A 59,160-nucleotide genomic window follows, 5' to 3' on the forward strand; every position below is an offset into this window, starting at 1 on the left:
CAGGGTCTCTGAGGCATTGACTTCGGTGTAGAGGTGGGGTAACACCCGCACGTTGGAGGTAGAGTACTTCCCAAACACCAACCGGTCTGGACACACACCAGAATGAGACAAGAAAACTAACCCCACAGTCAAACTGTGTAGCAGGTGATGGGTCATCTCACTGAAGCCTATAGGCTACCATCTCAATCACTCAATGTAAGCTATAACGGAGTTTATACATGGTTTTCAATAAGTACATGATTAAGCTTTTTAAATGTTTTATTAGCAGAAATAAACAGCTGTTTGTCTTGTTTTATTATAGAAACAAACACTAAAGTAGCCTACAACTTAGTTCCAGTGTCTAAATTGTATCATATGGAGGCTCACCTTTTGTGATGTACAGGATAAAGTATCTGTGGCTGAGGATGCAGCTCTCCAGTGTTGGACAGTGCAGATGAAATGCAAAACTGAACAAATACAGTAAACTTACAATGTCTCGTAAGGCAACAGTTTCGGCTGCATTTCAGAGCTGCCTCTTCTTGGTAATACTTCAGAAGCTGTGTGCCTCTTCTGAGATTCTTCACTATCGATGAAAATACCAGGGTATCGACGAATTCAACAGTATAGTAAGAAGTCGGTGAACACCTCGATTCCGTGTGGTACACCAAACTCATAATTGTTATCAAACTGCATGGAACAGTCATTGTGTGTGTAATATGTAATCAAATCATTTTAAAATTCAAGTTGAAGAGAGGACCGTGAACATTTTCGGATCTGCGAGGTTTCTTGAACTTGGTCGATTGACAGAAATGAAGTCTGACTGCTTGCACCAGCTATGAGTGTCCCTTCTCATGTGTGTCACGACTGCATAGGCTACCTCGAGATGAGGACGACCGGAATCTCTCCATGCGCCAAAACCTAAATGTTTTCTTCACTTCTAATTGCAAGGGCATTGTCTGATCTCTGCAACCGGTTTTAATTTATGTACCCTACTACTACTAGCAGTACACATAGTGTAAACGTACATTTGTTAGCAGTTGCTATTCACCTTATAGCCTAATGCCGAAAAAGCATTTGAATACTTCCTTTGGCGTATATTATTGACTTTAAAACAACTCAATTCAGTCAACTTGATTTATTTGACCGTAATAGATGATCAGTGCACTAAGGCAACCTGACCCTCCCTCAATGCAAGTACGCAGTAAGTCCAGACAGAGAGGGAATGCCACAAGCCATTGTTCCCCCTCCCCACAATACCTGCTGTTTTTAGAGGCAGACATTAGAGAGGATTACCATAATTGTAGCTAGCAGCCTATTCTTAACTAGATTAGGAGATTTAAGATTTCTCCCTTGTTCTCTTTTGTTCCACTCGCTTACAAACTGCCATGCTTATGCAGGGTTTGGAGTCCAGCTCTCAGGGTGAGGGAGGGAAAGGATTTTACTAGTAACATGGACCCTTTGAGCCGGGAAGGCTGCCCATACTGTAGGGACTTGCCAGCACAGCCTGAAGCTGGTCTCCCCCCCACACAGACAGGCTACACTATATATATATTGAGACAAGGGCAGTGAATAGTGAGTTGAATCCATCACAACCACTGGTTGGGTTATTATTCATTCTCAGAGGGAAAAGAATCACAGTAATGTAGTCATGACATCAAATGTTGAACCCACCGATCAGTTCAATGGTCCAACATTTTAAATGTTTAATAGTGCACTTTTATCTACCTCAGAGGATCGTTTTGCATAGAAGCTTTCTAATGTCACAAACTAGAAAACTGTCAAGAAAGAGAGAACACTTCAATGAACAAGGTTATCAACATTTATTATGTTGTGAATAAAACACACCATCCCTGGATGAAGAAAAAATACATGTTTCACAAGGTTCATTTTTATGAATGGGCCCACTTAAGCATATCAATCATTGCATCTTAATTGTCTCTCCCATGTGAGTACTTTTTGGATTTATGTAATTCCTGAAACATCAGTCATCAACACGGCAATGATATCATTTCTCCCGTGTGAGTCCTCGTGTAACTTTTGATGGTCAATCGGATTGAAGCCTGTGCCACAATTAGGGCAGTAACAATCTTATCTCTCCTCTGTGTGAATTAATTTGTTGATCGAGCTGTAGCATTAGTGTTTTGCCACAATCAGGGCAGTGAAATGGCTTCTCTCCCCCCATACAGGGTTGGGGTTAATTCCACAAATTCAGTTCTAATTCAATTCCCTCTCCCTGTAAATTTCATTTAATTAAATTCAAATTCCAGGTCAGTAATTACCGTCCTCCCAATTCTAATGTTAGGTAAATTCCAAGAACTCAATTCCCAATTCAATATTATCCCCTATTCGACAAATTTGAATTAAATTCATTTAGGCTTCTTTCTGGCTGATCATGTCACTGTTCAGACAGCTATAGTGTAAATATATAAAGACAAGTTGAAATGATTTAAAACAAATCCTGCAATAAAAAAATTCTAAGTGCATAAATTCCATACATTTTCATTAAATTCCAAAGATGAAATGTTTTTACAATTCCAACTCAACAGTCTAATTCCAATTCCATAACTTAAAGATTGTTGAAATTTGAATTGAATCCAATGTAAATTCTCCACTGCTTGAGTGAATTCAAGAATTGAATTGGAATTTCGAACTAAATTGGAATTGACCCAAACCCTGCACCTGTGTGAATCCGTATGTGTTTTTTCAGATTACTGCTGTTGCAGAATCCTTTGCCACAAAAATGACAGTGATAAGGTTTCTCTCCTGTGTGAATCCTCATGTGTCTTTTTAGATTTCCATTCTGGTTGAATCCTTGGCCACAATGACGACAATTAAAAGGCTTCTCCCCTGTGTGAATCCGCATATGTATTTTTAGATGTCCACTCCGAATGAATGTTTTGCCACAATCATGGCAATAATATGGATTCTCTCCTGTGTGGCTCCTCATGTGTCTTTTCAGATCTTCATTCTGGTTGAAGCATGTACCACAAACAGGGCAGGAACAACAATAGGAAGTAGCATGACTTTGACTGGGTGATTTCAGGAGGGAGAATTGTGTCGATGTCTGACCCTTAGTATTGATACGGGACTTTTGTCCTTTTGCCATCTCTGATCTCTTTGATATGACTGGCTTAAAACCTGACAGAGGTCCTCCAGTATCCATACCACCTACACTTTCAATGTTTTCAGTCTGAGCTGCAAAACAGTCTGGATTTACTGCAGAGAGGGGCTGGGAGACACTGGTTGGTTCTGATTCTATGTAGTCCTCTCCATCAGGTTGTGTTGTGATCTGTTCAGTTGTAGGGTCTCTCTTGCCATTTCCTTCCTCTTGGGCTTGTGAGGGATGAGTTGGGTCCTCATCACAGTCACTTTTCACACAGCCAGCAGTGAATATGGAGTCTTTAGTATCAGTCTCAAACCCATGAATCTGCTCTTCCTCCTGAGTGGTCCTGAGTTCCTCCTCTTCCTCTTTAATCTGTATGGGCTCTGTGTCCTCCGTTCCCAGACTGGGGCTCCACTCCTGCTCACAGTGCTGCTGCTCAGAGGGAACCTCCTCTTCAGATACAGAGAGAGTACGCTGCTGGAGGTCTGGAGGAAAGGAGAAAGGATGAAACGGAGAACTTAATGCTGACATTATTACATTTAGGCCTACCCGCTAACTTTAATATTACACTTACCAAAGTGTTTGGTCCTTTAAAAACCTGCTGTATGTAAAATAGTGTGCTTTGAATTGGGAAATAAATCAATGTGACTCTGGATGACAACATAAAGATGTTTGTTTACAACATCAGGGCTGTTTTCTTAAAGAAGTTACATCCACTTCGTGTTTTGTTTACTTGCCACGGTACTAACGAGTATCACTGAAAGCGAAGATTCTCAGGAACATATGAGTCTTCGGTTTCCCTCTACAATGCTCATAAGTTGCACAGGACTCCGCACAGAATGACTGGGGGAAATTAATTGATGCAATTGTGATTTTCTTTCTATGAAATGTTTGAACGGTTTGGGCTATTGGCAATTATGACCCCATCCCTGAAAGCTAAGACTCAGGAACATACAGGTAACTGCCAACATAAAGGAAACACCAACATAAAGAGTCTTAATAGAACAGCTTCAAAGCACCTTGGCATAGATTCTACTAGTGTCTAGAACTCTATTGGAGGGATGCGACATCATTCTTCCATGAGAAATTCCATCATTTGATGTTTTGTTGGTGGTGGTGGAAAACGCAGTCTCAGGGACAACTCCAGAATCTCCCATAAGTGTTCAATTGGGTTGAGATCTGGTGACTGAGATGGACAAGGCATATGGTTTAGATGTTCATCAAACCATTCAGTGACCATTCATGCCCTGTGGATGGGGGCATTGTCATCCTATGCAGGCATAGCCATAGTAGTCAAAATAATGGGACAAAATAATGGCATGCCCAGCATTTTTATTAATGCATGATGGGATGTTAATTGCTTAATTAACTCAGGAACCACACCTGTGTGGAAGCAACTTTGTATCCCTCATTTACTCATGTGTTTCCATTATTTTGTCAGTTACCTGTATATGTGTCTTCTGTTTCCCTCTACAACACTCACAAGTCACACAGGACTTAGAAGGGACTGTGACAAGACTGCACAGAACGACTGGGGGAAATAAATTGATCTTCCGCACATGCGCCATCGCGAGCAAGTTGATTTTGTCCACCCACACCAGACGTGATCAGGAAAAGAAGATTGAAATATCAAAGCAAACTCTGAACCAATTATATTAATTTGGGTACAAGCATTAAACATTTATGGCAATTTAGCTAGCTAGCTCATTTGTCCTGGGATATAAACATTGGGTTATTATTTTACCTGAAATGCACAAGGTCCTCTACTCCGACAATTTATCCACAGATAAAACGGTAAACCGAATTTGTTTCTAGTCATCTCTCCTCCTTCAGGCTTCTTCTTATTTGGACTTAATATGGCAGTTGGCAACCAAGTTTAAAGTGCATTACCACAACTGACTGGAGTGTGGACCTCAGTTCATCTTTCAATCACCCACGTGGGTATATGCTCCTAAAAAACAATGAGGAGATGGGAGAGGCAGGACTTGCAGTGCGTTGAGCGTCACAAATAGAACCAAGTAGAACCAAGAACCAAGTTCGCGCATGTCAGCGAGCAGTGTGGGTGCAATGATTGAATAACATGTATGTGTACATTTATTTTTCAACACTCGCGCACACGATGCGTCCGGTCTGGTCAGCATGTAAGAAAGATGAAATACACAATGATTGCCTGATGATCCTTTGTCTGCTTTCCTAAACTTTAAAATATTTGTCTGATGTATTTCAAATCACTTTAAAGCATATTTCATTAAATTGCTGTTTTGAAGCTAATTTTCTGCAATTCTACACATTTTGCAATGGGGCTAAGAGAACATTTGCACTTTTAAAAGCATATTTCCTGCAATTTGACACATTTTGCCATGGGGCTGAGAGAAAATGTGTAGTTTTAAAGCATATTTCCTGTAATTGTACACATTTTGCCATGGCTTATGCTATCTGAGTTACTCAAACATTATAACAAAATCAATGGAGGCCCCATGCCATGCGGGTAATTTTAGATTCTAACTCACTGGTTTTTATTTTGGTGATTTTATTTAAGAATATACATACTTTATATCTAGTTTTAGTCGTTTACGTTTACATGGTAATTTTTTCCCAACACTGTTTGACATACATTATATAAACTCAGCAAAAAAAGAAACGTCCTCTCACTGTCAACTGCATTTATTTTCAGCAAACTTAACATGTGTAAATATTTGTATGAACATAAGCTTCAACTGAGACATAAACTGAACAAGTTCCACAGACATGTGACTAACAGAAATTGAATAATGTGTCCCTGAACAAAGGGGGGTCAAAATCAAAAGTAACAGTAAGTATCTGGTGTGGCCACCAGCTGCATTAAGTACTGCAGTGCATCTCCTCATGGACTGCACCAGATTTGCCAGTTCTTGCTGTGAGATGTTACCCCACTCTTCCACCAAGGGACCTGCAAGTTCCCGGACATTTCTGGTAAGAATGGCCCTGGCCTTCACCCTCCGATCCAACAGGTCCCAGACGTGCTCAATGGGATTGAGATCCGGGCTCTTCGCTGGCCATGGCAGAACACTAAAATTCCTGTCTTGCAGGAAATCACACACAGAACGAGCAGTATGGCTGGTGGCATTGTCATGCTGGAGGGTCATGTCAGGATGAGCCTGCAGGAAGGGCACCACATGAGGGAGGAGGATGTCTTCCCTGTAACGCACAGCGTTGAGATTGCCTGCAATGACAACAAGCTCAGTCCGATGATGGCCCAGACCATGAAGAACCCTCCACCTCCAAATCGATCCCGCTCCGGAGTGCAGGCCTCGGTGTAACACTCATTCCTTCGACGATAAACGTGAATCCGACCATCACCCCTGGTGAGACAAAACCGCAACTCGTCAGTGAAGAGCACTTTTTGCCAGTCCTGTCTGGTCCAGCGACGGTGGGTTGGTGCCCATAGGCGACGTTGTTGCCGGTGATGTCTGGTGAGGACCTGCCTTACAACAGGCCTACAAGCCCTCAGTCTAGCCTCTCTCAGCCTATTGCGGACAGTCTGAGCACTGATGGAGGGATTGTGCGTTCCTGGTGTAACTCGGGCAGTTGTTGTTTCCATCCTGTACCTGTCCTGCAGGTCTGATGTTCGGATGTACCGATCCTGTGCAGGTGTTGTTACACATGGTCTGCCACCGCGAGGACGATCAGCTGTCCGTCCTGTCTCCCTGTAGCGCTGTCTTAGGCGTTTCACAGTACGGACATTGCAATTTATTGCCCTGGCCCCATCTGCAGTCCTTATGCCTCCTTGCAGCATGCCTAAGGCACGTTCACGCAGATGAGCAGGGACCCTGGGCATCTTTCTTTTGGTGTTTTTCAGTAGAAAGGCCTGTTTAGTGTCCTAAGTTTTCATAAACTGTGACCTTAATTGCCTACCGTCTGTAAGCTGTGAGTGTCTTAACGACCGTTACACAGATGCATGTTCATTAATTGTTTATGGTTCATTGAACAAGCATGGGAAACAGTGTTTAAACCCTTTACAATGAAGATCTGTGATGTTATTTGGATTTTTATGATTTATCTTTGAAAGACAGGGTCCTGAAAAAGGGACGTTATTTTTTTTGCTGAGTTTATACAAATGTATGTGGACACCCTCTAAATTAGTGGATTCGGCTATTTCAGCCTCAACCATTGCTGACATGTGTATAAAATCGAGCACACACCAAAGCAATCTCCATAGACAAACATTGGCAGTAGAATGGCCTTACTGAAGACCTCAGTGACTTTCAATGTGGCACCGTCTTAGGATGCCACCATAGGATGCCAAGTCAGTTCGTCAAATGTCTGCCCTGCTAGAGCTGCCCCGGTCAACTGTAGGTGCTGTTATTGTGAAGTGGAAATGTCTAGAGCAACAATGGCTCAGCCACGAAATGGTAGGCCACACAAGGTCACGGAATGGGACCACCAAGTGCTGAAGTGGGTAAAAATCATCTGTCCTCGGTTGTAACACTCACTACAGTTGGGAGCCTCATGAAATGGGTTTCCATGGCAGAGCAGCGGCACACAAGCCTAAGATGCGCAATGCCAAGCGTCAGCCGGAGTGGTGTAAAGCTCGCCACCATTGGACTCTGGAGCAGTGGAAACGCGTTCTCTGGAGTGATGAATCACGCTTCACCATCTGGCAGTCCGACGGACTAATCTGGGTTTGGCAGATGCCAGGAGAACGCTACCTGCCCCAATGCATAGTGCCAACTGTAAAGTTTGGTGGAGGACTAACGGTCTGGGGCTGTTTTTCATGGTTTGGGCTAGGAGTCCTTAGTTCCAGTGAAAGGAAATCTTAACAGTACAGCATACAATGACATTCTAGATGATTCTGTGCTTCCAACTTTGTGGCAACAGTTCGGGGAAGGCCCTTTCCTGTTTCAACATGACAATGCCCTGTGCACAAAGCAGGGTCAATTCAGAAATGGTTTGCTGAGATTGGTGTGGAAGAACTTGACTGGCCTGCACAGAGCTCTTACCTCAACCCCATCGAACACCTTTGGGATTAATTGGAATGCAGACTGCGAGCCAAGCCTAACCACCCGACCTCACTAATGCTCATGGCTGAATGGAAGCAAGTCCCCGCAGCAATTTTCCAACATATAGTGGAAAGCCTTCCCAGAAGAGCGGAGGCTGTTATAGCAGCAAAGGGGTTTTGGATTTGAGATGTTCGACGGGCAGGTGTAGTGTATATTTGTGTTATTTATAAGGCGCATTGAGCTACTGTTGCTTCAGATGTCACGTATCTTTGACAGTACATTGTTTACAGTTGCGCACTGTAAATGTAGCCTACAGTTCTAAGGACGCACAAAGTTACTTATTTTCAAGCTCATTTTCTGTCTCATGGGATATGGGTTGCGTTTTACATAAATACATTTTACTATCATACCGCATTTAGCCCTCCATTCAGCCATGACAATTGTATGCTATTTTCCCAACTTCAAATAGCGATTAGCCTACAGCTGTGCACCAACGGAGGCTCCAAGACTTAACACTGATCAATTAAAAACACTCACCAGAAAGTTTTTTTTAAACAGAATCAGTTCTGATGGCGAACATCATCTCAACAGAGAAAAAAAAAAACATGATATTATTAAAATAGTGAAATGATTTCAAATTCCCATCCCTAGTTAATAGGGAATTAATGTTACACAGAAAATGCTTAGTATTCAGAGGATTGCACTGTACTTCAGCACTGTAAAGGTCTGCCACATCTGCCTCTGACTTTCACCATCCCTAAAAAGTTGTTATCAATCAGAGCCCTAATAAAGGTGCTTGTCAAACCTGATAGATCAATGTCATCACAAAATGCAGCCTAAAATTCACATGAATTAGCCAATAACTCCTCCTTCAGATAAAGGCCTACGCAACTCCTGTTTTGAGCACATCATTTGATCATATGCTGAGGGTATAAAACTATGGTGTTCAACTTGAGCCAACAGTGATTTAGCCACAACTTTTGAACATGGTGCCATTCTTTAAAAAAAATGAATGGTTAGAAGGGCAATGGGTCATGTCAATTTTTTTTGAAATGCAAGAAATTAGTTTTAAGTGGCAGAAATCTGAGTTGCGATGAGTGTCCACCAACGACATTGAGTCGCTTAGGGTCTATACTTGAAAATGTCCATTCTTTAATTATTTATTTGTACCTATGTTTGTGCCGTATAGCTGCAAGCTTTTCTTTGGGTCCTGAAATCGGTATGTTTATTTTTAGTAGCGTTTTACCCAACCTGCCGAGGGAGGCTTTGTTTGTTAACGGAGAAAGAGCTGCACGATGCGTTCTTTTTTGCAAGGGACTCAAATTTTAAAAAATCTAAAAAACTATTGATTCCAAATCCAACTCTATAACAATCAGGACAAGCACAAGTAGGTAGTAAAAGCGTTAAATAACATTGGATTACGGTGCACAGTTTAAAAGTCAGGGTCTAAATTTACTGTTGAAAATTAGAAAAGTAGAATAAGGTGTAATTAAAAAATAAAATAAATCTTGTTATGTCAGTCACTGACAGTCACTCAATTAGCCCATGTTTTAGCTGGCTTGACTAATTTACCAATCTAAACTTGTAGTACTCATTATTGAATTACCGACTGGGGAGCCCCCATTGATTTTGTTATTCACTGTCACTCAATATCATAACCAAAAACATTGCACACATTTCTCACCACCCTATGGCAAAATGTGTAGAATTTAAGGAATTTAGCTGTAAAACTGCGAATTGTTCTCTACGCCCTATGGCAAGATGAGTAGAATTGCAGGAAATTAACAAAAAAAAAAGAACATTCTCTCTGTTGCCTGTATACTTTTCTCAAAAGTCACTAGAAATTAGCATTTAAAATCTGTTTTTCAACAAACCAAAAAAGTCTGGGGGCTTGCCCCCAGAACCCCGTAGCAAGGTGTGTCTCACCCCTAGGATTTCACATTTTGGGGAATATTAACAGGAATATATGGGAAATAACGGAAATATATGCAAATTAATATTAACACCATTTAAATGCTTTTTACATTGGATATATTTACCATCTCATATGGAGACAGAAACATAAACATTTTACCTTATCATAAGTAGACAAATTTGCAAATGATTAAATCCTTCCAATAGAAAAAAAAATATATATATTTGTTACGAAATTGAACTTTAATAAAATTATATGACTCTTCACATGGGATGATTTCACTGAACAACAAAAGGGAATATTGAATGATCCCCAATGATCCATCGCATCTCCCAAAACGTTTTTAACATACATCTGTAAAATGATAGTCCAGAAACTAAAGCTTTGGTTGTCTTCCTCTCAGGCTTCACATGTCTTCTCCCTGGACCTCAATGTCCACCTCTTGACCATCAGACTGAGGCCTCATCTTCACTGTCACTTTCCAACCTTGTTGAGGATGGCTCGTTGTCAGGCTCAAAAAGCCTCAAATTTGCCCAGATGGCCACCAATTTTTCAACCCTTGTATTGGTCAGTCTGTTGCGTGCTTTGGTGTGTGTGTTCTCAAACAAGGACCAGTTGCGCTCTGAGGTGGCTGATGTTGTTGGGATTTGGAGGATGATGGAGGCAACAGGGGAAACAGCCTCAGATCCACAAAGTCCCTTCCACCAGGTGGCTGATGAGATATGTTGGCACGACTGCCATATTGCATCTCCACCCCAAAGCCCTTGCTTGGAAGTGTACTTTGCCAGACTGCCAAGAACCTTGCCCTCATCCAGGCGGCAAGACACGGTAGTGATGACACCATAGGCCTTGTTGATCTCTGCACCAGACAGGATGCTCTTGCCAGCATACTTGGGTCCAACATGTATACTGCAGCCTGTATGGGCTTCAGGCAGAAGTCTTCACGCTTTTTGATGTATTTCAGAACTGCAGTTTCCTCTGCTTGGAGGTAGATTGCTGCTATAACTTGATGACCCTTCACATTCCTAACCATTTCCTTGGCTCTCTTGTAGAGTGTATTCATTGTTTTCAGTGCCATGATGTCCTTGAGGAGCAGATTCAATGCATGAGCAGCACAGCCAATGGGTGTGATGTAAGGGTAGGACTCCTCCACTTTAGACCAAGCAGCCTTCATGTTCACAGCATTGTCTGTCACCAGTGCAAATACCTTCTGTGGTCCAAGGTCATTGATGACTGCCTTCAGCTCATCTGCAATGTAGAGACTGGTATGTTGTCCCTTGTGTCTGTGCTCTTGTAGAATACTGGTTGAGGGGTGGAGATGATGTAGTTAATTATTCCTTGCCAACGACCATTCGACCACCCATCAGAGATGATTGCAATACAGTCTGCTCTCTCTATGATTTGCTTGACCTTCACTTGAACTCTGTATCCAGCAAATAAGTAGATAAAGCATGTCTGGTTGGAGGGGTGTATGCTGGGTGAAGAACATTCAGAAATCTCTTCCAATACACATTGCCTGTGAGCATCAGAGGTGAACCAGTTGCATACTCAGCTCGAGCAAGACATTCATCAGCATTTCTCTGACTACGTTCATCCACTGAGTCAAAAACACTTCTGATTCCAGGAGGACCGTGAGCTGTTGCTATCAATAAGGTGTCTGATTCATCATTTTCACCTCGAATAGAAGTAGAGGGACTTTTGTCAGAGGTTGCTTGTTGTGAACGCTGAGGGAACTTTATGCACTTGGCCAGATGATTCTGCATCTTTGTTGCATTCTTCACACATGATTTGGCACAATATTTGCAAATGTACACAGCTTTTCGTTCTACATTAGCTGCAGTGAAATGTCTCCACACATCAGATAGCGCCCGCGGCATTTTCCTGTAAAGATTAGGGAGGAAATTATATATTTAAAAAATATATACAATTCCATGTACAGATAAATAGTTAAGCAGGTAAGATAAATGTTTTAAAATGAAACATGTATGGAATAGAGGTCGACCGATTAATCTCCATGGCCAATAAATTAGGGCCGATTTCAAGTTTTCATAACAAATCGGTAAATCTGCCTTTTAGGACCCGACTATGGCCGATTACATTGCAATCCACGAGGAGACGGCGTGGCGGCTGACCACCTGTTACTCAAGTGCAGCATCAAAAGGACCTTGTGGCTGCAAGGAGCCAAGGTAAGTTGCTAGCTAGCATTAAACTTATATTATAAAAAACAATCAATCAATCTTCACATAACATGTCACACGTGCTCCCTCTCCGGCCTCTAGGTCCCCAGGCTGCTCGTTATGGTGCACACCTGTCACTATCGTTACGAGCACCTGCGCGTCATCGGACTCCATCACCTCCCTGATGACCTTCCCTATATATGTCACTTCCTTTGGTTCCTTCCCCAGGCGTTATTGTTTCTGTTCCTGTGTCAGTTCTGTGTGATGTTCGTGTTTCTTATTTTTGTATTATGTTGTTTTTAGTTATTAAAAACACTCACTCCCTGAACTTGCTTCCCGACTCTCAGCGCACGTCGTTACAAATCACTAGTTAACTACATATGGTTGATGATATTACTAGGTTAACTAGCTTGTCCTGAGTTGCATATAATCAATGTGGTGCCTGTTAATTTATCATTGAATCAAAGCCTACTTCAACTTCGCCAAACGGGTGATGATTTAACAAAAGCGCATTCGCGAAAAAAGCACAATCGTTGCACAAATGTACCTAACCATAAACATCAATGCCTTTCTTAAAATCAGTACACAGAGGTATATTTTTTTTAAACCTGCATATTTAGTTCAAGTTAGCAGGCAATATTACCTAACACAGCGCTGTTTATGACTTCAAGCCTATCAACTCCCGATATTAGGCTGGCAATACTAAAGTGCCTATAAGAACATCCAATAGTCAAAGGTATATGAAATACAAATGGTATAGAGAAATAGTCGACGCGTCATATTTCCTATAATAACTACAACCTAAAACGTCTTAACTGGGAATATTGAAGACTCATGTTAAAAGGAACCACCAGCTTTCATATGTTCTCATGTTCTGAGCAAGGAATTTAAATGTTAACTTTTTTTACATGGCACATATTGCACTTTTACGTTCTTCTCCAACTCTGTGTTTTTGCATTGTTTAAACCAAATTGAACATGTTTCATAATAAAAAATAAAAAAAATATTATATTACCGTAATTTCCGGACTATAAGCCGCTACTTTTTTCCCACGCTATGAACCTCGCGGTTTATACAATGACGCGGCTAATTTATGTTTTTTTCTTCTTTTTTTCACAAGATTCATGCCGCCAAAAAACTGAGCACCGTCACATAATGTGACGTAAATCGAGCGCGCTCAAACTTGCCATCATTCTGATTACGGTAGTCATTTTGTCACCCTCATCATGGCAAAGACACGGAGAAATGCATATGATGCAGCTTTCAAGTTGAAGGCGATCGATCTGGCTGTTGGAAAAGGAAATAGAGCTGCTGCACGGGAGCTTGGCCTTAATGAGTCGATGATAAGACGTTGGAACTGTGCAGATCCGACTGAAAGCCAAAACAATCGCCACCGCAATGAAGTTTGACTTTCTTGGTAGGCTACTGTTTACTGCTATTTCTTTTTTATTTTTGTTACAAGCCGTGTTTCGTTAAAGCCTATTTATTTTTGTTACAAGCCGTGTTATCGTTTAAAAGCCTATTTATTTTTGTTACAAGCCGTGTTTCGTTTAAAGGCTGTGTAAAGTTCATTTGTTTCAATGTACCGGTAGGCACTTGCGGCTTATAGACATGTGCGGTTTATTTATGTACAAAATACATATTTGTAAAAAATTCAGTGGGTACGGCTTATATTCAGGTGCGCTTAATAGTCCAGCAATTACGGTAAGTTAAAATAAAAGTGTTCATTGTTCATTCACTATTGTTGTAATTGTCATTATTACAAATATATATATAAAAATCGTCCGATTAATCGGTATCGGCCTTTTATGGTCCTACAATAAATCGGTATCGGCGTTGAAAAATCATAATCAGTCGACCTCTAGTATGGAAACAGGTGAATTAACACTCCTCAGTTAGCAGGCTCAAGCAAGCTAAAACCCACATGGTAGCAAAAATTATCTAGCTGAAATTGTTAACAAGTTAGAAATGATTTAAACACTTTGCTGTAGGCTACTATTTACTAGTTAACAAAAAATCATGTATGTCATAAAATATATTCACTCCACCCAGTATTGTAATCAAAACTTACCAGAAAGCATGTAGTCCTTGGCTTAGACAGTGTAGTAGTGTGGGCTCAATAGCATCTCATTAGTGTGCAAGATCTTGAGAATCAGCTGTGATGGAAGAGTGCACTGCACATGTGATGGAAGAATGCACTGTGCATGCAGAGGGTTGCAATTCCATTGAATTGATGATAGTTTAACCAAAATATGCCACAAGACCTAGAATTGCCTTATGTGTATCCCACAAAAAATGTTCACTGTTATAAGCTAACCTTTTTTATGAATTTAAGCAACATTTCCAGGCTTAATTTCCCATGGAAAATTTCCGGAAAAAATGTACCGTAAATTTAATGGAACGTTTCCGACCCTTTGCAACCCTACTTACCCCTAATGTCAGAGTCACTCGTACTCCCCTGGCCACTCCTATAGGGGAAATTCATGGGTGAATGGGTTTTTAGGATAAATGCCAAAAATAAGGTCTGAGGTTAAAGATCTCCTAAACCTGTGTTTACCACAGAACTTATTTTCTGTTTATCCAAAACCCAGCGGATCCGACACCTTACACTTGATGACAGCTGCACTACAGGGTTTGACAGGCCATTAGCTTAAATTAACACAGCGGAGCTGGCGAGAGATATGGCTCAGACAACATTCCTCAATCCAGGGATGAGAAATTGCGTTGTACTCGGAATTGTTCCATTATCCCAAATGTTACAGCGAGATGATTGAACATAGCTGCCGGAAATAGCAGTAATTAAATCTTCTCGTTGTAACAGTTGGGATAACGGGACATTTTTAAAAATGTAACACTCACAGCCGACGAAGATATTAACATTTTATATTCATCCAATGTCTGGCATGTTTTTGGATGACGTGATATCATCACTGCTCATGCTTCTCCCTGTACACACTGAGTGCTAGCGAGCATGTGTAAACCGGATGCAATTCAGATCTGTCCAAAATAATCCCAATGCGTTTCTATGGGCTTACTATGGACCTAAACTTGTCGCCTGCCTTCCTACCTTTGTTAGGTCGAAGACATGAGCATCTCCTCATTATATAAAGATCTCTGTATGGAGGTAAATCATTGACATAATGATTTGAGTGTGTAGAATAGATTTGTAGTTGTAAACAAAATTTGTGTAACTGATCAATTGTGAACATGAAATAATAATCAGTAGTTGTGATCGCATTCACAAATGTATTATTTATTCTGTACACCTGCGCATGTCAATTTTGTGTGCTCAGACTTTTGGCAGTGCTTTAGCGCCCTACCGTGACAAAAATATTTGTAGATGTGCAAACAGCAATTACTAAGGATAGAGAGAGCAGGAGTTCTTGGAGGGACCTGTTTCTTCTAACCAATCAGATGAGGTTTTTATAGACCAGCATACTCTACACTGGTTGGTTGGTGACAGCTCACATGGGCTGTGATCGTCTGACGCAACCACCTGTTAATTACAATGTGCATTACAAGGTTACCACTGAGACTGATTGCACAAAGTCCACCAAAGAAACCCAACTGTTAGCTGTCATGGCAGGTAAGTTTAAATGTATTTCTTTTATGGCTAGGTAGCAAGCTTTTTTTCTTCTTTGTAATATGTTTTTGGAAGCTATAAGCCATTGTTATTAAGCGTTTGTAACTAGCGTTGTAGTCTACCTAGTCAATTTCGATAGCTAGTGTCAAAGTTATTTTGCAAACATTTTTAAGCTAGCTAGCTTGATTCTGTATGGAGCCATAGCTAGCTGGCTAGCATCATTATATTAAAAACATATTATTCACCTGCTAAGACCTAGCAACTGACATAAATCCCATGATTTATTGATCACCCAGTTAGATCTGGTGTTTTAGTAGAAGCATAACTGAAGGTAGAAAATAATTTATTTAGGGTTTGACATTGTCAGCCAATGTCAAAGCTATCTAAACCGTTTACAAATTGTCTGTCTCCAGGCTGAAATCCACTCCCGAAAGGACCCCGTCAGCTCCACAATGCCCCGGGGGATGCGAAGGACATCCAGAACACTGGCAAAAGCATCAACACCATTGAAAACCCAGTCAGCTAGCCTCAGCTGTGGAGAACCTGAAGAATATCTTCTCACGTATGTTCAGCTGCACCGTTGCATGCCACTTGATTGGGAATTATTGTTGGCTTGCATTGCATTTGATGTGGCACAATGTATTTGTGTGTGTATATATATTTCTCCTCCCTTCTAGAGCAGTGCCTGAGATGGTGGCAAACACTCCGTTAATGACAAAGTATGATGAACTGCTGGAGGTTCAGCACAAGCTGGTGAACCTGGAGTGCTCATGGAATGACCTCATGTACGATCACTACCGCATGGGCAGCAAGAACCCGCACAACATTAACCTAGTTTGAAACTACTTTGGCAAGGTGTAGGGCCTGTCGGACAACCAGGCCAAGCAACTCTGGATAGCGCTGCAGCGCGCCATGTGCAAGGCTGGAAGCCAAAGTGAGCAATGACTCTGCTGCAGTGCTTCCTAAAACATTACAACACCTTGACAGGTTCTTCAAGCTCTACCATAAAACTGTGTCCATGAGGGTGCAGAGGATCTGACAGCCAACAAGATTGTGTCCCTCACCTGGGTTCTCAATTAATACCTACAAAACTAAGTCTGTACTGCCCTCTGTGTGGCTAATGTAGCATCAGTGATCTGGGCACCAGTCCAATCATACAGTGCATTCGGAAAGTATGCAGACCCCTTGACTTTTTCCACATCTTGTTACGTTATAGCTTTATTCTAAAATATATATTTTTTTAAATGTCCCCCCTCAATCTACACACAATAGCCCATAATGGCAAACCAAAAACAGGTTTTTCTAATTTTTTGCAAATTTATTCAAAATTAAAAACAAAAATATTACATTTACATAATTATTCAGACCCTTGACTCAGTACTTTGTTGAAGCACCTTTGACAGCAATTACAGCCTTGAGTCTTCTTGAGTATGACACCTGTATTTGGGGAGTTTCTCCCATTCTTCTCTGCAGATCCTCTCAAGCTCTGTCAGGTTGGATGGGGAGCGTTGCTGCACAGCTATTTTCAGGTCTCTCCAGAGATGTTCGATCAGGTTCAAGTCCGGGCTCTGGCTGGGCCACTCAAGGACATTCAGAGACTTGTCCCGAAGCCACTCCTGCGTTGTCTTGGCTGTGTGCTTAGGGTCGTTTTCCTGTTGGAAGGTGAAGCTTCGCCCCAGTCTGAAGTCCTGAGCGCTCTGGAGCAGGTTTCATCAAGGATCTCTGTACTTTGCTCCTGCTCCATTCATCTTTCCCTCAATCCTGACTAGTCTCCCAGTCCCTGCCGCAGAAAAACATCCCCACAGCATGATGCTGCCACCACCATGCTTCACCGTAGGGATGGTTCCAGGTTTAATCCATTTTAGAATAAGGTTGTAAGGTAATAATGTGGAAAGTCAAGGGGTCTGAATACTTTCCGAATGCAAAAGTATGTTTGTTTAGCCAGCCTGCATTACATGGGAACCACCAATACATTATATATTCTCTCTGATTATCTGTGAATGGGTGTTTGTTTCTGTATGTACTGTAACAGTGTTGCTTCCGTCCCTCTCCTTGCCCCAACCTGAGCACGAACCAGGGACCCTCTGAACACATTGACAACTGTCACCCACAAAGCATTGTTACCTATCGCTCAACAAAGCTGAGGCCCTTTTAAAGCTAGGGAAACTACTACTTCTAGGTTTCAGAGCGAGTAAAGTCACTGATTGAATGCATGTGCACCCTGTATATTCAGGCATTGCTGTTTGTCTAAATGTCCACAGTACATTACAGCACATACATGGTTCTCTCATTTATATATCTGATTGTGTTCGTGTGGAGATGGTTCACCCAGAGCAGAGCAATTATTATAATAATAGTTATTAAAAGGTTTAGTTGTGCAGAAAGACAAGCTTACACTCTCCCACTCTTCCACAGTCCAACATCAGAGAATTGCTGCACAAGGCTCTGCAGATGGACAGGGCGGGCGGGCAAGAAGATACAAACCCCGGAGGCTTCTGTGAAAGTCGATCAAATAAAGCAATTTGGAGAGCCTGACACAGAATTGAACACTCACTTGTAACTCATCTTCATTGATGCCATCTGTATACCATTTGTACCCATTGGCCTAAGATGATAGGTGTGCTGTCATAATATATATGTATAAACTTAAGTGGTTCATTTACAATCTTTGGGGAATATTGATATTGGCGAGTCCAACATCACAAGACCAACCCGAGTTCTGTGTAATTGCTCTGTTTCAAGCCATTTGTCTTAAGGGTTTTAGTACCGTTATGTTTGACTAGTACACCTTCCTACCATTAGGGTGCAGGACAGTCTTATTAGCCAGTGAGAACCATGAGGGGCCTAGCTTTGTGCCTGCCTCCAGTTGGCTACCGAGTGAGAAAGGCTGCATTCTGTTCTACTAGCCCCTCTGCACCCCCAACTCCCCTGAAGTACTAGCACCATATCCTACCACTATATAGTAGTGGTCTTCAGTGATATGAACGGCTGCAAGTTTGTTCCTCCATGCTTGGAAAAGGTCCAGAAGATCCAACATGCACCTGGTTTGCATCCCAGTATTGTGTTAATTGTTTTCACAGCCCTGTAAGTAATGAGACTTCAAGACTGTGACCATACAATTATAATTAACATTACTATTCATGTGTGGGCTACTATGCCATCTATCTGGAGTTAGGGTGACCACAAGTCCCTGATTGTGCGGACAGTCCCACATTTTGGTCCTTTGTCCTGCAACTAAACAATCATGTCCCGCATTTTATCAACAAATTCAAACCCCACCAATTTCACTTTTTGTTGTTGGTGATTAGTCCTGTATTTCAGTCAGACATTCCAACCGGTCTCTTGCATGCACGTTGCACTGATGAAAACATATACAGTACCAGTCAAAAGTTTGGACGCACCTACTCATTCAAGGGTTTCTCTTTATTTTTACTATTTTCTAAATTGTACAAAAATAGTGAAGACATCAAAATGATGAAATAACACATATGGAATCATGTAGTAACCAAAAAAGGGTTAAACAAATCAAAATATATTTTATATTTGAGATTACTCTAAGTAGTCACCCTTTGCCTTGATGACAGCTTTACACACTTGGCATTCTCTCAACCAGCTTCATGAGGTAGTCACCTGGAACGCATTTCAATTAACAGGCGTGCCTTGGTAAAAGTTAATTTGTGGAATTTCTTTCCTTCTTAATGCGTTTGAGCCAATCAGTTGTGTTGTGACAAGTTAGGGGTGGTATAGAGAAAATAGCCCTATTTGGTAAAAGAGCATGTCCATATTATGGCAAGGACAATTCAAATAAGCAAAGAGAAACGACAGTCCATCATTACATGAAGGTTATTGAATCCGGAAGATGTCAAGAATTTTTAAAGTTTCTTCAAGTGCAGTCGCAAAAACCATCAAGCGCTATGACGAAACTGGCTCTCATGAGGACCGCCACAGGAAAGGAAGACCCAGAGTTAACTCTGCTGCAGAGGATAAGTTCATTAGAGTTACCAGCCTCAGAAATTGCAGCCCAAATAAGTGCTGCGTGAATCAGGCCTTCATGGTCGAATTGCTGCAAAGAAACCACTACTAAATGACACCAATAACAAGAGACTTGCTTGGGCCAAGAAACACGAGCAATGGACATTAGACCCCTGGAAATCTGTCCTTTGGTCTGATGAGTCCAAATTTTAGATTTTTGGTTCCAACCGCAGTGTATTTGTGAGATGTAGAGTAGGTGAACGGATGATCTCTGCATGTCTGGTTCCCACCATGAAACATGGAGGTGTGATGGTGCTTTTCTGGTGACAGTTTCTGTGATTTATTTAGAATTCAAGGCACACTTAACCAGCATGGCTACCACAGCGATACGCCATCCCATCTGGTTTGCGCTTAGTGAGACTATGATTTGTTTTTCAACAGGACAATGACCCAACACACATCCAGGCTGTGTAAAGGCTATTTGACCAACGAGAGTGATGGAGTGCTGCATCAGATGACCTGGCCTCCACCATCACCTGACCTAAACCCAATTGAGATGGTTTGGGATGAGTTGGACCGCAGAGTGAAGGAAAAGCAGACAAGTGCTCAGCATATGTGGGAACTTCTTCAAGACTGTTGGAAAAGCATTCCAGGTGAAGCTGGTTGAGAGAATGCCAAGTGGGTGCAAAGCTGTCATCAAGGCAAATGGTGGCTACTTTGAAGAATATAAAATATATTTTGATTTGTTTAACACTTTTTTGGTTACTACATGATTCCATATGTGTTATTTCTTTGTTTTGATGTCTTCACTATTATTCTATAATGTTGAAAATAGTAAAAATAAAGAAAAACCCTTTGTAGTGTATATCTTAAGGATGAGGTAGCGTAAGCTTAATGGTGATGTTAAACACTTCTCCAATCGTTGAGATCTGATATTCTGCGCAGTGCAAGATGATACATAGGCCAATGTCATAAGCCTATCATCAACTAATATTTCTCAATTCCCTCCGGGCTAAATTTCTGCTAACTTAAGAGGACAGTTAGGCCTCCTAACTACTTACAAAAAGCATGCTTCTGATGAAGAGCTACAAAAGTAAGTAAATAGCCATATTAGACTGAAAGATAAAGTTTATTACACCCGGGCGGCAGGTAGCCTATTGGTTAGAGCGTTGGACTAGTAACCGAACGGTTGCAAGATCGAAATCCCCGAGCTGACAAGGTAAAAATCTGTCGTTCTGCCTCTGAACAAGGCAGTTAACCTACTGTTCCTAGGCCGTCATTGTAAATAAGAATTTGTTCTTAACTGACTTGCCTAGTTAAATAAAGTTGAAATAAAAACCTGTGATGCTCATTCAACATATTTGCTGCTACTTCACTCAATCCCATTTTTAAAGTCTGCCATCCTGTTTTACATTCCCTGAGACCAATCAGAAATGTTTCCCTGGCCAAAATATTCCCAGATTTTCATAAAACAGCTACACATGGTCTCTCGTTTCTGCATCACCAAATTTTGCACAAGGCAAGAGTTGGCTACGCTTCAATTGCTCGTTGGGTGCAGGGGACGCCAGGGGTGTAGTGAGGCCAGAGGACACCTGAGTGGCGCTCCGCCACTTCTCACAATGGTGCCCGTTTAGTAAATGTCGATAAAAGCTGAATCAATGTCTAGGACGATCACATAATGATTAATTAGTATTCTACACAACAGAATCAAATACACTATACAAAACATTAAGAACACCTGCTCTTTCCATGACAGACTGACCAGGTGAAAGCTCTGATCCCTTATTGATGTCACTTGTTAAATCAGGGGTTCCCAAAACAATTTGGCCCACAACTCCATTTTGATATCTGAAAATTCCCACGAACCCAACCATTTGAAAAAATTATATATATATATATATATAATTAACAGCTAATGATAACTTTTTTTATTGGAGCTATGGCAGTCAATTGAAAAACAGTCAAACAGTATTTCTGATTGTATTCTCAACTCACCATCATATACTTTTAATGTGAGGCTTTGACAGCCAATGGCAAATTAGTCTGACATCTCACCACCACCAATGAGATGGGTGTGCTTGAAGCATGTCGCATCGGAGCTTCTCAAAGTCAGGGGGCGTGGTTGACAGTCTGCACCTTATCTCTCCTGTCACATCCAACCTGGATTGATATTTGTTTTTAATGCAGACAAGAGTACTAAATCAGCGTACCATGAGTTTTAATGCTCGGAGGGAGAGGGCACAGTATTTTGAGCCAGGAACCAAAACTCCTCCATGGTGACACGTGAATGAGTTGTCTGCAGCAGTCGGTCACATACCAGCTCGATCAGCTGTTCAATTTCACTAACCGGCATGTCAACCGAGCCAGGATCACAGTTAAACGAATTTCGATGATTCGGTTACTCATCTGTAGAATTGTTTTGCATATCCTCTGAGTGCAGAGGCCTGCTTACCGTCCCGTGATAGAGGGAGCACCATCTCTGCAAAAGCCCACCATTCAATCGATTTTTCATCAATATAGCCACGCAGCACACTGAACATCCCCTGTGCTATTTCATGCTTGGGAATAGCATCACCCGACATGTAGCGAACAAAAGTCAATGCATGGGCATCTAGGCCCTCACAGCTAACGTCCATTTGGAGAGCACAAGGTGGGGAGTTGAGTCGTTCAGTCAGTGTCCTCTTGATTGCTAGCTATAGCATCAATTCTTAGTTTCACAGTGTTATCTGACAATGGTATTGATGTGAGTTTCTGTGCCTCTGCCTCTCCCCACATTGTTTTCACCATATCAATTGCGGCCAGTAATATCAAAGTCTCTGCAATTGTGAGTGGTTTCATAGCATAGCGGGCTTAGCTATTCACCGTGGGAATGATTCAAGAGCAACGGTCAAGAGCGGCCTTTCACCACGATCGAAGGGCGCTCTCTGGTTGAAATGTAAGTTTTAGATTTGAATCATTTTCATTTAGAATAAGGTTAACCACATGACAATGGTTTTGAGGGACAAAGCCAATATTATTATGTTGTTGTTGTTTTTTTACCAGGATTTTGGAAATTCTCCCACGATACCATTTTCATATCATGCCCTTAGTTTGAGAACCGCTGTGTTAAATTTTGGTCCCATGTTTCATGAGCTGAAATAAAAGACCCCAGAAATGTTCCATACGCACAGAAAGCTTATTTCTCTCAAATTTCTCTCAAATTTTGAGCACAAATTTGTTTACATCCCTGTTAGTGAGCATTTCTCCTTTGCCAAGATAATCCATCCACCTGACAGGTGTGGCATATCAATAAACTGATTAACCAGCATAATCATTACACAGGTGCACCTTGTGCTGGGGACAATATAAGGCCACAAAAATGTACAGTTATGTCACACAAAACAATACCACAGATGTCTCAAGTTGAGGGAGCATGCAATTGGCATGCTGACTGCAGGAATGTCCACTAGAGCTGTTGCCAGAGAATTTAATGTTAATTTCTTTACCCTAAGCCTCCTCCAACATTGTTTTGTCAGTACGTTCAACCGGCCTCACAACCGCGGACCACGGTTATGGCGTTTTGTGGGTGAGCGGTTTGCTGATGGCAACGTTGTGAACAGAGTGCCCCATGGTGGCAATGGGGTTATGATATGGGCAGGCATAAGCTACAGACAACGAATTCAATTATATTTTATTGATGGCAATTTGAATGCACAGAGATACCGTGATGAGATCCTGAGACCCATTGTTGTGCCATTATCACCTCACGTTTCAGCATGATAATGCACGGCCCCATGTCGCAAGGACTATACATCATTCCTGTAAGCTGAAAATGTCCCATTTCTTCCATGGCCTGCATACTCACCAGACATGTCACACATGGAGCATGTTTAGGATGCTCTGGATCTACGTGTACAACAGCGCGTTCCAGTTCCTGCCAATATCCATCAACTTCGCACAGCCATTGAAGAGGAGTGGGACAACATTCCACAGGCCACAATCAGCCTGATCAACTATATGCAAAGGAGATGTGCTGCGCTGCATGAGGCAATTTGTGGTCACACCAGATACTGACTGGTTTTCTGATCCATGCCCCTACCTTTTTTTAAAGGTATCTGTGACCAAAAGATGCATAGCTGTATTCCCAGTCATGTGAAATCCCATAGGTTAGGGACTAATGAATATCTTTCAATGGACTGATTTCCTCATATGACTCAGTAAACTCAGTCAAATCTTTAAAATTGTTGCATGTTGCGTTTCTATTTTTCTTCAGTATATTTTCGAATGAGGTTCATGTGCGTGTTCTTGCTGCCCATGCCGTACATGAGATCATTCCATGAGCACTCCAGGTTCATCAGACTGTAGTGGTTCTCCAGCAGTTCAGCTTGCTTTATCATTAACCGAGTGTCTGCCACCATCTCAGGCACCACACAGGAAGGGATGAGAAATATGAATATATACAAATACATTGTAACTGTACAGTGTAACATCAAATGCAATGCGAGCCAACAACAATAATTCCCATTCAAGTGGCATGTAATTGTGAAGCTTAACATACCTGAGAAGATATTCTTCAGGTTCTCCACAGCTGAGCCAACGGACTGTGTTGCATCCCAGCATATTTCACGTCGTCAATGGTGTTGATGCTTTTTCCAAGGAGTTCTGGGTGTCCTTCACGTCCCCCAGGGCCTGAACAGACCTAGTCTAACTGGGAGTGGATTGCAGCCTGGAGAGTGGGGACAGACCTTTGTAAATTATTTAGAAACAGTTTTACATTAATCAAAGGGCAGTAGCTAAAGATTTACAGAGTGCAGCCATTGTCAAAGCAACATCTTAAGGATCAGACCCTTTTTTCAAATTTTTCACCAAAAATGTCATAACCAAATCTAACTGCCTGTAGCTCAGACATTGAAGCAAGGATATGCATATTCTTGATACCATCTGAAAGGTAACACTTTGAAGTTGTGTAAATGTTAAATGAATGTAGGAGAATATAACACATTAGATCTGGTAAAAGAAAATACCAAGATTCTTTTTTTTTTGTACCATCATCTTTGAAATGCAAGGGAAAGGTCACACATTCAGCTAGGAAGCTGGGTGTAATTCAGATGGTGCCCCCGAGAGGGCAACAGTGTATGTGCAAAGTTTCAGACTGATAACTTCAAGAATGAAGTCTAGGCAAGTCAGTTAAGAACAAATTCTTATTTTCAATGACGGCCTAGGAACAGTGGGTTAACTGCCTTGTTCAGGGGCAGAACGACAGATTTTTACCTTGTCAGCTCGGGGATTCGTCTAACGCTCTAACCACTAGGCTACCTGCCGCCCCATGACATTTAGTATGAAGTCACCCAGGTGTCCTTCACGATTTGCCCAAATGTACCCAAGTGGCCAAATTGGTAAAGCGAGAATATAACTATTTCAAGAATATAACTATAGAAAACATACAAAACGCTATGCTAATAAAAAATACAAGTTTACACACTCCCAGGAATGTCATACATTATGGATCATTAGCTTCCCTACATAAAATGTACTAACAGGAGACGCAACAAGAATGCTGATCCAATGTCTCCAAACACAGAAGTGAAATATTTAAGATAAGGGCCAAGTTAGCAGCCAACACTGATCTAAAGTCATAAGTGAACACAACACAAAAGACACAATATGAAGAAAAAAAAATACAAATGTTGAAATAGTACACACTATTTACAGTTACAGAATTTAGAACACCCTCTACACAAGATTGTGCTGCTGGTCCCAAGTCCCAAGTCTTTTCTGCTGTAAAGCACTTACCATCCTCCACTTGTAGGCTGGCTGGGTATTCACACCTCTAGATGGCCGGGCGGGGGTTTGTTGTGGAGCCAGAGAGAGCAGCAATCAGACTAAGTGGGGGATGGAGGACTTGACTGTGGTCTCTTTGAAGTCGGTCTTTACCACACACACAAAAAAAAAATCTGTTAGAACTTATTACTTATTTTATTTAACCTTTATTTCAGCAATACATCAAATAAACAACAACACATCTATAAACATATATTATATAGAGTGGGGAACACTGTTGTGAAGTGTGTGAACCAATTATTTTTATATTTTTTAAATTAACCTTTATTTAACTAGGCAAGTCAGGACAAATTCTTATTTACAATGACGCCTACCCCGGGCGACGCTGGGCCAATTGTGCGCCGCCCTATGGGACTCCCAATCACTGCCGGATATGATGCAGCCTGGATTCGAACCAGGTACTGCAGTGTGTTAGACCACTGTGCCAGTCGGGAGCCCAAATGTGCATTGTATGTTGACTTTGACATGTTGTGGCTTTCGGATTTACAATATAAATATAAAGACTCGTATTTCACTTACCAGTTTACGGTAATGTTCGCGTCCTCTCCTTTAGCTGTTGTCTATGACACTTTCCCGGTAGATTTCTGCTAGAATATCGTCCAAAATCTGTATACCTGGACTTTCATTTAGCTTTTCCAGTAAAAGTAGCCATATTGTAAGTTCAACATTTGCAAAACACTTCGTTTTCATAACTCACAGATATGCAAGAATATGTCGAAGCGGGTTACGCATAAATGTCCAAACAGAACTAGCCTCCTGGCGCGCTAGGTTAGCTGAAAGTTTGTGCAATGGACAAAGGGTTTCCACATACTCTCATAAAGCACAGCGCATTGGCTATCTAGCTAGCTTGGTTTCAAAATGATAGGTGGTCATTTGACAAAGATACAGTCAATCAAGGGAACACAGCCCGTGTCATCGGCACGCAATGATGCCATATGGCCATGATGCCTTCCTAGCTAAAATTGGTTTCCCAGTGGATTGACTGAATGCAGACTGATCTAGCAAAGGTTGGTTACTTTTTCACTTGTGAGGGATAAATACGAATGTAATTTGACTGGTTGAAATAACGTTTAGCGTTTGAATTTTCTCAGATTTCTTTCTTTGCAAGTTGAACAAGTGGAAATACAATTTAGATTGTGCATACTATATGGACCGTTTTAGGATATGATAAAGGATTTTATCTAAAACAACGACACTACATGTTATCTCTGGGACCCTTAGGATGACAAATCAGAGCAAGATTTCAGAATGTAAGTAAATATTTTACCTTCATACGTGAATGTATCAAACCTGTTGCAGTGAAAAAAGTGTTTTGTTGTTCTGCACTCTCCTCAAACAATAGCATGGCATTTTTTCGCTGTAATAGCTACTGTAAATTGGACAATGCAGTTAGGAATTGCAGTTCCTCAAGAACTTAAGTGTCTTATATGGGCAGAAAGCTTAATGTAAACTCACTCACTTTTGTACATCGCCTTGGTCCGTACAATTGACCTTATTTTAGCGCCCCAAAAATGTAATACTTTCAGATCAACTGTAATGTCAATACCAGTGTAAAGCACAATTTCTCCCCTTTCCAACAGAATCAATTACATGACCGCCACGCTGCTCGTTTCTGCATGATTCAAGGCAATGAGCCCCGTCGGGTCTTTTTAAAAATGGCGGGTGGGGAAGCGAAACTAATACGTGATAGTGAGAAGGAGAGATGTTGTGTGGGAAAATTGCTTTTTTTCACTCGATCTGTCCAACTTATCACCTTATCGCCTCTAAAATGTAAATAAAACACTATAAAGAGTTTATATAATGTATCATTACATACCTATTTGAAGGTTTGTGTCGAATTTGAATCCGGTTTTTGGGGCGGTGCTAAAGTGATCTTAGAAGTAACCAGCGGCTTTGAGAATGATGATCGCATGCAATGATGACGCAAAAAATGACTAGGTATCCCCCCTTACCCCGTCACTGTCCATTTCTTGTTTTTAAACGATGAGAGAAGTGCTACACCTGGTGGAGAGAGATTGTAAGACAGAAATAGTTGCTTTATGCGTGCTGTACGTTACGACATGACAAGTCACGATGTAACGGAGGGTCTGTTTTTTCTACTTTTCTCCAATACTATAGAGCCATTACCATGTCGATCAATGCTTGAATAGAAACCTAGTTCACACCCCAGATTTTGAAGTCAACACAGTCGCTACAGTCCCATTAGTTTTCTTTGTAGCCTCGTTTGAATGTTGCGGTTGCGCACATTTGTACGGAATGGGGTGAGTTTACGTTATATGTACAAACGTTTTTTTTCCCTTGCTAAAAACTACGTTGTTGACACATTATGCTAATTGAGTAACAACTCAATCGATGTCATCTCAATCGATGTCCCATCCGTAGACGGGACATCGATCCCTACATATTTAACAAATTATTTTCTACCTTCAGTTTGACTTCTACTAAAACTCCAGATCTAACTGGGTGATCAATAAATCATGGGATTTATGTCAGTTGCTAGGTTTTAGCAGGTGAATGATTCATTTTCTAATGATTATGTGGCTCCATACAGAATCAAGCTTAAAAATAGTTTGTTTTCGGAAGCTAGCGTCAGACTACAATGTAAAAGTTAAACTCTTTAACAACAATGACTTGGACAATTGCTTTCAAACACCTATTACAAAGTAGAAAATAGCTTGTTACCTATCCATAAAAGAAAGACATTTAAACTTACCGGCCATGACAACTAACAGCTGGGCTTCTTTGGTGGACATTGTGCAAGCAGTCTCAGTGGTAACCTAGTAATGCACGTCGTGATTGACATGGGCTTGCGCCAGACAACACAGCCCGAGTGAGCTGTCACCAACCAACCAGTGTAGAGTATGCTGGTCTATCAAAAACCTCATCTGATTGGTTAGAAGAAACAGGTCTCTCCCTGCCAAAATTCTGAGCGTGCGAAATTGACATGTGCAGGTGTACAGATGCAATTATTGCTTGCAAATATTAAGTTACACGTTTGCGAATCATAGGTTGCAAATGCCATTACAACCACATGTTTTCCCCCATGTTCACAACTCATCAGTTACACGTTTGAGAACGTGTTTACAACTACTGTACAGATTATTATTTCATGTTGACAACTCATCAGTTACACTTTCAAATTGTGTTTACAACTATAAAACTATTCTACACACTCAAATCATTATGTCAATGATTTACCTCCATATATATGTCGCTATTGCGCCCCTTAATTAGAAAGACGTATTGAGTAGCTAACAAACCTGCTCTGTGTAGCTTTAACGTTATATCAGGCTCAGGTTGAAGAACAATGTCGAGCAGCCTCTGTAGACGGACAACTTCCTCCTGATACTCCGCTATCGTTTTTTCAACGACCCCGAATATCTCATCGGCAGCAGCTGTTAATCTCTCGTTGAGAAAAACCCTCAACAACTGTATTTTAAACATTGTTAGATAATGCAAGTGGAGTATTCACTAGATTGCAAGCGGTGTTGTTTTCATCACGTGGCACGGCATGAAAGACAAACGCATCCTGTAGGTTATCAGCGTCTCGTCAGCAACACTTGAAAAGTACTTCTGGGTCACGGAATTTCTCAAAATAAAAGTCTCCCACGTAATAGTAGAAACGTGTCAATAACCTGTGATTATGAATGATATGAAAAATAATTGTCTAAACATTAACAATGATTCATATTTGTTCATATTTAAGTTTGGGTAAAAATTGGGTTTTAAAACATGTTCCAAAGTCAAATCACTGTACATGGAATGCATATCGGCTTACAGAGCAACTATTCTGGGTTCCACAGTTCCACAGAAAAAAATATTGTTGGTAATACTCAGTAGGGTCTGTAGAATATAAATTCAGCAAAAAAAGAAACGTTCCTTTTTCAGGACCCTGTCTTTCAAAGATAATTTGTAAAAATCTAAATAACTTCACAGATCTTCATTGTAAAGGGTTTAAACACTGTTTCCCATGCTTGTTCAATGAACCATAAACAATTAATGAACATGCTTACAGACGGTAGGCAATTAAGGTCACAGTTATGAAAACGTAGGACCTAAAGAGGCCTTTCTACTGACTCTGACAAACACCAAAAGAAAGATGCCCAGGGTCCCTGCTCATCTGCGTGAACGTGACTTAGGCATGCTGCAAGGAGGCATAAGGGCTGCAGATGTGGCCAGGGCAATAAATTGCAATGTCCGTACTGTGAGACGCCTAAGACAGCGCTACAGGGAGACAGGACGGACAGCTGATCGTCCTCGCAGTGGCAGACCAGTGGCAGACCGAACATCACACCTGCGGGACAAGTACAGGATGGCAACAACAACTGCCCGAGTTACACCAGGAACGCACAATCCCTCCATCAGTGCTCAGACTGTCCGCAATAGGCTGAGAGAGGCTAGACTGGGGGCTTGAAGGCCTGTTGTAAGGCAGGTCCTCACCAGACATCACCGGCAACAACGTCGCCTATGGGCACCAACCCACCGTCGCTGGACCAGACAGGACTGGCAAAAAGTGCTCTTCACTGACGAGTCGCGGTTTTGTCTTACCGGGGGTGATGGTCGGATTCGCGTTTATCGTCGAAGTAATGAGCATTACACTGAGGCCTGTACTCTGGAGCGGGATTGATTTGGAAGTGGAGGGTATGTCATGGTCTGGGGCGGTGTGTCACAGCATAATTGGACTGAGCTTGTTGTCATTGCAGGGAATCTCAACGCTGTGCATTACAGGGAAGACATCCTCCTCCCTCATGTGGTACTCTTCCTGCAGGCTCATCCTGACATGACCCTCCAGCATGACAATGCCACCAGCCATACTGCTCGTTCTGTGTGTGATTTCCTGCAAGACAGGGATGTCAGCGTTCTGCCATGGCTAGCGAAGAGCCCGGATCTCAATCCCATTGAGCACGTCTGGGACCTGTTGGATCGGAGGATGAGGGCTAAGGCCATTCCCCCCAGAAATGTCCGGGAACTTGCAGGTGCCTTGGTGGAAGAGTGGGGTAACATCTCACAGCAAGAACTGGCAAATCTGGTGCAGTCCATGAGGAGGAGATGCACTGCAGTACTTAATGCAACTGGTGGCCACACCAGATACTGACTGTTACTTTTGATTTTGACCCCCCCTTTGTTCAGGGACACATTATTCCATTTCTGTTAGTCACATTTCTGTGGAACTTGTTCAGTTTATGTCTCAGTTATTGAATCTTGTTATGTTCATACAAATATTTACACATGTTAAGTTTGCTGACAACAAATGCAGCTGACAGTGAGAGGATGTTTCTTTTTTTGCGGAGTTTATATATGGTGTCATTTCATGGGCCTCTGAATAACACGGAGTGTTGCTGGCCTTTTACTCCACGCATTCCATCAGCGACAATGCGAATCACTGTATATGGAATACTTATTGGCTTATAGAGCAAAAACTGTTCTGGGTGCCGCAGTAAAAGTATTGTAGGGAATACTCATTAGGGTCTGTGCCTTCAGAAAGTTTTCATACCCCTTGACTTATTACACATTTTGTTGTGTTACAGCCTGAATTCAAAATGGATTACATGTATTTATTTTTCTCACCCACCTACACACAATACCCCATTATGACAAAGTGAAGAAATGTTTTCAGAAATGTTAAAAATGTATTGAAAATGAAATACAGAAATATCACATTTAAATAAGTATTCACACACCTGAGTCAATACATGTTAGAATAACCTTTGGCAGCGATTACAGCTGTGAGTCTTTCTGGGTAAGTCTCTAAGAGCTTTTCACACCTGCATTGTACAATATTTGCACATTATTATTTTTTTAATTAGTCTAGCTCTGTCAAGTTTGTTCTTTATCATTGCTAGACAGACATTTTAAAGTCTTGCCATAGATTTTCAATCCGATTTAAGTTGAAACTTTAACTAGGCCACTCAGGAACATTCGATGTTGTCTTGGTAAGCAACTCCAGTGTATATTTGGCATTGTGTTTTAGGTTGTTGTCCTGCTGAAAGGTGAATTTGTCTTCCAGTGTCTATTGGAAAGCAGACTGAGTGAAAAAAAAGAAAATGGACAGCAGACTGAACAAGGTTTTCCTCTAGGATTTTGTGTGTGCTTAGCTCTTATTTTTAAAAAATTATCCACCATGTTTGAAAATATGAAGAACGGTACTCAGTGATGTGTTGTTGGATTTGCCCCAACATAATGCTTTGTATTCAGAACATAAAGTTGATTTCTTTGCCCCATTTTTTGTAATTTTACTTTAGTGCCTTACAAGATGCATGTTTTGGAATATTTGTATTCTTTTCACTCTGCCATTTAGGTTAGTATTGTGGAGTAACTACAATGTTGTTGATCCATCCTCCGTTTTTTCCTCTCACAGCCATTAAACTCTGTAACTGTTTTAAAGTCACCATTGGCCTCATGGTGAAACCCCTGAGTGGTTTACTTCCTCTCCGGCAACTGAGTTAGGAGGACGCCTGTATCTTTGTAGTGACTGGGTGTATTGATACACCATCCAAAGTGTAATTAATAACTTCATCATGCTCAAAGAGATATTCAATGACTCCTCCCATCTACCAATAGGTGCCTTTCTTTGCGAGGCATTGGAAAAACTGGGTTTTGTGGTTGGATCTGTGTTTAAAATTCACTGCTCGACTGAGGGACCTTCCAGATAATTGTATGTGTGGGGTACAGAGATGAGGTAGTCATTCAACATGTTTAACACTATTGTTGTCCATGCAACTTACTATGTGACTTCTTAAGCACATTTGTACTCCTGAACTGATATAGGCTTGCCATAACAAAGGGGTTGATACTTATTGACTCAATACATTTCAGGGTTTATTATTGAAAAAACTATTATATATATATTTTTTACATAATTCCACTTTGACATTATGGGGTATTGTGTGTAAGCCAGTGACACAAAATCTCAATTTAATCGATTCGGAGTGTTGCTGGCCTTTTACTCCACCCATTCCATTGAACACTATATAGTACAAATATAGCACTGAACAGGAAAAACGATTATCTGTGCCAACGTAAAAGTGAGGTGGGGAGTACTAAGTAGGGTCTGTAGAATCTATATATGGTATTATTTCTTGGGGGACTGATGTCTATATGCCCAGCAACACTTTCTACTCCACCCATTCCATTGGTCCTAAAGCAATACACTATAGGCCTATACACTGAGTATACAAAACATTAAGAACACCTACTCTTCCCATAGCATAGACTGACCAGGTGAATCCAGGTGAAAGCTATGATCCCTTACTGATGTCACTTGTTAAATCTATTTCAGTCAGTGTATATGAAGGGGAGGAGACAGGTTAAAGAAGGATTTTTAAGCCTTGAGACAATTGAGATATCAATTGTGTATGTGCCATTCAGAGGGTGAATGGGCAAGACAAAATATTTAAGTGCCTTTGAACGGGGTATGGTAGTAGATGCCAGGCGCAATGGTTTGTGTCAAGAACTGCAACGCTGCTGGGTTTTTCACGCTCAACATTTTCCTGTGTGTATCAAGAATAGTCCACCACCCAAAGTACATCCAGCCAACTTGACACAACTGTGGGAAGCATTGGAGTCAACATGGGCCAGCATCCTTGTGGAACGCTTTCGACACACCTTGTAGAGTCCATTACTTTTCTGGACCCCAATTCTCGGCGGTGCAAATAGGCCTTCTCATGAGTACTTCTTTAACTACCTACCACTACTTTCTGAATGAACCCTCTCCCATTTGTCAGGAGTCAACGTAAACACACAATTATTTGGAGTGGTAAGCCTGAACCCTCCAAAACTTCCATCATCTGACAAAACACATTTCAGTGTATCCTTGTTTATTTCGACGTCAATCTCTCCAGTTACATGCTGCTCACCTGATTCAGTTGTCATAGAGCTTACGATTTCCTCATCTGATAGACCTCTACCACAACATTCTGTCTCTAAGTGGTAGTATTCATTCCCAATATCTTGGGTGTCTGAAATTTGATTGGACTGCACACTTGACACTCCATCATATGAACTCTTTTGCTACATCAGGATGAAGATCAGAAGCAGGTTCTTTATCCTATAAAGAGTGTACATTTTGCATATTAAATTGGCAGTCTGAGGGTCTTCTCTGAGCAGTTGACTTTCCCTCACTTAAACTCTCTACGTGCAATAGGTTTTTGTACCTGAGCTTTATTTACATTCTCTGTTTGTACAATTTTGTTTAATTTCACTTTGTCACCAGCAATAGAATTTATAAATGTTACCTCTATTCTTGTCCCACCTATTCCGAAGATTTTGTGACACTACGTTTAGTGGCAATGGGTTTTCCAATTGGCCATTGCAAAGTTTTGGCAACTTCCTCCTAAAACTGAAAATCACATTTTCCATGCTGCTGCATAACATAATGCATTGCCATTGAAATAGCATGGTAATCTCCCCAAAAAATTGTGTTCATTTTTGTTATTGTTGTGATTCTTAACTTTCTGATCCTCCCCAACATCCCTGCCACCTCCATACAATTTAGATTTCGTATTTGGTGGTTCAACAGCATTATTTTCATGTATCATCTGTTGTGTCAAATTATTATGATCTATGCATTTATCAGTATTGTCAACTCCACAGTTAACTCTATCACCACAGACAACAGCGTCACTATCAGTACAGTCAACTCCTAGTATAGCACTAGGTCCACCCTTTGCCTCCACCCATTACCAGTCCCTCCACAGATATATTGAATTTTTTGGACAAATCAAAAAGGATTTTCAAAAAAGCCTTTGACTCGCTTCCTGAAGTTCCACAGCCATTGGTTAGGCAGCACAAAAAGTTTACATCAGCAAGAGCAGGGCAGGCCAGGGCTCATGATTAAGATATCCATTGCAGTGTGTAATATTAGTCTAGCCTAGTTTTATTTACACCATCCCAGCTGTGAAAAAACTTGTAAAGGAAGTACATACATTTTTTTGAGTAAGAACGTCACAGACGCACAAATATCATACCCCCAAGACATGCTAACCTCTCACCATTACAATAACATGGGAGTTTAGCATTTTGGGGAGGATATGATAATTGTGCACCTGTAACTTTCTCACTCACCATTATTCACAATTCATTCAGAACTATCTGTAAGTGTTTAAAAACATATTATATTCTTATTTACAATAAAAGTGAGTCCAAAATTGCAAAATACATGTTTTACCATTCATTTCTATTGGTCACAAAATAATCTGAAACACAACCAAAACAAACAGCAAATGTATCCAACAAGTTTGTAGATTCACAAGCTTGATGTAGTCATTGCGTGCTAAGAATATGGGACCAAATACTAAACTTTTGACTACTTTAATACACATAAGTGAATTTGTCCAAATACTTTTGGTCCGCTAAAATGGAGGTTCTATGTACTGCTGTAATTTCCAAACGGTTCACCTGATATGGAAAATACCCTCAAATTAAATCTGACAGTCTAAACTTTAACGTCATAGTCATTGTACCATTTCAAAGTGCTGGAGTACACAGCCAAAACAACAACAACTGTGTCACTGTCCCAATACTTTTGGAGCTCACTGTAGATTTTACAGACCCTAGTGCAGGGTCCCCTGACCATCCCTGGGGCGGCAGGGTAGCCTAGTGGTTAGAGTGTTGGACTAGTAACCAAAATGTTGCAATATCGAATCCCTGAGCTGACAAGGTAAAACATCTGTTGTTCTGCCCCTGAATGAGGCAGTTAACCCACTGTTCCTAGGCTGTCATTGAAAATAATGATTTGTGGCTGAATGGCTGAATCTAGTTAATGATCCCTGTCCTAGTGAGTAATCCTAACCACACTGTATTGCATTGAGACCAATGGAGTGGGTGGAGTAGAAAGTGTTTCCTGGGCATATAGACATCAGTCCCCCATGAAATAATACCATATATAGATTCTACAGATCTTATTAAGTACTTCCCAGACCATTTTTACATCAGTACAAATAATATTTTTTCCCGTATAGTTCTATATTTGTACCGTATAGTGACCAGGCACCTCATTTTAATATGTTTGACCACAGCAAAAGGCCCCATGAAATGACACCATATAGATTCTGAGTATTCCCAATTCCCAATCCCACTTTTACATCAGCACATAGAATGTTTTTTTTCTCTGTAAGACAATATGTAATTTATAGGCCTACAGTGTATTGCATTGGGACCAATGAAATGGGTGGAGTAGAAAGGGCTGCTGACTATTTAGACCACGGTTATCCAGGAAATACACCATATAGACTCTAGTGCTAGATCAATCGGGTCTGTAGAATGTTATCTTCTTTATATTAGTTTTCTTAAGCTACAACCATTTCTCAATGTGCTCCACCTTATAATATTATTTATTTTATATAAAGTAGTAATTGTCTTTAGCTGAGAATGTTTTTTTTTTTACATTGTGCACTATGAAAAGTTGAAAAAAAATATTGTTTTTGGATTATACACATAGCGTTTTACTACAGACTTTTATTTTGAAGGCAAAATCGGAAAACCGGAAGTCTTAATTTTGCTACCTGGACACTAAGTTTACTGCAATGCGCGCTCTTGGTGGTGCACGAGTAAACACATTTTCCCTATCGCCACCTGCTGGAGTGGAGTGTGAAAAGGTCAGTTAGGCTTCTGAGAATAGTCAGGGCGGTCGGGACCATTGAGTTATAATAAGGTCGGGACCCAGTGAGAAACCCCGTCACTAGTTAACTTACCGCAAACACAAAGTCTTTCTACGCCTGTTACGTTGGGTTACAATAAACCCCGCCCATTTCTTCTACCGGATACTGTTGTTCCCGCACAGACATGATCTCTGAGAAGCCAGCAAGAATAAGCAAGACCTAACAAGAAATAAGACCGTGACCTTGGCGATTATCCTTCAAAATAATAGTACCGCAATGAAGATGGTAAAAAGTAATCCAAAATGTAGAAATGTGTAACATTTTATCAGTGGTGGAAAAAGTGCCCAATTGTCATGCTTGAGTAAAAGTAAAGATACCTTAATGGAAAATGACGAAAGTAAAAGTGAAAGTCACCCAGTAAAATACTACTGGAGTAAAAGTATTTGGTTTTAAATATACTTAAGTATCAAAAGTAAAAGTATAAATAATTTCACATTCCTTATATTAAGCAATGCAGACGGCATGATTTTCATGTTTTTCCGCCAGATCAGAGGCAATAGGGATGACCAGGGATGTTCTCTTGATAAATGTGTGAATTTAACCATTTTCCTGTCCTGCTTAGCATTCGAAATGGAACGAGTACTTTTGGGTGTCAGGGAAAATGTATGGAGAAAAAGTACATTGATTTCTTTAGTAATGTAGTGAAGTAAAAGTAGTCAGAAATATAAATAGTAAAGTACAGATACCCCGAAAAAACGACTTAAGTAGTACTTGAAAGTAATTTTACTTAAGTACTTTACACCACTGCATTTTATTTATGTTAGCAGACTTAGAATTTAGTTTAACAATATCAAAAAATAAAAATAGATATGAGCCTTAATAGCACAACTACTATTATTGAAAGTAATTAATGAATAAAAAAATACTAAAGCTCTGAGCTCCAACAGTGCAGGTGTAAATGAAACAATAATACAAATAATAATACAATCTAAACAATACAATAATATATACAACCAGATAGTTATGGTAACAACAGTAATACAAATAGCAAAACATGATTTATAAGGCTACTATGAATAATAATAGTAATAACAATGTTAATAATATTATTATCATCATCATCATTATCACTATTATTATTAATATTATTATAATCAACCTTAGAAATACCATTTAAATACCATTTTTATTTAGCCCATTCATATTGCACAATGTTCAGTAAGTTTTTCATATTGGACATACTGTACATATTGACATACATATAGTGTCGCAGTAAAAGAGGGGGTCCATTTTATTCATGAGCACCTCTAGTTTCCAAATCCCAGAGGAGCATCACTGCTCATTTTGCGGCCAATCAGTTTAAATCCAATTGTTTTTTTCATATTGGCCATACATATTTCACCATGCACAGTTTTCTGTACGATGTGTCGCAAAATGTGTATCCTCTGGGTGTAAACTCTGTGGATTTGGAAACTACAAGTACTTCCGAGTAGAATGGATCCCCCTTTTACTGTGACCCAACGTACAGGATTGATGTACAGTGTACAGTGCAATAAATGATACATACAAACAAAAAAACATTGTCGATTTAGGTTTGAAAAAATAAGAAAGAAATAAAGAAAAGAAAATTGAATTGGGCCCATACAAATATTAAGCAGATGTTATTGCAGGTGTAGTGAAAATGCTTGTGTTCCTAGCTCCAACAGTGCAGTAATATCTAACAATACACACAAATCTAAAAGTAAAAGAATGGAATTAAGAAATATTAGGATGAGCAATGTCGGCGTCCGGAGTATAAATATGTATATATATGTGATGGGATGTATAAAGATTATGGAGAGTATGTGGATAGAATATGTAGTATATCTAAAGAATACATAGGATAAAATAGTGTACCGTATGTTCAGCAATAGTCGAATAGGATGGGCTTGACTAGAATACAGTATATACATATGAAATAGGTAAAATCACAGTTTCTTATGGAAATACTTTTAATTATTCGGTGTGCTAACTAGTATAAAACAGATCGATAATTGTGAACATTCTCCATAATTTTCGCCCTAATTATTAATTTACAACGTATACAGGACGGTACTCTTATTCTGAAGGATTCCAACGATTCGTAACTCGGAAGTACATAGTTATTCTTGCCTGTTTAGTAGCGGTATGGATGTCTAAAGCAACACAGCTAGTTTATCAACTTGAATTGTCTAAACATGTCTCAAATACGGTTGTTGAGGGTTTTTCTCAACGAGAGATTAACAGCTGCTGCTGAGGAGATATTTGGGGTCGTTGAAAAAACGGTAGCAGAGTATCAGGAGGAAGTTGTCCGTCTACAGAGGCTGCTCGACATTGTTCTTCAACCTGAGATAAACATGCCCAGAGCAGGTAGGCTAACTATAGCACAAAGAGGAAGAGAGAGGCCCAACTCAGCGGAAAATCTGTCTACCTCCAGCAGGTGGCGTTTTTTCGTTGTTTCGCCCATTGTTTTTATGTGTATAACTCACGTCGGAGAGTTTGGTAAAGTTCAAGCATAATCCTTTGCTCAGGTATAACACGTTACAGGTCACAACATCCTAATCAGACACTCATAATACAGCTGTTTTATATATCCTAGATAGGGGCCCCACTAGCGCCATCTCTGGGTTGGCATTACATCCATTATCTTAACATCTTCCTTTTCATATATAATTAGCTCGAGCACTTCATACCATTTTAATACCACAGTGAAAATACCTATTTACATTATCAACACTCTTTTTTTATAAATGTTTATATAAGATTTTTTTTTAAATTGTCCATCTCTTAATTAAGGGACATAGTCCCCATACCGCAGGGGCGGTCTTACGTTAGCCCTTGTCCTAGTGTGTCGCACTGGTACCATATTGGGCACCTCTGGGATCCTCAGGTCCTCTCCTGGCTCTTCCACAGCCTCCTGAAATTGTGGAGGCACGGTCAGCAGAGAACTGCCCTGGTGGGGTCTTCCCTGTCTCCTCATTATGTGTCCTGCCCACACCATCCAGAGGATATTCCCAGTCTTCCAATGTAGCCCTCCTGTGCCCTATGCTCTCCTGAACTGGGCGTATGTCCTTATGGTTTTTTCGATACTTCTGGCTCTTTACTTCCACTTCATATGACCTTGCGCTGATGTGCCCTATGCATGTGCCAAGACTCCATGTAGCATCCCTGGCGTGAGGTTACAGGAGCACTCTGACAGCCTCGCCTTGTTTTATTACAGGCAGATTTCTTTGCGTGCTGGTCATAGTAATGTTTTGACTTGTCCTGACGTGCACGTTTGTGTGCCTGAACACCCCCAATGACTTTTGGTGTGAGGAGCTTGGGAGTTGTTGGCAACAGAGAGCGTGTGTGTCTAGACATGAAGTGCTGTACAGGACTGCTGCCGAAGCCCTCTGTGGGAGTATTTCTCCACGCAAAAATGGCTTGCCACACATCTGTGCCTTCCTGCATTGCCTTTGTGATGAGAGTTTTCACTGCTATTTTCACTGCTGACTCCACTTTACCATTACTCTGACTGTGGTATGGTGAAGAGGTCACATGATGGAACTCCCATGGTTCTGCAAAGTCTTGACTCAAACTGTGGCCCATTATCCGTAACTACACTACTGTCAGGTATGCCATATCTGCTAAACTGCTGCTTACAACAGTCGATGATGCAAGCGACTGTTGTGTCAATCACTTTCTTCACCTCCCAAAAATCTGAATAGTGGTCCACTATAATCAGAAAAGGAACATTATTTACTGTGAACAGATCCATTCCCACTTTAGACCAAGGACGTGTTGGTATGTCATGTGGCTGCAGTGTTTCTTTTTGCTGTTTAGGTAGATTAGCATTACATATTCTGCACACAGCCACAAAAATTGTAATTTCTTGGGTCATACTGAGTCTCTGACTTTCCTGAGACTGGCTTCGACCCCTGAGTGCCCTGCATGGATATGAGTGAGAATCATCGGGCGTAGAGTTCTGGCACTACCACCCTGTCGCCTTTGTAGACGACCTCTTCCTGCATTGTGAGTTCGTCTCTGTATGTCCAGTAGTCCCTCACCGGGATGGGCGTACTCTTTCTTGTGTCCGGGCCAGCCTCTTAGGATAAAAGACTGAAACATTTGAGAAGTCGTGTCCTCTGCTGAATGAGTTTTAATAGCATCCTGTGTCTGCGGGGAGATGTTTTGATCAGTAGCATGGTTCACATCTTCAAACTCCGCCTGTACAGCATATACTGTCTCATTTGTCCGATATTGCGGGTGACTAGTTGTTGGTAGTGCTGCTCGAGACAAGAAATCTGCAATGTGAAGCGCGGTTCCTATTTTGTATACTACCTGTAGTTGATAACGCTGAAGCTTTAGCATCATCCTTTAAAGTCGCTTCGGGGCAGACAGCTGTCTTTATTCAGCTTTAGATTCATCTCCCTTGTTCTTTGTAGGAGCTGAGTCAGGTTGTGGTCATGGTCCTGGTCCTGCACTGCTTCTTCCATTGTACCACCACAGCCGTATACCAGGATGTGCATCATGTTGCCTTCGCTGATATTCCTCTGCAGCTGGTTTCACTCCAAAAGGTAACCTTGTCCACCGGTATCTACCATGTGGTAAGGTAACTGCTCTATTCATCCAAACTAGAGGTCGACCGATTATGATTTTTCAACACCGATACCCGATTATTGGAGGACAAAAAAAGCCGATACCGATTAATCGGCCGATTTTATTATAAAAAAATGTTTTATATATATATATATCATACACACACACACATTTTTGTAATAATGACAATTGCAACAATACTGAATGAACAATGAACACTTTTATTTTAACTTAATATAATACATAAATACACACAAACACACACACAGCTCTGAAGTGACAATGATACTGAAGAGTCTGCTTAGGAGACAAATACTCTCAACTGTTTGAATAAAAATAGAGTTTAAGTTACCTGTGATGAATGTTGAAAACAAAAACTTTAATTTCTATATGCAGGAAATCCTATTTTAATAATGCGCATGGTAAGAATTGACGACCAAAGTGCGAGTCATAATTCCCATGACACCTTCTAGCAAAATCTGAAAAGCGGTTCCTTCATTTATTCCATAGGATATTTTTAGATTCACTTAAAATAAGGTCTGTGTTTCGTGTAGGCTTACACCACCGTGCCAATTTTATAACTGTGTAGATATCCATAGGACAAGGTAACTCTGATCAATATTGGCTAAATATAAGCGAAGATACATTTTTTTGTAGAGTGGATTTATGAAAATATGTTGACAAACGTTACCTTATCCTAGTGAGATTTACACGGGTATCAAAACGTCGAGGCGGTTTAAGCCTGCACGAAACACAGACCTTATTTGAAGTAGATCAAGACATTCTCTATGGAAGACATGAACGGTAAAATAACGAAGGAACCCCTTTCAAGTTCAGCCGCAAGTTATTACAGGAATTATAACGCGTCAACTATTTCTCTCTAAACCATATACAAAACGTTTATTCCGTTCCGTATTTTATCTAACGGGTGGCATCCATGAGTCTAAATATTCCTGTTACATTGCACAACTTTCAATGTTATGTCATAATTACGTAAAATTCTGGCAAATTAGTTCGCAAAGAGCCAGGCGGCCCAAACTGTTGCATATACCCTGACTCTGCATGCAATGAACGCAAGAGAAATTACACAATTTCACCTGGTTAATATTGCCTGCAAACCTGGATTTCTTTTAGCTAAATATGCAGGTTTAAAAATATATACTTGTGTATTGATTTTAAGAAAGGCATTGATGTTTATGGTTAAGTACACATTGGATCAATGACAGTCATTGATTGATTGTTTTTTATAAGATAAGTTTAATGCTAGCTAGCAACTTACCTTAGCTTACTGCATTCGCTAACAGGCAGGCTCCTCGTGGAGTGCAATGTAATCATGTGTTAGAGCATTGGACTAGTTAACTGTAAGGTTGCAAGATTGGATCCCCCGAGCTGACAAGGTTAAAAATCTGTCGAGGCAGAACGTTCCTAGGTCGTCATTGAAAATAAGAATGTGTTCTTAACTGACTTGCCTAGTTAAATAAAGATTAAATAAAGGTGTAAAAAATATTTAATATATATATATTTTTTTAATCGGTGCCCAAAAATACCGATTTCCGATTGTTATGAAAACTTGAAATCGGCCCCGATTAATCGGCCATTCCGATTAATCGGTCGACCTCTAATCCAAACGTACCTGCCAGTACCCAATTTTTGCATCCATAACCGAAAAGATTTTAGCTTTTGCCAGGCTTGGCAGTATCTGTTCAATGGCATTTGGTAATGGGCACTTGGATCGACGCAGACTCTTATTTTGCCAGGCTTTCCCACCACAACCATGTTGCTTATCCACGTAGTAGGTTTGGTGGCCTTCGTAATGACAGCCTGTTCCTCCATTGAATCAACAGCCTTTAGTATATTTTTCTTCAGTGGAATGGGGATTCGACGGGGAAGCTGTTGAACTGGTCTAACAGATTCATCCACCACCAAGTGGAGCTCACCTGGCAGAGCCCCCATCCCTTCAAAAACGTCCTCAAACTGTTTCAGTATTGCCTCTGAGGTGTTCAAGTCTGATGGGACCTTTTGTTTTTCTTTAGTGCTAACATGATGAAAGACATATTGGTGGTTGAGCTGTAGCAACTTATGCTTTTCACAAGTTTCTTCTGAATGAGAGGCGTTTGCAAGGTTTTCACCACTTTAGCACATGTTTCCCCATCATGATTGGCTTGTAGTTCACATTCCCCTACTGGTGTAATAACTGAGCCACTGTACAGCCTTCGCCTTGCCTTGCTTGGTAGTGGCTTTGCATCTCCATCCTACATTACTTGCATAAAGTCTCTGTAGCTGAGTATATTGACAGTTGAGCCACTGTCTAACTGGCATTTGATAGGGCTGCTTGGATCATAATCACAGTTATCACATGTCAGTAGGATAAGCTTTAAGTTTGTAAACCATTTTTCTTTGCCACTTTGAACAGAAATAACATATGGCATGTATAGCATGTCCGCTTCTTCATCATCATTATGATCACTGCATGTATCCTGTTCTAGCAGATTGACAGGCTTACTTTGTCTTTGTCTGCACACTTCAGCAGAATTGTTATTTTTCCCACAGAATTTGCATATAACCCCATATGCTGAGCATTTGGCTCTTGCGTGTGATGATCCACAGTACACGCACCCTTCTTTAGTATTTTTCCGCCTTAGGAGTTTTTTGTATGGAGATCAATGAGAGAGTGTCGAACAACAACAAAAAATGATGGCTTATTTGTTACCTGAGGGATATATGAAGTTTCATGATGCTTCATTTCTTACGAGTGTACTGATATAAGTAGGACACATCACATCCCAGCAACTGAGAAAAACCCCCCACTTTTTATCGGCGTTGTCTCGAGATGGCTTTGCATATACATAGTTGAGGCTAGTAGCATAGCATCTCTCTCCATTGAATACAAGCGGTTGACGTCAACAACCCTCATTGAATATTCAAAACAGGATTACAGTAATGAGATGTATCCACTAGAGGTCGACCGATTTCAAGTTTTCATAACAATCGGTAATCTGCATTTTTGGACGCTGATTATGGCCGATTACGTTGCATTCCACGAGGAAATTGCTGTTACGCGAGTGCAGCAAGGAGCCAAGGTAAGTTGCTAGCTAGCATTAAACTTATCTTGTAAAAAAATCAATCTTCACACAATCACTCGTTAACTACACATGGTTGATGATATTACTATGTTAACTATCTTGTCCTGCGTTGCATATAATCAATGCGGTGCTTGTTAATTTATCATTGAATCACAGCCTACTTCGCCAAACGGGTGATGATTTAACAAAAGTACAATCATTGCACAAATGTACCTAACCATAAACATCAATGCTTTTCTTAAAATCAATACACGGTTGTATATTTTTTTAAACCTGCATATTTAGTTAAAAGAAATTCATGTTAGCAGGCAATATTAACTAGGGAAATATATATACCGTAATTTCTGGAATATTAAGCGCACCTGAATATAAGCCGCACCCACTGAATTAAAAAAATATATGTATTTTGTACATAAATAAGCCGCACATGTCTATAAGCCGCAGGTGCCTACCGGTACATTGAAACAAATGAACTTTACACAGCCTTTAAAGGAAACACGGCTTGTAACAAAAATAAATAGGCTTTTTAAACGAAACACGGCTTGTAACAAAAATAAATAGGCTTTTAAACTAAACACGGCTTGTAACAAAAATAAATAGGCTTTTAAACGAAACACGGCTTGTAACAAAAATAAATAGGCTTTAACGAAACATGGCTTGTAAATAAAAAAATAAAAATTAGCAGTAAACAGTAGCCTACCAAGAAAGTCATTGGTCACTATCTTCCTCCTGTGCACTGAAACCACTGAAGTCATCTCCTTCGGTGTCGGAGTTGAATAGCCTCAGAATTGCTTCATCCGATGTTGGATCGTTTTCATTGTCGCTCTCGTCACTTTCATCCGGAGGCAAATTCCCCGCTGAGCTCATGCTGCCCTCTTCAATACTTTCGAAACCCGTTGATGATAGTGGATTTTTTGACAATGCTCCACGCTGTCAGGACCCACTGGCAGACTTGACCATAAGTTGCTCTTCGCATGCGGCCCGTTTTAGTGAAGGATTTCTCCCCACTTGTCATCCAAGCCTCATTTTCGAGTTCGGGCCATCTGCTTTTCTTTCCTCTGAAAGCTTTTGTTGTCTTTTTGCACTGAGTCAGTTTCTCACGCTGCTGTTTCCAACGTCTTATCATCGACTCATTAAGGCCAAGCTCCCGTGCAGCAGCTCTATTTCCTTTTCCAACAGCCAGATCGATCGCCTTCAAATTGAAAGCTGCATCATATGCATTTCTCCGTGCGCTCGATTTACGTCACATTATGTGACGGTGCTCAGTTTTTTGGCGGCATGAATCTTGTGAAAGCGGGAAAAATCCATAAATTAGCCGCGTCATTGTATAAGCCGCGAGGTTCAAAGCGTGGGAAAAAGTAGGGGCTTACAGTCCGGAAATTACGGTATATACACACACACCGGCCAATTAATCGGTATTGGCTTTTTTTGGTCCTCCAATTATTGGTATCGGCGTTGAAAAATCATAATCGGTCGACCTCTAGTATCCACCAATCCAAATAATGGATAAGCGGGAGCTAGACAGCCCGCAGTGCCGGTTTGTGGACAACGACTCCCATTGTTAGGGCGGAGAGATGTATCTTAATCTGTGCTATAACCCAAGATGTACTCTTAAAGGCGCTGCATGGTCAATCCGACGTCTGCATTGGCCGTGCAGCATTTACAGTGTTACGGGAAAAGTCAGGGCATTCATACTTCTTGCGCTTCACGGAACAGCGCAGAGCTGTTGTGAAGGAAGTTGTCTTCTTTTACTTTGAGATTGGGTTGGTGGATCGCATCCATTTTTTTTATGTGCATACACCACCATCTACTGTACTGGAGTGTGAGGACAATCATTGCCTACCTACATAAAATGTTCTTCATCAACAAGTCCTGTTCCTCTAAAAAGGTGAAATAGAGCCCTAAACACCACTTCCCTCCACCCCCCCAAACCCCAACCCCGTCCAGCCTCTCTAACCCTTTCACACAATCTCATACAGTTCACAAAATATCAACATTTGCTCTGCCGTTTCCTCCACTAAACGCTCATCACTCAGACCTGTTTAATTTCTCCCTATCATCCACAACGTGGCATTCAAACCTGTGTGCCCAAACCGTAGTCTACTCCACACAACTTCCTCTGTCCTACATCCCATACTCCTCACCTCTTCCTTTACTGACCGGTGCACGCCTACCCTTACTACTAGCATCCCACTCCCTTTGCCGAAGATCGGTCCCTTTTGCCCGGATCAAGGACTTGACTTCCCTGCGGCCCAGCAAGACCTGAATATCTACCCCCTCTTGCCTCACCGCACTCTTAGCCACCACACCAGCCTTCTCATTACCCTCTACACCTACATGGGCGGGAAACCAGCAAACGCTTATCACCACTTCCATCCTCTCCAATCCCATTAACAGCACCATCGTCTCTACAAACAAGTCTCCCCTATCCAACCTGTCCGTCCTCACACTACTCAACATTGCAGCCCAATCAGAGCAGGTTACCACTCTGAGTAGTTTCAAGGAAGTTGTCAATTAAGTAAGTTTGTGTTTATACAGGACCTCCCGCCTCCACCTACTGTCAACCAATCATGTCAATGCGGAGCAAAAAGGAGCCCTCCACATTGTTACGACATTTGGGAGGTGCACAGCGATGCGGTACGGAGCTCAATTTGGCCTCTGCAGGCCTCCGGAGGCTCCACAATTGCAACACACCCTCCATACGGAGCCTATAAATAGGATTTTAAGGAGCCAAACTTTACCGTTACTCTTTAAGGTCCAAGGACCTTGTGTTATTTTCAGAAGTAGACTGACTCTGGCATCCAAATCAGCCAAATACTCCATCTAAACGTGAATCGATTCTCTATTGCGAAACGGTTCTCGAAACATAAGGCCCTTTACTTTCATATCACATCAAAATAATTTCACAAATGCAAAACTTACCCACTTACTGTACACTGTTTTAACCCACTTACTGTACACTGTTTTAACCTGCTTTATCACAGTTGCAGCCGATTTCTTCCGTTACACACAGATGTTTGGAGCATGCTAGATAGCTAAGTAGCACAGGTGGTCCCTCTGTCTTCCGTAAACGCGCTGTAACATGGAGATATGGCCGTGTGTATCAATAAAGGTGTGTATCAATTAAACTTTTTTTGTTTTTTGAAAATTATTTCTTGCTGTTAGCAACGGGTGTGGCTGAAATAGCCAAATCCACTAATTTGAAGGAGTGTCCACATACTTTTGTATATATATATATATATAGGTGTATTACCTCAATTACACCGGAGGTTAGTGGCAACTTAATTGGGGAGGACAGGCTCGTGGTAATGGCTGGAGCGAAGTGGAATGGTATTGTTGTGGAAATTCTTACACAGGGACACAAAGTAAATCTTAAATGAATCATTGTTTATTATCAGCGCACTGGAGAGGTTCCAACAAACTTGATGCACCATAGTGAACGTCTGTAAGGAGCTCTAACGGGGCAGTCCCATTAGTTCTCTTATATACTGAAGACAAGTCATTTATTCATGATTTAGCTTATTCATAATTCATTCATCATTAACGTTTTCTTCATGCATGTGACAGACCAATACCTCACGAGGCTTCTCTAAGCTGAGACCTTGAAACTGAGATATATTTCGTTCTCAAAACAAGGTTCTGGGCGTACTGCCGAATTGCAGATCCTGATACTGAGGGTTCGTTCAATCAGTCACGGTGATTAGAAAAGCACAAACATAACATTTTCCATCACAGTATCCAATATATCACACAGTTTCCATGTTTTTGCTGCCATTCCATTCACTCCATTCCAGACATTATTATGAGCCGTCCTCCCCACAGCAGCGCACTGCTCAACTACCCTTTCCCCTGCACATTGACTCGGTATCGGTACTCCTTGTATTTAGACTTTATTTTACCATTTCATTTTTTATTAGTATATTTTGGATATCTGAAATTATTTTGATGTGATATGAAAGTAGGGGGCTTTGTGTTTCTAGAACTATACCACAATTAAGAATCAAATCAAATTTGATTGGTCGCATATACATATTGCAGATGTTATTGCAGGTGGCAGCGAAATGTTTATGTTTCTAGCACCAACAGTGCAGTAATACCTAACAATACACACATATCAACAACAAAAAATAATAAAGACATTTAGAAATATCAGGACGCGCAATGTCATAGTCCGGAATATGAATATACATGTATATAATGTTGTGTATAGACATTATGAACAGTATATGAATAGAAAATGTGTCTACAGCAGTAGTTATATAGGATGAGCCTTGAATAGAATACAGTATATACATATGAAGTGGGTAAAACAGTATGCGTACATTATTAAACTGGCTATGTACATAGGGCAGCAGTCTCTACGGTGCAGGGTAGAGTACCGGGTGGTAGCCGACTAGAACAGTGACTAAGTTATTGGGTGGAGGCTGGCTAGTAGTGACTATTTAACAGTCTGATGGCCTGAAGATAGAAGCTGTTTTTCAATGTCTTGGTCCCAGCTTTGATGCATCTGTACGTACTGTCTGCTCCTTCTAGATGGTAGCAGGGTGAACAGGCCGTGGCTCGGGTGGGTGAGGTCCTTGATGATCTTCTTGGCCTTCCTGTGACACCGGGTGTTGTAGATGTCCTGGAGGGCAGGCAGTGTGCCCCCGGTGATGCGTTGGGTTGACCGCACGACCCACTGGAGAGCTCTGCTTTTGTGGATGGTGCAATTGCTGTACCAGGCGGTGATACAGCCTGACAGGATGCTCTCAATGGTGCATCTGTAGAAGTTCATAAGGTTCTTAGGGGCCAAGCTAAATTTCTTTAAGCCTTCTGATGTTTAAGAGGCATGTTTAAGAGGCACTGTTGCACCACTGTCTGTGTGAAGGGACCATTTCAGGTTGTCAGTGATGTGCACGCAGAGGAACTTAAAGCTTTTGACCGTCTCCACTGCAGCTCCGCCGATGTGGATGGGGGCATGCTCTCTCTGCTGTCTCCTGTAGTCCCTGATCAGCTCCTTCGTTTTGTTGACATTGAGGGAGACGTTATTTTCCTGGCACCACTCCACCAGGGCCCTCACCTCCATGTAGGCTGTCTTGTCGTTATTGGTAATCTGCATGCTTGATGATTGAGTTGGAGATGTGCGTGGCCATGCAGTCAAGGGAGTACAGGAGGGGGCTGAGCACACACCATTGTGGGGCCACCATGTTGAGGATCAGCGTAGCAGAGGTGTTGTTGAACAGAATTCTAGCATAGGTATTCCTCTTGTCCAGATGGGATAGGGCAGTGTGATGGCGATTGTGTCGTCCGTGGATCTGTTGGGACGGTATGCAAATTGTAGTGGGTTTAGGGTGTCGAGTAAGGTGGAGGGTATATGATCCTTAACTAGCCTCTCAAAGCACTTCATGATGACAGAAGTGAGTGCTACGGGGCGATAGTCATTTAGTTCAGTTACCTTCACTTTCTTGGGTACAGGAACAATGGTGGACCTCTTGAAGCAAGTGGGGACAACAGACTGGGATAGGGAAAGATTGAATATGTTTGTAAACACTTCAGCCAGCAGGTCTGCGCATGATCTGAGGACTCTGCTTTGTTAACATCCTCTGTTTCACGAAATCATGGCTCTCTCCGGATATACTGTCCACATCTTTACAGCCAGGGGGGGTCTCCATACATTGCATGGAAAGAAAGAACTCTCTGGGAAAAAGAAAGGTGGAGGTGTACGTTTCATGATTATCTACTCATTGTGTGTTTGTGGTTAACGTACAAGAACTGAATTTTGTTTGGTCTCCCTATCTGGAATGCCTCACCATCAAATGCCGACCGCATTACCTCTCGAGAGAATTCTCTTCAGTCATCGTCACGACCATGTATATTCACATTTTGATGGAATATTTGGCTGTTTTGGCTGTCTGAGCCAATTCGCCTCTAAGCAGAACATATAAGGTCCTTGGACTATAAGGAGTAACGTTAGGCTCCTTTAGTTTATTATTGGGCTACCCAGGCCCATGTTGTGCATCTAAAGGTTAAGAACATAAATTGTGAATGAATGATATTGTATTGTATTGCACCCTCTAAACTTTTTCCACTGATCCCTTCTCCAATATTCATGTAATCTGTTGTTGCTAGCAATATTCATAAAAAATACAATTGTATTTATATTTTGAGATCTGGTCGCAGACTCCCTGCAGTGTCGGACCCACTTTGGGAACCCCCGGCTAACTCGTTAAAAGTTTGTCTAGCTCAACCTTCATTTTTTAAGACATTGGATGTCAAAGGTAGTTATTTTTGAGACAAAGTTCAGGATTAGTTGATTTATTTTAGATCAGTAGACGTTAATTATTGCAGGCGTAGCAGACAGGAGGTAGGTCTACATGTCATTGAGTTTTCTGTTTTCTCCTTTCCTCCAGACCGCCAGCAGTGTACTCTCTCTGTCTCTGAAGAGGAGGTTCCCCCTGAGCAGCAGCAGTGTGAGCAGGAGTGGAGCCCCAGTCTGGGACAGGAGGACCCAGAGCCCATACAGATTAAAGAGGAACAGGAGGAACTCAGGACCAGTCAGGAGGAACAGCCGCTTAAAGGGCTTGAGGCAGAGACCATAGAGTTCATATTCAATCCTGTCTGTGTGAAAAGTGACCGTGATGAAGACCCAACTCAGCCCTCACATCTCTATCAAGCCCAAAAGGAAGGCAACGGAGAGAGAGACACTCTACCTAGTACTACAACTGAAAAGATCAAAACAGAACCTGATGGAGACATCTATGTAGAATCAGAACCAACCAGTGTCTCTCAGCCTTTCTCTACAGTAAATCCAGACTGTTCGTCAGCTCAGAGTGAAAACAGTCAAAGTGTCAGTGGTATGGAGACTGGAGGACCTCCGTCAGGCTTTAACCCAGTCAAATCAAAGAGAACAAAGATGGTAAAAGGACAAAGCTCCTGTGTCAAGAAATCTACACAGTTGACCCTCCTGAAATCACCCAGTCAAAGTCATGCTACTCCTTGTTGTTGTAAGGTGTGTGGCAAGTCTTTTTATCACATGGGTACATTAATTAAACACGTGCAAATTCATACAAAGGATGAAGAAGGTATTTGTGGTGTGTGTGGAAAATGTTTTCAGTCCACAGAAAGTATGAAAGATCACTTCCAAACTCACATTGCAGATAGGTTTTGTTGTCATGTTTGTGGTAAAGGGTTCACCTTAAACAGTAATCTAAAAAGACACATGAGGAGCCACACAAGAGATAAACCATATGGCTGTCATTATTGTGGCCAGGGATTCAGCACTGGCAGCACTCTGAATAGACACATTAGGATTCACACAGGGGAGAAGCCATTTTGCTGCCCTGATTGTGGCAAATCATTCACTCAGAGTGGACATCTAAAAATACACATGAGGACCCACACAGGGGAGAAACCACATAGCTGCCCTGATTGTGGCAAAGGATTCAGCATTGCCAGTAATCTGTCAGTGCACATGAAGATTCACACAGGAGATAAAAGACAAAAGGATTCAGCACTGGCACCAATCTGAATGTGCACATGAGAACTCAGGGGAGAGACCATACCGATGTCCTCATAGTAGAAATGTATTTCCCAATCAGGTACATTGAATAACAGACACACCAAGGAAGCACTTTAAATGTGTGATACTGGCAGTATTTTTCTAAATGATAGAACTCTGATAAAGTAACATGAAGAACAATCACAAGAGGGAGGAAACATGACAGTGTGCTGTTTGGGGAGAGGTCTGGAGATAGAAGATTGAGAGGCACATTGTACAGTGCCTTTAAAAAGTATTCATACCCCTTGACTTATTCCACATTTTGTTGTGTTGTAGCCTGAATTCATAATGACTTAAATACATTTTAAAAATCCCCTCACACATCTACACACAATGCCCCATAATGATAAAGTGAAAAGAAAAAGAAAAAAAGAAGAAATTAAATCTTATTTACATAAGTATTCACACCCGAGTCAATACTTTGTAGAAGCACCTTAGACATACAGACAATCTGCTTTGCACATCTTGATATGGGGATTTTCTCCCATTCTTCCTTGCAGATTTTCTCAAGCTCTTAAATTAGATGGGGAGTAGCGGTGAACTTCAAGTCTGGGCATTGACTGGGCCACTCAAGGACTTTCATATTCTTGTTCTGAAGCCATTCCAGTATTAATTTGGCTGTATGCTTGGGGTCATTTTCCTGTTGGAAAGTATATCTTTGCCCCAGTCTAAGGTCATTTGCACTCTGAAACAGGTTCTCATCAAGGATTTGCCTGTATTTGACTCCATTCATTGTTCCATCTATCCTTACCAGTGTCTCAGTCCCTGCCGCTGAAAAGCATCCCCATAGCATGATGCTGCCGCCACCATGTTTCACGGTAGGGATGGTGTTAGACGGGTGATGAGCTCTGTCAGGTTTTCTCCAGTCATAGCACTTTGCATTCAGGCTAAAGAGTAAACTTTTTGTCTCATCAGATCACAGAATCTTTTGCCTTATGCTCAGTCTTTCACGTGCCTTTTTGCAAACTCCATGCATGCTGTCAGGTGCCTTTTTCCCAGGAGTGGCTTCTGAAAGGAATTTTATAACATCTGTACATTATAGGAACACCTGTAATTACAAAAGTACAATGATTAATGTTTTGCTTTAGCTTGAGATTAAGAATCAGTGGTAGACACTTTGTAAGTGCATGAAGAGGTCAACTGTACAAAAGTCATATGCCTGTTTGTTGAAACTATACTTTCAGTTCCTGTTGTTGCTGTGTTCCAGGCTTACTTCTGCTAGCACATGATAGCAATAGGAGGAAGAAGGATTGGGAAATTAACTGCAAATAACAATAAGCTGAACTCCGCTTAGCAGAAACATCTTTGTATTTGCAACTATTAATTATGAGCTTATATGGTATTAAAGTTAAGGGACATCACCCTGGGCGGGGTGAACCTCAGTTGGGGATAAATGGGAAAACATCTTTTGAACTAAGTGTGTTACTTGCAAATTACTGTAAGTATATACTCCGGGTTGCAATCCGGCTTGCAATCCTTATTAAATAAACTAACCTCTGATCAAGGAAGTTTCCCGTGGTCTCTTGTATGAACATAGGGCAGAATTCCCTTGCATTTCCATCTGGTCACTCTCCCATAAAGCCCAGATTGGTGAGGTGCCATAGAGACTGTTATCCTTCTTGCAGGTTCTCCCATCTCAGCCAAGGAACTCCATAGTTCTGTCGGAGTGGTCATTGGGTTCTTGGTCACCTCCCTGACCAAGGTCCTTCTTGCCCGGTTGCTCAGTTTGGTCGGACGGCCAGCTCTAGCCAAAGTCAGGGTAGTTCCATATTTTTTCACTTTCCCAATGATTGAGACCACTGTGCTCAATCAAACATTCAACACACTATAAATTGTTTTATACCCTTCCCCAGATATGTCTCATCACAATCCTGGAGATCTACGGACAATTCCTTGGACTTAATGGTATAGTTTCTGCTCTGACATGCACTGTCAATTATGGGACCTTTATATAGGCAGGTGTGTTTCTTTCTAAATCATCTCCAAACAATTGAATTGGCCACAGGTGGACTCCAATCAAGTTGTAGCGACATCTCAAAGATGATCAAAGGAAGTTGGATGCACCTGAGCTCAATTTTGAACGTCATAGCAAAGAGGTGTGAATACTTATGTACATTAGATATGGGTGTATTTCATTTTCAGTCAATTTGAATTTTTTTCTAAAAACATGTTTTCACTTTGTCGTAAGAGGGTATTGTGTGTAGATAGGTGAGAATGATTTATTTAATCCATTTTGAATTCAGGCTGTAACACAACACAATGTGGTATAAGTCAAGGGGTATGAATACTTTCTGAAGGCATTGTATATATATTCCACTCTTAGGTGAATAAAATATGACTGAATTACAACTTTAACATAAGAACAATACATCACCCGAAGCAGCCACCACTATAACAGAGAGCAGTCCGTGGATTTCTGAGCAACAGTAGTCCCTGGTAATTAGTTATAGGATGACAGAAAGACATTTGAAACTTTGTCCTCCATCTCTTCATAAAATATGTTTTTGTCAATATGTTGAAATTTGCCACATTACATCTGTTATGAAGTTGTTTAAGGGCAATTCCATTGTAACTATGCACAAGGACCACCTTTTAACAATTTCCACAGAGGATTTTACAAAAACACATTTACAGAAATAACTGCAGATCCAAAGTGTGGTAACAGAATAAAACTGAGTGTTATACCGTAATTTTGTTACCAAACTTGGCATCTGCACAGTTTTTCCAGTAAATGTGTTTTTATTTTATTTACTGTGTAAATTGTTCAAAGTAGTCATTGTGTATATAGTTGTATGGTTTGTTAAACTTAGGAAATAAATGGTTTTGGTTTGGCACACATTTTAAAATGAAAAAAAGTCTCAGCGTAATTCCGTTACCATGGAAGTAGTTTTCGCAATATCAGTTACTTTGTATATCAGTTAGTGTCCACAGGAGCTGAAATAATCCTACCATTATTATTACTTCGGAGCTTGATGCCAATATCCACTCTGAGGGGAAAATACATTTTTATTTTGTTTTCCATGTTTTGACAAGCATTAAGAAAATTGTTGTGCTATGCTCAAGTGGACCCATTCATATACTGTAAATGAACCTTCTGAAACATGTGGGTTTTTTTTATTCTAGAGATTGTACATTTTATCAGCCTTTGTATAACAGAATAATTGTTGATAACACATGTTCATTGTGAGGTGTCTGTACCTGCACCTTTCTCTTTCCTCTGACTGTGTTCATTGCACTTTTATGAAACATTGGAACCATTGAAGTGTTTTGACAGTTACAATACATTCGGAAAGTGTTTACACATTTTGTTACGTTACAGCCTTATTCTAAAATTGATTGTTTAATTTAATTTCCTTATCAATCTAAACACAATACCCCATAATGACAAAGCGAAAACAGGTTTCTAGAAAATGTTGCACATTTATAAAAAATAAAACAGAAATACCTTATTTACTTAAGTATTCAGACCCTTTGCTATGAGATTCAAAATTGAGATCAGGTGCATCCTTTTTCCATTTATCATCCTTGAGATGTTTCTACAACTTGATTGGAGTCCACCTGTGGTAAATTCAATTGATTGGACATGATTTGGAAAGGCACAAACCTGTCTATATAAGGTCCCACAATTGACAATGGATGTCAGAGCAAAAACCAAGCAATGAGGTCGAAGGAATTGTCCATAGAGCTCCAAGACAGGATTGTGTCGAGGCACAGATCTGGGGAAGGGTACGAAAAAATGTCTGCAGCATTGAAGGTCCCCAAGAACACAGTGACCTCCATCATTCTTAAATGGAAGAAGTTTGGAACCACCAACACTAGAGCTGTTATAGAGCTGGCCGACCGGCCAAACTGAGCAATCGGGGGAGAAGGGCCTTGGTCAGGGAGGTGACCAAGAACCCGATGGTCACTCTGACAGAGCTAAAGAGTTTCTCTGTGGAGATGGGAGAAACTTCCAGAAGGACAACCATCTCTGCAGCATTCCACCAATCAGGCTTTTATGGTAGAGTGGCCAGACGGAAGCTACTCCTCAGTAAAAGGCACATGACAGCCCGCTTGGAGTTTGCCTAAAGGCACCTAAAGGATTCTCAGACCATGAGAAACAAGATTCTCTGGACTGATGAAACCAAGATTGAACTTTGGCCTGAATGCTAAGTGTCACGTCTGGAGGAAACCTGGCACCATCCCTAAGGTGAAGTGTGGTGGTGGTGGTAGCATCATGCTGTGGGGATGTTTTTCAGCTGCAGGGACTGGGAGACTAGTCAGAATTGAGGGAAAGATGAACGGAGCAAAGTTCAGAGAGATCCTTGATGAAACCTGCTCCAGAGCGCTTGGGACCTCAGTATGGGGCGAAGGTTCATCTTCCAACAGGACAATGACCCTAAGCAATGTCGTAGCTGAATCAGAATTAGTTAGGTAACATAGATAAATAAGATGTTTTATTTACTTTCATATTATGCTTATGTGAGCTACTTGTCATTAGAATGTATCTTTTTGGACTATACTGTCGGCAGTTGCATTTTCCTTTCTTCTCTAGGGAAAAGTCACTTGGGGCCCAGAGAGCGGAGAGGTCAGGCTTGTCTTTTACATGTCTGGTAATATGCAGAATATCACAATGGAACATTGTCTTCATATGTGAACAGGTTTGAACATTGTCTTCATATGTGAATGTATCTGATAAACCATGTGAAGGGCTCCACAATGTCTGTACTCCAGTCACTCCCTCATTTTCCCAATGGGGGGAGGAGTATGGCAGTGTCTGGAACCATTGTATTACCCCTCTGATGTTGCACTAATCTTGAGATAGTATATGACCTAGAAGTCACTCCCCTCAGTGAGCTTGTCCAGGGGTGGGGTGTATTTGAGATGGGTGTATCTAAAGTTGACAATTGATATATGCCATTGGATGAGGTAATGTTTTGGTACTATGAAGTACCAAGAACGAGATTAGAACCTCGTCTTAGAGAGCAAACTGAACGATAATTTATAGCTAATGCTATCTGGCTATGGGATACTCCTCTCTCAAGTAAAAGGCCCTTTGTGAAGTTTCTGAGATTTGTGGTTCGTCATGTGAGTTGGGAGGGGTGAATCTTGGCTATAAAAGATACTAGAATTCTTTTGTAAGCACTCTCAGAATTCATTTAGACACTGAATTGATCTGAGAGTCAAAGGGCTATGGTGAAGCTCATAGAATTAAAGATGAAGTTTAAAATATAACTCTGACTTGTGTGTGGTTTGTAAACTCTCCTCATTTAGTAATACAGGAAATTACCACGACAGCACACAGACAAGATAACGCAGGAGTGGCTTCGGGACAAGTCTCTGAATGTCCTTGAGTGGCCTAGCCAGAGCCCGGACTTGAACCCGATCTAATATCTTTGGCAAGACCTGAAAATATCTGTGCAGCGACGCTCCCCATCCAACCTGACAGCGCTTGAGATGATCCACAGAGAAGAATGGGAGAAACTCCCCAAATACAGGTGTGCCAAGTTTGTAACGTCATACCCAAGAAGACTTAAGGCTGTAATTGCTGCCAAAGGTGCTTCAACAAAGTGCTGAGTAAAGGGTCTGAATACTTAGTTGAAGTCGGAAGTTTACATACACCTTAGCCAAATACATTTTAACTCAGTTTTTCCCAATTCCTGACATTTAAACCTAGTAAAAATTCCCTGTCTTAGGTCAGTTAGGATCACCACTTTATTTTAAGAATGTGAAATGTGAGAATAATAGTAGAGAGAATGATTTATTTCAGCTTTTATTTCTTTCATCACATTCCCAGTGGGTCAGAAGTTTACATACACTCAATTAGTATTTGGTAGCATTGCCTTTAAATTGTTTAACTTGGGTCAAACATTTCAGGTAGCCTTCCACAAGCTTCCCACAATCAGTTGGGTGAATTTGGCCCATTCCTCCTGACAGAGCTGGTGTAACTGAGTCAGGTTTGTAGGCCTCTTTGCTCGCACACGCATTTTCAGTTCCTCCCACAAATTTTCTATAGGATTGAGGTCAGGGCTTCGTGATGTCCACTCCAATACCTTGACTTTGTTGTCCTTAAGCCATTTTGCCACAACTTTGGAAGTATGCTTGGGGTCATTGTCCATTTGGAAGACCCATTTGCGACCAAGCTTTAAACTTCCTGACTGATGTCTTGAGATGTTGCTTCAATATATCCACATCATTTTCCTCCTTATGATGCCATCTATTTTGTGAAGTGCACCAGTCCCTCCTGCAGCAAAGCACCCCCACAACATGCTGCTTCCACCCCCGTGCTTCACAGTTGGGATGGTGTTCTTCGGCTTGCAAACCTCCCCATTTTTCCTCTAAACATAACAATGGTCATTATGGCCAAATAGTTCAATTTTTGTTTCATCAGAACAGAGGACATTTCTCCAAAAAGTACAATCTTTGTCCCCATGTGCAATTGCAAACTGTAGTCTGGCTTTTTTATGGCGGTTTTGGAGCAGTGGCTTCTTCCTTGCTGAGCGGCCTTTCAGGTTATGTCGATGTAAGACTTGTTTTACTGTGGATATAGATACTTTTGTACCTGTTTCCTCCAGCATCTTCACAAGGTCCTTTGCTGTTGTTCTGGGATTGATTTGCACTTTTCGCACCAAAGTACGTTCGTCTCTAGGAGACAGAACGCGTCTCCTTCCTGAGCGGTATGACAGCTGTGTGGTCCCATTGTGTTTATACTTGCGTCCTATTGTTTGTACAGATGAACGTGGTACCTTCAGGTGTTTGGAAATTGCTCCCATGGATGAACCAGACTTGTGAACCAGGTCTTGGCTGATTTCTTTTGATTTTTCCATTATGTCAAGCAAAGAGGCAATGAGTTTGAAGGTAGCCCTTGAAATACATCCACAGGTACACCTCCAATTGACTCAAATTATGTCAATTAGCCTATCAGAAGCTTCTAAAGACATGACAATTTTCTAGAATTTTCCAAGCTGTTTAAAGGCACAGTGAACTTAGTGTATGTAAACTTCTGACCCACTGGAATTGTGATACAGTGAATTATAAGTGAAATAATCTGTCTGTAAACAATTGTTGGAAAAATGACTTGTGTCATGCACAAAGTAGATGTCCTAACCGACTTGCCAAAACTATAGTTTGTTAACAAGAAATTTGTGGAGTGGTTGAAAAACTAGTTTTAATGACTCCAACCTAAGTGTATGTAAACTTCCGACTTCAACTGTATGGAAAAGTGATATCAGTTTTACATTTTTTTGAAATTTGCAAACATTTCTAAAACCTATTTTTGCTTTGTCATGATGGGGTATTGTGAAAAACAATTTAATCAATTTTAGAATAAGACTAACCTAACAAAATGTGGGAAAAGTTAAGGGGTCTGAATACTTTCCGAATGCACTGTATTTAGTCACCAATGCATGCAATGTTTTATTAATCTAAAGCTTGATGAAGTCCAATCAAGTTGCATTTAACTGAGGCTCTTGTAGTTGATATGATTGACTATAATTATGTTTTTTTTTATCATCACCTCATGCCCTAATATACTTTTCTTGATACACAACAGAAACTGTTGAGCATGAGAAACCCAGCAGCGTTGCAATTCTTGAAACAAACCGCTGCTTCTGGCACCTACAACCATATCCCGTTCAAATATTTTGTATAAATATTTATTATCCGATGTTAGCAAGTTATTGATTTCATTAACCTTATTTGTAAGGCTACACACTGTATATTAATATGGGCTATTCTTAGCCCTTTCCTTGGTAGCTTATCGGAGATAGACATAATATGGAGAAAACAATAAACAAATAAAATAAACATAAAAACATTGTTTGGCTAATAGAGTCAGTC

General features: G+C 40.9%; 2 protein-coding genes and 3 long non-coding RNA genes across 8 annotated transcripts; 3 read left to right on the forward strand and 2 right to left on the reverse strand.

Moving 5' to 3' along the window:
• Positions 1 to 1,780: 1,780 nt before the first annotated feature.
• Positions 1,781 to 29,040, reverse strand: LOC120052414 (zinc finger and SCAN domain-containing protein 21-like). The gene is made up of 2 exons (XM_038999301.1): positions 28,789 to 29,040; positions 1,781 to 3,567 (listed from the first exon to the last, which is right to left on the reverse strand). The coding sequence occupies exons 1-2, from the start codon at positions 28,970 to 28,972 to the stop codon at positions 2,630 to 2,632; spliced, it is 1,122 nt and encodes a 373-aa protein (XP_038855229.1). The 5' UTR covers positions 28,973 to 29,040; the 3' UTR covers positions 1,781 to 2,629.
• Positions 11,952 to 12,481, forward strand: LOC120052418. The gene is made up of 2 exons (XR_005477373.1): positions 11,952 to 12,162; positions 12,256 to 12,481. It is a non-coding gene; the product is annotated as an uncharacterized LOC120052418 (long non-coding RNA).
• On the forward strand, positions 15,544 to 18,386 carry LOC120052415. Of its 4 annotated transcripts, none has more exons than XR_005477368.1 (4): positions 15,544 to 15,739; positions 16,150 to 16,298; positions 16,414 to 16,670; positions 18,152 to 18,386. It is a non-coding gene; the product is annotated as an uncharacterized LOC120052415 (long non-coding RNA). The 4 variants fall into 4 exon arrangements; XR_005477370.1 differs by having other exon boundaries at positions 15,579 to 15,739; positions 16,414 to 16,521; XR_005477369.1 differs by lacking the exon at positions 16,414 to 16,670 and having other exon boundaries at positions 15,607 to 15,739.
• LOC120052416 lies at positions 23,768 to 26,995 on the reverse strand. The gene is made up of 4 exons (XR_005477372.1): positions 26,048 to 26,995; positions 25,481 to 25,615; positions 24,246 to 24,413; positions 23,768 to 24,105 (listed from the first exon to the last, which is right to left on the reverse strand). It is a non-coding gene; the product is annotated as an uncharacterized LOC120052416 (long non-coding RNA).
• A 9,250-nt stretch (positions 29,041 to 38,290) lies between the features above and the next one.
• On the forward strand, positions 38,291 to 51,668 carry LOC120052419 (zinc finger protein 184-like). The gene is made up of 2 exons (XM_038999302.1): positions 38,291 to 38,514; positions 50,195 to 51,668. The coding sequence occupies exons 1-2, from the start codon at positions 38,343 to 38,345 to the stop codon at positions 51,310 to 51,312; spliced, it is 1,290 nt and encodes a 429-aa protein (XP_038855230.1). The 5' UTR covers positions 38,291 to 38,342; the 3' UTR covers positions 51,313 to 51,668.
• The last annotated feature ends 7,492 nt before the right edge of the window (positions 51,669 to 59,160 follow it).

This window comes from Salvelinus namaycush, chromosome 8, assembly GCF_016432855.1.
Source record: "Salvelinus namaycush isolate Seneca chromosome 8, SaNama_1.0, whole genome shotgun sequence".
NCBI lineage: Eukaryota > Metazoa > Chordata > Actinopteri > Salmoniformes > Salmonidae > Salvelinus > Salvelinus namaycush.

Coding starts and splice junctions, on each gene's coding strand:
- LOC120052414 (XM_038999301.1), bottom strand. CDS start 28,972: ATGTTTAAAATACAGTTGTTGAGGGTTTTTCTCAACGAGAGATTAACA. Junction 3,568..28,788: donor GTTAAAGCTACACAGAGCAG/GTTTGTTAGCTA, acceptor CCTTTCCTCCAG/ACCTCCAGCAGCGTACTCTC.
- LOC120052419 (XM_038999302.1), top strand. CDS start 38,343: ATGTCTCAAATACGGTTGTTGAGGGTTTTTCTCAACGAGAGATTAACA. Junction 38,515..50,194: donor GATAAACATGCCCAGAGCAG/GTAGGCTAACTA, acceptor CCTTTCCTCCAG/ACCGCCAGCAGTGTACTCTC.